General features: G+C 57.9%; 3 protein-coding genes across 6 annotated transcripts; 1 reads left to right on the forward strand and 2 right to left on the reverse strand.

Moving 5' to 3' along the window:
• Positions 1–2,085: 2,085 nt before the first annotated feature.
• On the reverse strand, positions 2,086–12,408 carry PDCD1 (programmed cell death 1). 2 transcript variants are annotated; one of them, NM_001083506.1, is given in 5 exon segments: positions 2,091–3,109; positions 3,278–3,312; positions 3,921–4,082; positions 4,415–4,774; positions 12,238–12,335. In NM_001083506.1, coding segments are annotated over 5 exon segments (849 nt in total). In that variant the 5' UTR covers positions 12,314–12,335; the 3' UTR covers positions 2,091–2,893.
• A 9,303-nt stretch (positions 12,409–21,711) lies between these two features.
• On the forward strand, positions 21,712–27,168 carry RTP5 (receptor transporter protein 5 (putative)). 2 transcript variants are annotated; one of them, XM_002686627.6, is made up of 2 exons: positions 21,712–23,642; positions 25,444–27,168. In XM_002686627.6, exons 1-2 carry the CDS (start codon positions 23,491–23,493, stop codon positions 26,930–26,932), a joined length of 1,641 nt encoding a protein of 546 aa, XP_002686673.3. In that variant the 5' UTR covers positions 21,712–23,490; the 3' UTR covers positions 26,933–27,168. The 2 variants fall into 2 exon arrangements, 1 of the variants encoding a protein (XP_002686673.3); XR_003034135.2 differs by lacking the exon at positions 25,444–27,168 and adding an exon at positions 24,486–24,596 and having other exon boundaries at positions 23,554–23,642.
• An 18,086-nt stretch (positions 27,169–45,254) lies between these two features.
• Positions 45,255–57,703, reverse strand: FAM240C (family with sequence similarity 240 member C). Of its 2 annotated transcripts, none has more exons than XM_059885308.1 (7): positions 57,334–57,703; positions 55,291–56,797; positions 51,797–51,886; positions 50,740–50,883; positions 49,172–49,205; positions 47,394–47,542; positions 45,255–45,492 (listed from the first exon to the last, which is right to left on the reverse strand). In XM_059885308.1, exons 6-7 carry the CDS (start codon positions 47,537–47,539, stop codon positions 45,363–45,365), a joined length of 276 nt encoding a protein of 91 aa, XP_059741291.1. In that variant the 5' UTR covers positions 47,540–47,542; positions 49,172–49,205; positions 50,740–50,883; positions 51,797–51,886; positions 55,291–56,797; positions 57,334–57,703; the 3' UTR covers positions 45,255–45,362. The 2 variants fall into 2 exon arrangements, with proteins under 2 accessions (XP_059741291.1, XP_024846132.1); XM_024990364.2 differs by lacking the exon at positions 49,172–49,205 and having other exon boundaries at positions 55,291–56,172; positions 56,393–56,797; positions 57,334–57,691.
• Positions 57,704–68,361: the final 10,658 nt, after the last annotated feature.

Below are 68,361 nucleotides of genomic sequence, written 5' to 3' on the forward strand. Positions count from 1 at the left end.
GAGGGGCTCCAGGGTGGGCTCGGCTGGCCGCGCCGGGAGGTCTCCAGCGAGGGGCGGGGAGCCCCGAGGCTCCCGCCCCCCTTCCCTCACCCCGCGGCTCTGGAGCCGCGCAGACGCTGCTGCAGGGACAGGCCCGATGGGCCGCGTGGGTGGGGGTGGGCGCGGTGCCGGGCGCCGGGGCGAGCGGGGACGGAAAAAGTGAGTGGGGCGCGGGGCCGCGTTACGGGAAGGCGGATGCTCAGCGCTGAGCGCCGCTCTCGGTCTCGCTGAGCTGGGCGAGGCTGCCAGGCGCCGGCTCTGCCCGCCCGCGGCCGGGCCACTTCCGGCCCCCTGCTGCCCGCTCTTTTGTCTTTGAAATCTTTCTAGTATCAGTATGAACGCGAGGTCTTTAATCCTGCTCAGAGTGTGTGAATCAGGGAGATGTTCAGTGTTCACTGTGGCGTCTCTGACGCTCGAGCGGCCCCCACGGCTCCTGACCGGGCTCCAGCCTGCAATGCACCGTGGGCTGGGTACCCCTGCACACGGTGGCCCAGAGCCAGTTCGCCCAGAGTCCAGGCCTGGGGGCCTCTGCCTCCCCGGGCCGCCCCACTGTCTGCCCTCAGCACGGTGAACCCCTGGGACTTCCGTCCCTGTCAGCCCACCCCCTGCCCCTTCTGGTGTCGAGGTTCTTCACCCGCGACACCAGGGCCTCTTCCCGGCATAGTCGCCTGGGGTGTGAGCAAGCTCTCCGCGTTGGCTGGTTCACAGGTGTGGCTGTGACCTGCAGTTTTCTGATTTTGAGTGAAACCAGCATCCTTTCCCTGTGTGCACATGTGTACATGCGACACGTGGCTGGCGTGTGCATGTCATTTGCTCCCCTACATCCCCCCTGTATCTGTGACCTTGCTGTCTCCTGTAACTGGAGTATCAGCCTCCTGCGTGATATTTAAATACTGTCCCCAGCGTGCTGGTGAGGATTTTTCTCCCACGCTGCAGGGTTTCCCCCAATTCACACTTGAATTTCCCCATCCTCTCTTCCCGGCACCTTGGGAAGCCATCTCCTCCCTCCCTGTGAGGCTCTGGCCGGTTTTCCTCCTGCGTCCAACGGGGCTGGGACTGATGGAAGCCAGGGCGAGCAAGACCGGTCCCCCTTAAAACTTCCTAAACCACCTGAAAGAGCTCCCCGTGGGCCCTGTTCCTGGCTTTTCATGTGCTAACGCCACTGCTTTTAAGGACCCCGAGTTTCAGATCTGATGACGCTGCTTTTCTTTCACTTTCCTTTCCTGGTTTTCTTGGCTGTTACTCGCCTGTTTGTTTTTCCAAGTGAACCTTACAGTTGCAGAAATGTGGGTTTTACTGGGATCGTGTTAAATTCGGAGGAACTGACGTCTCGGACAGTGCCACGCCTGTGCTCCGCGCTGCCCTTGCGGCTTCTCACTGTTCTCGTGAGAGCTACGCCTGGGTGCTGTCGTCGGCGGAATATTCTCTATCACTTTTTCTTCAGAGTGGTTCTTGCTGGGTGTATGAAAGCCGTTTATTTCTGGATGTTAACGTCACAGTTGCCACGGACTAGGTTCTACTGTTGCCGGAGCTGTTTCCCCACAGAACCTGCCGGGTTTTCCAGGCAAAGCTTCCCAGGCAGTGTTCCCGCTGGGATCCCGGCCCGGTTTCTTTCCCCTGGCCCGGGGCAGTCCGGGGGTGGCAGGCACAGGGTGTGGGCTCGAGGGGCCTCTGTGCTCCGGGCCCAGGGTTGGGGTGTCTGTCCTGTTGGTCAGGGGCATCCCCCGCCATATGGAACAGACTGGAACCTGCTGCTGGCTTCACGCGGGGCCTGTGGGGCTGCAGCAGCACATTCAGGCCCAGCAGCTTGGTTGGGGGCGTGCAGGGGGCAGGCTGATGGCACAGGGTCGGGGTAGGGCACTGGAGGCTGGACGGGATCCTGGGGAAGGGCTTTCAGCTCCTGCGCGGTGTGAGTGTGGGGGTCGGGCTTGGGAGGCCAGTGTGCTCCTGGGTAGCCAGGGGGCGGTGCTGTGTCCTCCACTGTCTGCAGCCCTGCCCAGCCCCTCCCTGCTCCTCCCCCAACGGCGAGCAGGGAAACTCCGGGCCTTTCCTGGAGTGTTCTCACTCTTTAATTACAGTGTAACAGAGTAGGGCAGGGCATGTGGACCCCTGCATGGGATACATGCCCCCCACCCAGGCCGAGCTGACCCTAGCCACACGGTCAGAGTGCGTGTGCAGGCCTTGGGAGGGGACCTGCCCAGCACCCTGGGGGGAGCCTGGCTGAGACCCCTCTGAGTAGCACCGTGAATGGGAGTCCAGGAGACGTGCAGATGCATGGAGACCCCGAGCCCCCAGGAGGGTTTCAGCGGCTGACTGCAGCTCTGCCAGCTCCCTCCTTTGCCTGTTTCCTGGGCTGCACGAAGGCCTGGTGTGTTTGCAGGCAGAGGGCCCACCGCTGTCCTGGCTCTCTCCGGGCCTGAGGGGGCCAGAGGCCATGGGGAACCCTGACCTCGTGCACGTCCCCATGCGCCCCTCGAGGAACCCGAGTGCTGGGTCTACCGGCCTGCACCACGGCACAGTCTCCAGGCCCCAGGCTCCCTTGGGAGGCAGTGGGTGTGTATAAGGGTGGCTCCAGGCAGCTCAGTCCAGGGCTGGGCCCGGGGTCCTGGGCGAGGCTCCCTCCCTTGCCCCTAGGGACAATGACGCTTCCTGCCCCCGGATTGCTGCAAGCCTTGAAACGGGAGCCAGGCACAGCTGGCAGGCGCTGGCAGGTACCGGGAGGTCCCCTGTGGGCCGGCCTCAAGCCCTCGGTGGCCCACCCATCTCCTCTCCACCGCGTGCCTCTCCAGGGAACGCGGTCAGCCCTGGCTCTGGGCGGAGGGTCTGAAGGACTCTGCCCAGCCTGTGAAGCCAGTCAGAGGGGCCAGGAGCAGTGTCCATCCTCGGTCCTCAGTGGCCAGGGCCCCTGCGGGCTGTCGGCGGACGCCCTGCGGCCTGGGAAGACGATGGTGGCGTACTCTGTCTGCTCCGGGACGCAGGGAGCCGCGGGCTCCGGGGTCTTCTCCCGCCACTGGAAGTCCAGCTCCCCGTAGTCCACTGTGACAGCCGGCACAGAGGGGCAGCCCTCCTTCTAGGGGAGAGAGGGAGGGATGGTCACAGGTCTCCGCGCGTGCCTGCGAGCGCACACACACACACCCCTCCTGGAACAGGCAGTGATGCTGGGCAAGGGGCGTGGCTGTTCTGAGGTGGCTCCGCCCGGTTGACCGGTTGACTGTGGTGGGAAGGGAAGGACACTCACCGGAGGCTGGTCTTGGCTCCTGCGGGCGCAGCCCCCTGCAGGGAAGTACTCGAGTCAGGGAGCCCCAAGGCCCTGCAGTCGTGAGCTGGGGCTTCAGGAGTCCCTGGGCCCCAGAAAGGCGCCGGGTCCTCTGGCCTCCCCACCAGCCCCCAGAGCCCTCTTGGGACCTGAGCTGTCTGAGCCCCAGGGCCCGGCGGGCTCCTGGGCGTCCTGTGCGGCCCAGCCCAGAGGCCCTCCACCAGCCGCCGCGGCTGTGCACCGTCAGTGGTCCCTGCACGTCCCCTCACACATCTGAGGGAGGGAGGCGCGGTCCCCTGGCGAGACGACACCCACGCGGGCGTGTCACTGCGGCTGTCACCTCGGGTGCCCGGCAGTTAGAAGAGCTCAGTGCCTTGGCTGAGGTCCAGCCAGGGTGACGGCCGTGGTGGGGGCTGCCTTCCCTCCCCTACTTCCCAAGAGCAGGCCCCGGGGAGGGCCAGCATCCAGCAGGCCCAGCGGAGGGGTTTCCGAAGGGATCCCTGGCCCTGGAGGCCCAGTCCAGCCTCTCCCTGATGGGGAACACAGAGGGGATAGGATTGGGGCAGGAGGCGAGGGAGGGGGCAGGGGGCAGAGGCGGGGAGCAGTGCCTTTGGGGACCCGTCACCTCGAGTGGCCCTGAGGAAGACCGCGGCCAGGACCCAGATCAGTGGCGGCAGCAGCAGGACCCCCAGAAGGACGCTTGTGACGCCGATGACCAGGCTCTGCATCTGGCCCTCAGGCCTGGGCTGGGGGCTGGGGGGCTCCGTTGGCGGCTCCAGGACCGCCTCTGCAGGGCCGGAGGATAGAGATCAGAGCTGGGCACCCAGCGGTCCTCTCCTCCAAGTCCTAGGCCCACACATGCGGTCTCCAAGCCTGGCCTTGGGCAGGGCTTCCAAGCACAAGGTCACCCTCAGAGGCCTCCCTGCCAGCCCCCTTCCTCAAGGACAGTGGATCTGAGGGGTGCTTCCAGCCGTGGAGAGCGAGGACGGGGGTCACCGTGGTCTTGGGAGTGGGATGCAGGCCCGGCACGAAGCCTGGCGACCCCAAGACCACCCTGCCCTGGTGGCTCCCACCCCAGCCCTGGGGCCTGCCCTGCGCTAGGGTCTCTGGCGCCCACACCTGTCACCATGAGCTCTGCGCTGTGGCTCTCGTTGATCTGCGTCCGGGGTGGCAGGTAGATGGCCCCGCAGAAGTAGACGCCGCTGTCATTGCGCTGGGCCGCCACGATGCTCATGTTAAACTGCTGCCCATCGGGCAGCGGCGTGACGCGGAAGCGCCGGTCTCGGCTGGGCTGGCTGCGGTCCTCAGGGAAGGCGGCCAGTTTGTCCATCTGGTTGCTGGGGCTCTTGCGGTACCAGTTGAGGACGAAGCGCTCCGGCTTACTGGAGAAGCTGCAGGTGAAGGTGGCATTCGCTCCCTCGGGCACGACCAGCCGGGGGGGAGAGAAGGTGAGGGCGCTCCAGGGCCTGCTGGAGGCCTCTGTGGGGAGAGCGGGCGTGAGGTGGGCAGGGACAGCCCCCGGCCCCGGCCCCTCACCTTCCCTCAGCCCCACCAATGAGGAGGCTCTGCCGCGTGCTTCTGCCCCCGAGCCCTGCTCGCCCCCGGGGCAGGACGCTCACCCCCGGGGCAGGACGCTCACCCCCGGGGACAGGGCGATCGCCCCTGGGAACAGGACCCTCGCCCCAAGGACAGATCACTTCCCCCCTGGGACAGCGTGCTCTCCCCAGGGACAGCGTGCTCGTCCCCGGGGACAGGACGCTTGCCCCAAGGGAGAGGACGCTCGGCCCCGGGGCAGGATGCTCGGCCCCGGGGACAGCGTGCTCGCCCCCGCGGACAGCGTGCTCGCCCCCGGGGACAGGACGCTAGCCCCGGGGGACAGGACGCTAGCCCCGGGGGACGGGACACTCGGCCCCTGGACAGGACGCTCGGCCCCGGGACAGGACGCTCACCCCCGGGGACAGGGTGCTCGCCCCCGGGGACAGCGTGCTCGCCCCTAGGGACAGGGTGCTCGCCCCCGCGGACAGCGCACTCGCCCCCGGGGACAGGTCGCTTCACCCCTGGGACAGCGTGCTCGCCCCAGGGACAGCGTGCTAGCCTCCGGGGACAGCGTGCTCGACCCCGGGGACAGGACGCTCAGCCCGGGGAACAGGACGCTCGGTCCCGGGACAGGACGCTCACCTCTCACAGACAGCTCCATGGTGGGACTCTGTCCTCTGACTGTACTGACCTGGGGCCTGCTCTGACCTCCAGGCCCTCATTTCTGCCCCCTGCCCCAGGTGGTAAGGGCCTCCACCCTCTCCCTTGCTGAATCCTAGTTGCCAGTCCCTGCAGGTCCGAGCCCCACGGTCCCAGCTCCAGCACCCTGGGTCCTGCCTGCTCTGAGCGGGGGAGGGGGTGGGTAACCCCTGGGGGCGTCCCGTGGAGGGGGACAAGCTCCATCTCAGGACAGGGTCATTGTTGGAACCCCCCACCTCACGGCGGGCACTGCTAACCAGGCGGTGAGCGAGAGACCCTCTGTATGTACTGCCACAACTCGGTGACTGGCGCTCAGAGGCCAGCGGGGCCATCGCTCATCTGAGGGTGGGTCTGAGCTCTGCCTGCACGCCCCCAACCAGGCCTGCCACAGCCTGCCAAGGCCCACCGGGGGCCGCCCCATCACGTTCAGGGACCTGCTCGCTGACACACGCACACATGCACGTTCCCACACGCCCGCGTGGGTGTACACGCCCTCACCCACCCGCTGGCTGGGTGGGGGGATGACACCCCTCCTAGGAGATGTCCGTCACATCCCCCTCGGAGTCGAGGCCGACGTGGTGCCCCCTTCGCAAGGAGGCGCCCTGTGGATGGAGGGTGCAGGGTGGCTCCTGATTTGTACATGGGACCCTGAGAACCATGGCAGGGAGTGGCAGGCCTGTGGCTGCCCGGTCTGGACCCAGCTCTGGGTCTGCGGACAGCTGCCCCAGCGCCCCTCCCCCACAATGCTCCTCCAGGCCTGGGGTCTCCCAGCCCCTGTGGAGGGCGGCTCCTGGCTTCTGTGGAGGACCTCCCAACCCCGCCCCGCTGCTTTACGTACAAGCTGAGCACAGATTCGGTCAAAGCTGTGCGGTGGTGGTGGTGTAGCGAGCTGAGAACACTGGCTCTGGTTCCGCTGGCCCAGCCCAGCCCTGCTGTGCACATGGCCCTTGGTCGGTGCTCCCTGACTCCCACCTGCGGCGAGCCTAAGTCTGGGGCTTCACAGACACCCTAGACTGGCCCTCCCAGACTGTGCCCCCACCCGCCACACCCACGCCACCTCTTGTCCCACCTGCCGAGGCCTTGAGTGAGCCCACTCTTGCGTGGCACCCCCAGCAGGGCCCCTACTCTGAACCCCTGCGTGGACATTTGCTGGCGGGCCGCGTGTCTGGGGAGGGGGGCCTGCCCGCCTTCAGGTCAGGCCCTCAGCAGTCCCCCCGGCCGGAATCGGTGACCATCTGTGACCTTTTGTGGGGCCTCATGGAGTCGGAACTGGATGAGCTGGACCCTGGGCTGCCAGCCTTGTCTCTACATAGCTGCCCTCGGCCTGCTCAGGCCCTGGGACGGCAGGTCCCTGCTGGTGGCTGACAAGGCCCTGCTCCGTCCGGACCCTGCGAACCCCCGCTGCCTCTCAGCCCCTCCTCCAGCACAGCGCTGCCTCCTCCCAGATGCCCACCCCACCCCTACCGGGCCTCACCCTGTGGCTGGAGGCCGGGGCTGGAGGCCGCCGGGCCTGAGGCCCAGTCAAGGGTGGTGCCTGCGGGGCAGTGATTGTGGGCGGCCCGTCCCCTCTGGGTGCTCAGGACCCAGCTCCGACGGGGCACTCGCCTCCCAGGGCCTTGGCTGTCAGGGGCCCCGGGGGCCGGGCTGGGGTGTGGGGTCACAGAGCGGACCCTCATGGGGTACCTGGCGGCCCCCAGAGGGAGAAAAATGGGCTCCTCTGAGCAAGAGTCCAGAAAAAGCGCAGAGCAGACGGAGGACGGGGCGGGAGCCCGGGGCGGCGGACAGCTGGGGGCCCTGGGTCCTGTGATGCACGTGTCCCCCTGTTCAGCCTTGGCGTGGGAGGCGGTGCCGAGCTTCTTCCCGAGTCCGGGGCGGGGCCTCACTTTATCTCTGCGGTAGGAACACCTATGAAGTCGGCTCTTATCATTTATGAATTGAGCGTTTAAATGTTGGCTATTTCTGTAACAGTAGAATGTCAACGAGGGGCCCCCAGGCCTTTTTTCCTCTTTGAGAAGAGGGTTGAGGAGAAAGCTGAGCCCTAGCAGGGTCAGCGGGGAGAGAGCCCGGGGGAGGACTGGGTGTGATGGGCTGTGAGCCTTGAGAAGGGCTCAGCGTGCCCTCAGAGACCGCATCTCACAGCTGCTGTCTGATGCTTGATGTGGGCAACACCCACCTGCGGTGCTGAAAGCACTGCTCATGGATTGTGAGGTCCCTGCCTTGGGTCTCCAATTCATCCCAAAGGGAAAGGTGCGCCTTCCTCTCCTTTGCAGTGGACCCGGAGGGAGTGACCCCATCGTGGGGTCCCCAACAGGTGCCCCAAGAAGGGCCAGCATGTCTGTGACCTCCTACAAGTGAATGACAGTCACGCCCTACCTGGGTCCTTCAGAAATGCCCATACCTGCAGCACAACCCAAGATAGGCGCGCGGGGCTGCGTCAGACAAAGAGTGTCTGCTCAGCAAAGGACACCGTCAAAATCGGACCAAAGGGTCAAAATCGGACCAAAGAGTGCCTGCTCAGCAAAGGACACCGTCAAAATCGGACCAAAGGGCGCCCGCTCAGCAAAGGACACCATCAAAATCGGACCAAAGGGCTCCTGCTCAGCAAAGGACACCGTCAAAATCGGACCAAAGGGTCAAAATCGGACCAAAGGGCGCCCGCTCAGCAAAGGACACCGTCAAAATCGGACCAAAGGGCGCCCACTCAGCAAAGGACACCGTCAAAATCGGACCAAAGGGCGCCCGCTCAGCAAAGGACACTGTCAAAATCGGACCAAAGGGCGCCCGCTTAGCAAAGGACACCGTCAAAATCGGACCAAAGGGCGCCTGCTCAGCAAAGGACACCGTCAAAATCGGACCAAAGGGCGCCCGCTCAGCAAAGGACACTGTCAAAATCGGACCAAAGGGCGCCTGCTCAGCAAAGGACACCGTCAAAATCGGACCAAAGGGTCAAAATCGGACCAAAGGGCGCCCGCTCAGCAAAGGACACCGTCAAAATCGGACCAAAGGGCACCCGCTCAGCAAAGGACACTGTCAAAATAGGACCAAAGGGCACCCGCTCAGCAAAGGACACCATCAAAATCGGACCAAAGGGCACCCGCTCAGCAAAGGACACCGTCAAAATCAGACCAAAGAGCGCCCGCTCAGCAAAGGACACCTTCAAAATCAGACCAAAGGGCACCCGCTCAGCAAAGGACACCGTCAAAAGCTGAAGAGGCAGCCGAGCGAATGGGAGAACGTACTTGCAAATCATACATCTGCTAAGGGGTTAATACCCAGAGCATATAAAAAATTCTGAAAACAATAGCAAAAAGTCAAACAATCTGATTAAAAAATGGGCAGAGGACCTGAGGAGACATTTTCCCCAAGAAGATGTGCAGGTGGGGCACAGGGACATGGAAGGCGCTCAGCATCGGCGGCGAGCAGGAGTCGGGACGCACACAGAAACCACAGCGAGCCGGCCCCTCGCAGCTGCCGAACGGCCGTCATCCAAGAGACTAGAGGTAACAAGTGGCGGAGAGGATGTGGAGAAAACTGGAAACTGGTGCGAGGTATGAAGGTTCCTGAAAAACTAAAAATAGAACTACCACACGATCCACCAATTTCACTCGGTTTTCATGTGAAGGAAACCGAAGCACTCACTTGGAAGATACACACACCTCCATGTTCATAGCAGCATGGTTTACAACAGCCAAGATGTGGACACAAGCCGAGTGCCCATGGACAGAGGAACGGATAAAGAAGATATGGTCCATTATACAGTGGAGCACCGCTGCTGGTGCTGCTGAGTCGCTTCAGTCGTGTCCGACTCTGCAACCCCATAGACGGCAGCCCACCAGGCTCCCCCGTCCCTGGGATTCTCCAGGCAAGAACACTGGAGTGGGTTACTCAGCCACAAAAAAGCATGAAATCTTGTCACTTGTGACAACATGGATGGAGCTGGAGAATATTATACTTAGTGAAGTAAGTTGCACAGAGAAAGACAAATGCTGTTTAATTTTACTTATATGTGGAATCTAAAAAACTAAGAAACAAAAAAACCCAAAACAAAGCAAGATAAAAATCGAGCTCGTGGGTACGAAGAACAGACTGAAATTTGCCAGAGGTGCGTACTCAGTTGCTTCAGGCATGTCTGACTCCATGCGCCCCACGGACTGTAGCCCGCCAGGCTCCTCTGTCCGTGGGATTTCCCAGGCAGGAATACTGGAGTGGGTTGCCATTTCCTCCTCCAGAGGATTTTCCCCACCCAGGGATGGAACCAGCGTCTCCTGTGTCTCCTGTGTTGGTAGGTGGGTCCTTTACCACCGAGCCACCAGGGACGATCATTGCCGGAGGTTGAGGTGGGCGAATGGGTGAAGGCGGCCAAAATGTACCCACTTCCAGGTATAAATAAGTCCTTGGGGTGTGATCTGCAGCATGGGGGCTAGGGTTAATAATATGTACTGCATATTTGAAAGTACCTAGGAGAGTAGATCTTGAAAGTCCTCCTTATAAGAGAAAACTGGTACCTGTATATGGTGATGATATTAGCCAGACCCACTCTGATGATCGTTTTGGAATATATACAAGTGTGAAATCATTACATGGTATACCTGAAATGAATATGATGAGGCATGCCAGTTATACCTCAAAACATCCTAATTCTAAGGATTTCCATATCGGAAATGAAATAGAGATTTGATTACAAAAAGAAGAGAAGAATGCTGGGCCCAACAAAGCCAGGGAGAGGGACGCCTGCTGAGGTCCGAGGAGGCGGGGTCCTTGACTCAACTCATCCGGGAAGGGGCCAGGCAGAGGGCAGGCTCGCGACGCAGGGGCGTCTGAACGGTGGGCCTGCCGCGAGGCCTCCGCCCTGGGCCTTAGGGGCTCTGTGACTGCTGTGTGTGCACCAAGAGGGCTGTGGGCTGTGCGGCCCCAGACCCAGGCGTTTAGCAGCCCCCAGATTGCGGCCCTATGGGAAACGGGGTCTTTGCTGGCAGGATCGGGTGAGATGAGGAGTTGGTCTGTGGCCCCTAACGCGCCGTTCCTGTGTCCTTCCTGGGGAGAAGACATGGACGGACCTGCACACGGAGCACGCCGTGTGACACGGAGCAGAGCTGGGGTGATGTGTCCACAGGCCCCGAGACGCCCGGGGTCCCTACCGCTGCCCGGGGCTGGGAGGGGCCTCGGGCAGAGAGAACCCGGAGACCCTGAGGCCCCTCTGACTTCCCACCTCCAGAGCCACCAGCCCACAGGCTTCTGAGGTCCACGTGGCCAGCCTGGGGTGGGGGTCGCCACGGCAGCCCCAGCACACTGACCCAGGGTCGGTGGTTGGCCACTGGGTGCAGGGTGTTCATCGCTGTGTTTCTGTACTTTTTTGTATCTTTCAAATACTTTTCAAGATTGTAAGTTGAAAAAAATAAAGAATCTGACTTAGAAAAAGTATGTCACAGGCAGAGCCAGACAGCTCTTACAAGACGGAGTTCTCATGACACTGTACAGTGGCATTTTATCCCCAAGCTGCGGTGGGAAAATTTCTGCTCAAAGCAGTTAAGGGATCTGTCCCAAGCTCCCCAGTGCCGACCCCTTTAACATTCTGATCCTTCCTTTCTTTGGGAAGGGACCCTGGAGGGGAGCAAGTCACGGGAGGCAAGTCACCCCCACCCGAGCCTCGGCCCTTCTTCCTGGGCGACACGCACCCAGTCTCCACCCCTCCCCATGCCGTGCCTGGACCCCCAGGGCTCCCCACGGGGCACCTTGTAACCACAGGCTTCTGGACCACTGACCACAGCCTTGAGTTTTGCTCTGTCCACGGTGAGCAAGTCCAGGGGAGGAAGGAGAGCAGGGAGGTCCAGCTGTCCCACTCTGTTGGCCAGGCCCAGGCCTGGCACAGACACCTGAAGGGCTCTGGGCACTGGAGTCCAGGACAGGTGGCCAGGGGGTCAGGTCTGCCACCCCTCCCTGCGGCCTTTCCAAGGCCCTGGCCCCCGGAGCCCAGTGAGGTCCAGAGGAACAGCCCTAGGGCCGACTGGGAGCCCCCTTCCCTGGTGTTCCCCTCCGGCAGGACTTGGCACAGCGGCTGAGGGCAAGGGGAGCCAGGAGGGGCGCCTCCCTGACCACGAGGCTCTGGCTGTGGGCCTGCAGAGCCTCCTGGGGAACAGCCTGTACAGGGCGCTGGGGCCAGGCCCCTTCTGGAAGCCCTGCAGACGCTCCTGGCCCTGTGCCCCAGGGCGCCTGTCACAGACCCAGTGGGGCACGGCCCAGGCCCACGAGGGGATGGGGGCTGAATGGGTGTTACTGGAGCTGGGACCCCGCTGACATAATTGCAGAAACACCGTCAGGCCGTCCAGCCTGTGCCCTCAAGGAAACGGCCAGTCCGTTTTCCCACAGGAAGACACAGGTGGGCCCGGGGTCTGGACTCTGGCAGACCAGCGCTGTCATCCTACAGGGAGGGCGCGAGTCCGCCCGTCCCTCAGGCCTCCCGGCAAGAGCGGGGCCCTCCTGCCTGCTCCCCAGGGGGATGGGGCCCACCCCTCGGCGAGGACAGGGCCCACCCCAGGCAAGGACGGCAGGTGAGCAGCCGGAGCCCAGAGAGGGCCCTTCCCCGGTCCCAGGCCACGTAGCACCCTGCCGGGGCCGTGCCGGGCCTCGGGGGCCCGGTCCCACCGGCCGGAGACTGCGAAGGGGAGGCTCTGCCCTGACCCCGCGCCACCCAGCCCCGGCCCACCTACCTAGGAGCCATCCTGGCCAGCAGCCCAGCTGCAGCACGGCCCAGACGAGTGGCCACAGCGCCCGCGGGGTCCCCATGCCCAGGGCGCCTGCCCGCCGGCATGCCGCTCACAGCCTCCACTGCCGCAGGAGAGGAGAGGAAGCTGTCCCGGGCGGGCGGAGGGCCCCGCCCCCAGCCCACCCCCTCTTCCTGGTGGGAGAGACACACTGCACCGAGACAGACAGAGGGGGAGAGGAGCGAGACACGGGCCGGAGGAGGAGGAGATGGGTCTGCCCCCCTGGCCCGGGGAGGCTCTCGGCTCCTTCTGTGTTGCTGCCCCTTCCTGAAGCCAGGACCCCCCTGGGCGGGAGGAGGGTCTTCTGTCCCCCCTCCCCCGGCCAGTCCTGCCCTCTCTGGGCCCAGGTCCCAGCACCACTGTGCTTGAACCGTGGACTGCCGGAGCCCGCTCTGCTGGGGGCAGCGAGTGCTGGGCGGGCCCCTGACTTGCCAGACCTCCCTCATGGCGGTGGGCAACCTCCCCAGTGGAGGTGGGCGGCGAGGCTCTGGGCTCTTTCCTCCAGGCCCTCCTGCGACCCGTGCCTCCTGTCCTACCCAGGGCGCTGGGCCCCTCCCCACGCCCTCGGTGGTCCCTCTGGCCTTAAGTGGATGGGGGGCTTCTGGGGGCCGGCTCTCAGGAGGACCCTGGCAGTGGCGGGGGGGCAGCCTCACTTCCACCTCTTTCCTCCTGCAGAAGCTTCCCAAGCCCATCGGTGCTGGGGGTGGTCCTGGGGTTTCCAGGAGCCCGGCCTGGCCGCCCAGCCCCGACGTTTGTTAAGTCACTGGGTCATTCACCACATTTCGCTCTAAGCATGTTGTTCTAATGAATGGAAAACAGGAAAAACGAAACTGCTGATATTAGCCGTGCGGTGCGTAGGTCTCGTCAGCTAAGATGACAGAGACAGAAACTGCCTGACAGCTGGCGCTCAGCCCCGGCTCTGACACCGGGGTTTGCTGTGAAGGGAAAACATTAAAGAAAACTGAAACGGTGGAAAAAGAGCATCAAAGACACTATCTCCGGCGAAGCAAGGCACTGGGCGGAGGAGGCTCCGTGGTGAACAGGGGGCCACTCCCAGGCGCTAGCCCCCGAGGAGGCCGCGGGGGCAGCGTGGAGGGCGGGAGGGGTCCCTGCTGACCCTGGCCCTGGGGGGCACGTGGGCGCTCACAGAGGCCCGAAGCTCTGTGTGTGGGGTGCTGTGTCCCCTGAGGACCAGGCTGCAGTGGGGTGTGCGGGGAGCACTCTGTCCCCTGAGGACCGGGCTGCAGTGGGGCGTGCAAGGAGTGGGGTGCTGTCAGACCCTGGGGCCTCCTCACCACCCTCGCCTCCGTTCCACCTGTGAGAGCCCGGACAGTGCCTCCTTCCCTGTCGCCCCCCTTCCCTTCCTACCCCCTCCTGGTGGTCCTTCCCTCCCAGCCTCTTGACCCCCACTCTCACTGATGCCCCAGGGCGGTGGGCTGGGCGGGTGGCCCAGACTCGGCAGGCTGAAAGGGGCCCTTGACTGCAGGAGGGTTGGGGTGGGAGGGGACCGAGGGAGGAAGGGGACACAGACACTGGAGGCAGAGAGAGGGTACCTGGAGCCTGGGGAGGGCAAGACCAGCAGGACAACTGGGCCAGAGCCTGGGGAGGGGCCCTGGGAAGTGAGGGAAGGGGTGGGAATCCCAGGGCCTCTGGGTGCCGTCCCCACAGGCCAGCTCCCGCTGCGTATCAACAAGCTGTCCCCACACACACCCCGTCCCCCACCATTTCCCCCATCGTCCACCTGTAGGGCTCCCCGCACCATCCTGTCCCCAACAGTGTCCCCCGACACACCATCCCCACAGACTGTCCCCCCACACAGCGTCCCCACACAGCATCCCCACACAGCGTCCCCCCATGCAGCGTCCCCCCACACACTGTCCCCACACACACCCTCCCCACACAGCGTCCCCACAGACTGTCCCCCCACACACTGTCCCTACACACACCCTCCCCACACAGTGTCCCTCCACGCAGCTTTCCCACACACAGCGTCCCCACACACACCATCCCCACACACACCATCCCCACACACACTGTCCTCACACACACCTTCCTTACACAGCGTCCCCACACACAGCGTCCCCACACACACCATGCCCACACAGACCGTCCCCACACACACAACCATCCCCACACACTGTCCCCACACACCGTCCCCCGACACAGTGTCCCCACACACAGCGTCCCCACATACACACCGTCCCCGCACACACACCATCCCCCCACACACACCGTCCCCACACACTGTCCCACACACACCCTCCCCACACACACACCGTCCCCACACACACCGTCCCCGCACACGGTCCCTCACACAGCCTCCCCCCTGTCCCCACCCTTCACTGGGACAGGTCAGGCTCCCTGGGTGGAGGGAGTGACGGTCAGGCCCCATCTGCCCCTCCCTGCATCCTGCCGGCTGGGCTGTCCTCTGGGCCCTGTGACCTGGTCACACCCCTTCAGGTTTGGGACATTTCAGTCGGGCTCACTGCGGGGCTGACCGTCTGACCCCACATGTGACCCTCTCACAAGCCCAGGCATGGGGCTGGGACCGTCAGGCCACACGGGGCCCCCAGTGCAGCGGGGCCTCCGGGGAGGCGGTCACTGCGGAGCGCTCCAGGCGTGACGGTGGCGGGCCGGCATCCCGCATGGCCGCCTGCTGGCACACCGGGGCTGCCGTGGCTGCGGCCCACCGAGGGGTGCGGCGCGTGCGTTTGGTGCTGTACGGCGTGCCCGTGACGGCCTGCCTCCTGCCCCCGAGGTGCCGCCAGCTCTCATCCCTCGGCCCCCTGCGCCTCTGAGGCCACTGCCAGCTCCTTGCCCTCTCACCCTGCACCCAAGCGTCCACCCTGCAGCGTCTGCTGTGTCTCCACAAGGTACACAGTGGGGCGGCCCCTGCGGCAGGACCCCACGCACGGTGGTCCACGCGCCCACGTGTCCCTGCTGAGCTCCTCACTGTGCCCCGTGGTGGTGGGCACACTTGGCTCTTCTCTGCTGAGGCCCACCTGGGCGGATCCAGCTGGGGGTCTGGCAGGGAGGAGCCGGTGGGCAGGGCCTGCTGAGCAGCCCTGGTCCCCGCAGCCTCTGGTGCCGTGGGGTGTGTGCTGCGTTGGCAGGTCTGTCTGGCTGCCGGCTGCTTCCTGCGGGACCGACTGCAGAAGCCCAGGGGCCAGCAGTGAAGGAAGTGAAAGGGCCCGCAGGGTTCTCAGCTAGGCGGGCACTGGGTTCCCATCTTTCAGCCTTGAGAGGGGACCTAGGGTTTCCAAGGTGCACCTGGCCTGGCTGAGGTGACCCTGGAGGAGGACAGGGGTGGAGAGAAAGTGGGGAAGAGGGGATCCCCGAGCTCCTGAGAGGCCGCTGGCGTTGGAGGGACGTTTCCATTGTGGTGGGGGGAAGCACAGGAAGCGGGGGGTCACCCGAAACTGCTTCTGAGGGGCCAGAAGATGGTGATGTCAGCGACCCCTGACCCACACTTGGAGGGCGAAATGATGCCCCAAACCGGGAGGGTGGTGAGTTCACAGCCAGTCTGAGGTTGGAACAGGAAATGGTTAATAGTGTTTGCAAATAAAAACTTTCTGCTCTATCCTGTTTTTGAAGTATTTCCCAGAAGTTAAAAAAGAATACCGAATTTATCTGCCCAATTTAAGAACCAAATTAAAAAATGAAGATGAAATATTTTCATCATTTATTACGCACAAGAGTAAAGACAGCTGGCTGTTTGCTCATGCGGTGGGGCCCCTCATTTCTGAAATTGCCAGAATGCTGTTAGGAGTTTAAATGCAGATTTATATTTAAAATTTCCCAGGACGTGTATTTGCGTGTATGTGTTCATGTTTTCGTACGTGTGTGGGCATGCATATGTTCACAGGCAGGCGTGTGTGGTGTCTGTTTGCGTGTGTGCAGGTGTTCACATGAATGTGTGTGTGGTGTGTGCTTGCGTGTGCACAGGTGTTCACACGAATGTGTTTGTGTGTGGTGCGTGTTTGCGTATGTGCAGGTGTTCACACGAATGTGTTTGTGTGTGGTGCGTGCTTGCGTGTGCACAGGTGTTCACACGAATGTGTTTGTGTGTGGTGCGTGTTTGTGTGTGCACAGGTGTTCACACGAATGTGTTTGTGTGTGGTGCATGTTTGCGTGTGCGCAGGTGTTCACACGAATGTGTTTGTGTGTGGTGTGTGTTTGCATGTGCGCAGGTGTTCACACGAATGTGTTTGTGTGTGGTGTGTGCTTGCGTGTGCACAGGTGTTCACACGAATGTGTGTGTGTGTGGTGTGTGTTTGCGTGTGCACATGTGTTCACATGAATGTGTGTGTGTGGTGTGTTTGTGTGCAGGCTCGTGTTCATATGTGGGTCAGGATGTGTAGGTGCGTGTGGTGTGTTTGCGTGTATGTGTGCAGAGTACAGGTATGTGTGTGTTGCGTGTTTATGGGTGTGTGTGTGCAGTGCTCACATGCGTGTGTGTGCCTGTGTGTGCACTTCTGGCCTCTCTCACTGGCCAGCTGCCCAGGGGGCTGAGGGGCAGCCCGCCAGGTTCTGGAGGCAGACCGGCCAGGGCGGAGGAGGAGGCGCCACCCCCTGGACAGGCCGACCTTGCCTCTGAGGGCCGGGGTGCTGTCAGAGGTGCCTCGCCTGCTGCCCCGGGTCCCTTGTCCTTCTCCTCTGCTGCTCGATGTCCTGGCTCCTGTGGGGTCTGGGGGAGGTGCCAGCCCCTTGCTTGGCAGCAGCTGGGCTGGATGCTGAGACTTGGACGTTGGGAAACACCGTAGGGATGGAACAGCTGGATGGGGCTGTGGTGCCTGCTGCCGGCTGGACCCCGCCTGCCGCCTGAGGCTCCGTGTGTGCAGCTTGGCCGTGTGCGGGGCTCGGGCCCTCGGGTGGGCCGTAGGGCCCAGGATTCGGGGGTGCACCCCTCTGAGAGTCTGAGACAGACTCTGCCCCCAGCTCTCTTCTTGGTTGTCTGTCTGTCTTAACTTGTCTGCTGCCCACGCCCGAGGTTGGTGGAGCAAAGCATCAGCTGGGTGGCCTCGGGCGGACCCTGTAACCCCGGACCCTGAGCTGGTGGCCAGGTCTGTTGCCTCCCTGCTGGGCTGTCTTGCCGCCTCCACTCCCACCCCTGCCCAAAGCGGGCTGCTGTCTGGCCCAGGCTCGGGGTGGGGGCTTCCGGGACCCAGCCGGTCCAGGTGGGGGCAGACGGGGGCTCACCTGGCCTGCAGGAGGTCTACGTTCCTACGCTCCACCGGAGGCCCCGCGTGGGGGCTGCCCCGCGCCCTGGCTGGGGGGCGAGTGTAGCTGAGGAGGAGGCCAGGGCGTGTCCACTGGGAGAGCAGCCCTTGCTGCTTTCCTTGGGGGGTGATCGTGTGGAAACGGGACCTGGTTTCTTGGCACTTCTCTCCATCCCCCATCCGAGCTGATCTGGAGTCATCAGTGCCTCAGGGAGGCTGGTCCTAGGGCAGAGGGTGGAGGGTGGAGGGCGGAGGGCAGAGGGCAGGGGGAGTGGCCGCTGACCCTGCTGTGGGAGCCTGTCCTTCAGCGGAAGGGCCTCTCTGACCCCTCCTCCAGGCTGGACTCACACAGACCCCGGCTCCAGAACACGCCTCCCATGCGGGGTGGTGCTGCCTTCTGCCTCGCCTCTCATTTCTCTGCCAAGAGGAGGAGGTGTTTATGGCTGATGGATCTGTTAGCAGACCCTGTAAGCAGCTTTCGTGGGGGGCTGGGCTCATGTGTTTGGGGGGCAGATAAATGGGCAGCCAGATAAAAGGGTGTGAAGGCTGACCTCCCCACCTTCTGCACCTCTGGGATAGGCTGAGGGGGTCCTGAGTGAAAGGTCGGAGGTGACTGGCTCCTTGCATCACCACCCAAAGGTTATTTTCCGGGACAATATGGTGAGTCACGATTGCTAGACTCTCCCCCAGAGTCAGAGACAGCTGGCGGTCTCTGGAGAGGAGGGGCCTGTGGGTGGCCTGGGGTGGTCTGGTCTTGGCAGCGTGAGGGGCCCACGCCCAGCACAGGGCAGGCACAGCCGGGGCCACTGTGCCTGGAGGGGCCACCGGGAGGGGGAGAGCTTGTGCACAGCACAGCCCAGACTGACCAGCAAAACGAAGGATCTTAGAATTGCAATGATTGGCTGCGTGATAACCAAAAATTTCCCAGGAAAAGCTGCCCTAAGGTAACTGATAGAGTTTTGCCAAGAAAATGCACTGGTCATAACAAACACCCTCTTCCAACAACACAAGAGAAGACTCTACACATGGACATCACCAGATGGTCAACACCGAAATCAGATTGATTATATTCTTTGCAGCCAAAGATGGAGAAGCTCTATACAGTCAGCAAAAACAAGACTAGGAGCTGACTGTGGCTCAGACCATGAACTCCTTATTGCCAAATTCAGACTTAAATTGAAGAAAGTAGGGAAAACCACTAGACCATTCAGGTATGACCTAAATCAAATCCCTTATGATTATACAGTAGAAGTGAGAAATAGATTTAAGGGCCTAGATCTGATAGATAGAGTGCCTGATGAACTATGGATGGAGGTTCGTGACATTGTACAGGAGACAGGGATCAAGACCATCCCCATGGAAAAGAAATGCAAAAAAGCAAAATGGCTGTCTGGGGAGGCCTTACAAATAGCTGTGAAAAGAAGAGAAGCGAAAAGCAAAGGAGAAAAGGAAAGATATAAGCATCTGAATGCAGAGTTCCAAAGAATAGCAAGAAGAGATAAGAAAGTTTTCTTTAGCGATCAATGCAAAGAAATAGAGGAAAACAACAGAATGGGAAAGACTAGGGATCTCTTCAAGAAAATCAGAGATACCAAAGGAACATTTCATGCATAGATGAGCTCGATAAAGGACAGAAATGGTATGGACCTAACAGAAGCAGAAGATATTAAGAAGACATGGCAAGAATACACAGAAGAACTGTACAAAAAAGATCTTCATGACCCAGCTAATCACGATGGTGTGATCACTGACCTAGAGCCAGACATCCTGGAATGTGAAGTCAAGTGGGCCTTAGAAAGCATCACTACGAACAAAGCTAGTGGAGGTGATGGCATTCCAGTTGAGCTATTCCAAATCATGAAAGATGATGCTGTGAAAGTGCTGCACTCAATATGCCAGCAAATTTGGAAAACTCAGCAGTGGCCACAGGACTGGAAAAGGTCAGTTTTCATTCTAATCCCAAAGAAAGGCAATGCCAAAGAATGCTCAAACTACCGCACAATTGCACTCATCTCACACGCTAGTAAAGTAATGCTCAAAATGCTCCAAGCCAGGCTTCAGCAATATGTGAACCATGAACTTCCTGATGTTCAAGCTGGTTTTAGAAAAGCCAGAGGAACCAGAGATCAAATTGCCAACATCCGCTGGATCATGGAAGAAGGAAGAGAGTTCCAGAAAAACATCTATTTCTGCTTTATTGACTATGCCAAAGCCTTTGACTGTGTGGATCAATTCTGAAAGAGATGGGAATACCAGACCACCTGATCTGCCTCTTGAGAAATCTGTATGCAGGTCAGGAAGCAACAGTTAGAACTGGACATGGGACAACAGACTGGTTCCAAATAGGAAAAGGAGTTTGTCAAGGCTGTATATTGTCACCCTGTTTATTTAACTTATATGCAGAGTACATCATGAGAAACGCTGGACTGGAAGAAACACAAGCTGGAATCAAGATTGCTGGGAGAAATATCAATAACCTCAGATATGCAGATGACACCACCCTTATGGCAGAAAGTGAAGAGGAACTCAAGAGCCTCTTGATGACAGTGAAAGAGGAGAGTGAAAAAGTTGGCTTAAAGCTCCACATTCAGAAAACGAAGATCATGGCATCCGGTCCCATCACTTCATGGGAAATAGATGGGGAACCAGTGGACACAGTGTCAGACTTTATTTTTCTGGGCTCCAAAATCACTGCAGATTGTGATTGCAGTCACGAAATTAAAAGACGCTTACTCCTTGGAAGGAAAGTTATGACCAACCTAGATAGCATATTCAAAAGCAGAGACATTACTTTGCCAACAAAGGTCCGTCTAGTCAAGGCTATGGTTTTTCCTGTGGTCATGTATGGATGTGAGAGTTGGACAGTGAAGAAGGCTGAGTGCCAAAGAATTGATGCTTTTGAACTGTGGTGTTGGAGGAGACTCTTGAGAGTCCCTTGGACTGCAAGGAGATCCAACCAGTCCATTCTGAAGGAGATCAGCCCTGGGATTTCTTTGGAAGGAATGATGCTGAAGCTGAAACTCCAGTATTTTGGCCACCTCATGCGAAGAGTTGACTCATTGGAAAAGACTCTGATGCTGGGAGGGATTGGGGGCAGGAGGAGAAGGGGACGACAGAGGATGAGATGGCTGGATGGCGTCACTGACTCGATGGACATGACTCTGAGTGAACTCCGGGAGTTGGTGATGGACAGGGAGGCCTGGTGTGCTACGATTCATGGGGTCACAAAGAGTCGGACACGACTGAGCGACTGATCTGATGTCATCTGAAGGTAACATATACAGATGACACCACCCTAATGGCAGAGAGCGAAGAGGAACTAAAGAGTCTCTTGATGAGGGTGAAAGGAGAGAGTGAAGAAGCTGGCTTAAAACTCAATATTCAAAAAACTAAGATCATGGCATCCATTCCCATCACTTCACGGCAAATAGATGGGGAAAAAGTGGAAACAGTGACAGATTTTGTTTTCTTGGGCTTCAAAATCACTGTGGACGGTGACTGCAGCCAGGAAATTAAAAGATGCTTTCTCCTTGGAAGAAAAGCTACGACAAACCTATACCCCATATTAAAAAGCAGACATATAACTTTGCAGACAAATGTCTGTATAATTAAAGCTATGGTTTTTCGAGTAGTCTTGTATGGATGTGAGAGTTGGACTATAAAGGAAGCTGTGCACTGAAGGATTGATGCTTTTTAACTATGGTATTGGAGAAGACACTCGAGAGTCCCTTGGACTGCAAGGAGATCCAACCAGTCCATCTTAAAGGACATCAGTCCTGAGTGTTCATTAGAAGGGCTGATGCTGAAGCTGAAGCCCCAACACTTTGGTCACCTGATGCAAAGAACCAACTCATTAGCAAAGCCCCTGAAGCTGGGAAAGATTGAAGGCAGGAGAAGGGGACGGGAGAGGATCAGATGGTTGGATGGCATCACCAACTTGATGGACGTGAGTTTGAGCAAGCTCTGGGAGATCGTGAAGGACAGGGAAGCCTGGAGTGCTGCAGTCCCTGGGGTCACAAAGAGTTGGACATGAGTTAGTGACTGAACGACAACAAAGATAACAGTGACTGCAAGAAGTTCATTTCTCTCTTAAAGAAGAAACCCAGGGTTACGTGACCCTGAAGTGGTATCAGGACTCCAGCTGCCCTCAAGGATCAGGGTGTCTCCTTGCTTCTTCCTCAGCAGTGGCTTCTATCTGCAAGGTCACCTTGTCGTCTAAGGTGGCTGCAGGAGTGCCAGCCATCATGTCATCATCTCTGCTTTGGTGAGCAGAGAAGGTGAAATTGGAATGGGAGAAGTAGGACTCTTCCTGGTTACCTGGTCCAGTATTATGGAACCTTCCCTGAGGCACCTCCCAATACTTTCCTGCTCTATCTCACTCTCACACTTAGCTGAGAGGCAGACAGAGGTCACCCAATTGAAAGAGTTTGTTGAGAAACAAGCCACTTGACAGGGTCAGCTGTGGGCTGGACACAGATGAGGGAGAACAATGGGAAGCAACTGCTCTGCACGCGGGGTAGAGGCCAAGTTGCGGGGGGGAGGCCCCGTGGAGCTGAGCGGGCCTCACGCAGAGCACTCCCCGGTCAAAGGGCACATCAGGTTTGCCCCCGTGGAGCTGAGCGGGCCTCATGCAGAGCACTCCCCAAAGGGCACATCAGGTTTGCACGCTGGAATTTCTGGGTGGCTCGGGGAGTGGACAGAAATGGCCAGCCCATGAGGCTTGCTCCCAGCAGAGGGGGCGCAGAGACTCCGGAGCCTGGAGACAGCTGTCAGGCAGGTGACGTGGCCCTCAGGGCAGGGCGGCACAGAGCAGGAGGCCTGTCTGTGTGGACAGGCCCAGGGCGGGGAGGGGGGCCAGTGGCCCAGGCGCAGAGCCCAGGACCTCATTCCGGGAGGGGCCTGTGGAGGAGGCCAGCTCTGTGCCAGGAGCTGCCACAGCCTGGGGGAGTGTCTCTTCCTGTTGCCTGTGGGCACTGGGGGCTCACTGGCTGCTGAGCACGGGCCCTCCCAGCCGACGACCCTGTCTCCCTCTCTTGGCCGGAGCCTTTTCATCTTGTCAACACGAGCCCCTGTGTCAGGGCCTTGGGCCCGCGGAGGAGGCTGCTCCCTTGGCTTTCTGGGTGCAGGCCCCTCCCCACCCTGCCTGACCAGCGGTGGTTCTGTCCTTGAGCCTGGCCACTGTTGCACCGTCACCAAGCCCTGACCTGCTGTGATGAGGTCTGCACACAGGACAGGGACACAGCTCATGGGCCGTGGGCTCCTCTTCCAGGAGGTTCCCTGGTGTCCCCGATGGGCTGCCCTGGCAGGAAAGGGCGGGCTCTGGGGGCTGGGGGCACGCGGACACTTATGGGGCCCTGGCTCCTTCAGTGCTGAGCTAAGAGCTTAGAGGCATTTGTGAAGCTGTGCATTGACTGTGTTTAAGGTATTTTAACACGAAGGTGATTTTCTAGCAAATAAAGAGTTCGGAGAAAAGTAATGGGACAATTCACAACGATACATGCTCAGTAAAGTTCCTCACAGCTTTGCTCGTGACAGCAGACTTGGCATCGAGTTCAGGGATCGAGGCCGGGTAGGCAGACTGCACCCCAGCTGCGGGCCGGGCGACGCCAGACGTTCAGAAGCACGGGTCCCGCGGCGTGCTGTGGGAGAGGAGCAGGCCCGCGATTCCCTTCAGGCACCGGAGACGCGTGGACGTTGGCCCCACAGTGGGGACGACGGGCGACCTTTATCATCGTGTGTGTCGTCCTGTTTATTTACCTGTTTCCAATTTTTCCTAAAACGAAAATCCACTGCTTGCGTAATAAAAAATACTCAAAGGGATCAGAAAGAGTCCCATTGCTCATTTCTCTGAGACAAACCCGGTTGCCATGGAGACCGGGTGGTTGTCAAGGCAGCGATTGGCCAGTGCTGGAGGCGGGTGGGTGCTCGCCTGGAGCCCAAGCCGGTGCAGCCCTCAGACCGCACTGCAGATCCGAACAGCATGGACGGGGCGGACGTGTGGGCCAAGACTTTGGTGCAGCTAATGGCCCAGACGAAGCCCAAGGACATCTGGGAGCTGGTCCCCCAGGAGAACCTGGCCTCAGGGCACCTGGACAGCAGCGGTTTCCAGTACCGGCTTCGGGGGCTCTCGAGGTGCGGCTGGGGGGCCTCCTGTGGGGTCCCTGGAGGTGGGGTGGGGGGGCGAGTTTGCCTCGCCACCAGCCAGTGCTGGATGTGGCCTGGGCCTTGAGGGAGGCAGGAGCAGCGTGTGTCTGCCTGGCCTTGGCACCCAACAGGTGGGTGGGGGGGCCGGGAGCTCCCCGTCCCTTCTGGGCAGTGGGGGTGTTGGGGGAGCTGTGTGTCCGTTACCTGCATCGCAGGCGAGCTGAGTCCCTGCCTGCTGGGCACCTCCAGGCCAGTCTGGGGGCCCAGCCCAGGGGCAGCTGGTGGGATGGGGGATGGCTGCCCGCCTGTGGCAGACTTTGTTCACCGCAGCATCTCCTCGTTTCCATGGCAGCGCTAACAGCTGGAGCAGGGTGGGTCTCTGCCCTGCCCTGCAGAGGGCCTGAGCGGATGGACCCTCATGGAGGGCTTGGGCCCAAGAAGGAAGAGGCAGTCCTGGCCTGGGCTGTGGCCGAGCAGGGGCCACGTCGGGAGCCCCGGGGACCGTGGGTCCCCACGTGAGCCGTGCCCTCCCAGCGTCAGACAAGCAGCCACAGGCGACCGGCCGAGGGTCTCCCAGGGGCCAGCCGGGAGGGCGCCGGCGGGAGAGGGGGCTGTGTGGACCCCGTGGGCAGCTGTCCTTTGACACGGATGCCCCCGCTCCCCCGTGTCTGAAGCGCCGGGAGTCAGGAGTGCGGTGAGAGGCTGGCTTTCCCAGGTGTCAGGAAGTGACAGCATCGGAGGCTCCTTCCCACCCGTGACTGTCCTGGGAGGAGCCGCTGCTCACGGGCTGGACAAGCAGCCTGAGCACTGGTCGGTGTGTGGTTTTCACAGGCACAGACGCGCCAGCTGGTGGGACGGTCACTAGTGCAGACCCACGTCTCCACGTCCAGCCATGACGCGCCGCGTAATTAACAAATAAAGGAGGAAGTTCAGTACCAAGGACACCACATGTGTCCAGGTGCTCCCCAGCCATGCGTGGCAGGAGGCTGCATGTGGGGGTGTGGGGGGTGGAAAGCCCACCATCAGGGGAAGGTCTGGTGGATCAGCCCGAGGGTTACTCAGCTGGAGAGACGGGGACACAGGGCCTTGGCCCCCGGAGCAGCGCCGTTGCACATGAGGGGTGGGCACGCAGTCCCGGTGCGCTGGCCCAGGGCCACAGGGCCACCCAGCCTCCCAGCCACCCCCCACGCCCAGTTCTCCCCGCACCCCTCATGGCCCCTCTCCCGGGGGACGGGCTCCCCAGGCCCTTTGTGCAGCCCCCTGCCCTATCCCCTGGGCACCACAGATGGCCCTCCCTCCCGCGGGGTCCTGGTGGTGTCTCCTAGGGGCGCTGAGACCCACGCCGCCGGGACAGAGCAGCAGCAGATGTAGCGCTGAGCCCAGAGGGGCCCAGGCAGTGCGCTTGGCCACCCGGGGCATGCTGGGGCCAAAGGATGGAAGGCGTCTGCTTGGGCTCCTCAGGCTGGGAGGCCGCGGGGGCGCACACACGTGGGGGGTACGCACGGGCTGGAGCCTCAAGGGTGCGTACGGGCTGTGGGGTCTCAGGGGCGCACACGAGCTGTGGGGTCTCAGGGGCGCACACGAGCTGTGGAGTCTCAGGGGCGCACACGAGCTGTGGGGTCTCAGGGGCGCACACGAGCTGTGGGGTCTCGGGGGCACGCACGGGCTGTGGGGCTTCAGGGGTGCTCACGGGCGGGGGCCTCGAGGGCGCGCACGGGCTGTGGGGCCTCGGGGGCGTGCAGGGCAGGCTCCGGCCGAGCCCTCGCCCCCCGGCCTCTCTCCTCCGCAGGCTCCAGTGCGGTCGCTGCCAGTGGGGCTGGGCCTCGGCCCACGTGCACGTGCTCTTCCACCTGTGGTGGGACGAGGCAGGCCGGCGTGGGCTGGTCAAGATGCGGGTCTGGGGCCAGCGGTGCCGGCTGTGCCCGCCCGGCGGGGCCGAGTGCCGCGTCAGCCTGCTGAGCGTGCGGCTCTTCCTGGGCAAGCTGGTGCGGTTCATCGAGCGCAAGTGCTACGCGGAGGGTCCCGGCTCCGACCAGGGCCCCGAGGTCTGCTTCGGCGAACGCTGTGAGGCCTGCGACCTGGGAGTCTGCTTCTTCCAGCAGCCGCCTGACCCCGCCTGGGGGCCCGAGGGCAGGAGCTCCGGCAGCATCAAGGGCAGGTTCACCCTGTACTCCAGCGGCGACGAGGCTGCCCCCGCCACCAGCAGGCAGCTGCGTACGCTGGGCCGCGGGCTGCTGGTCGACCGCCCACGGGGCTGCACCCCCGACGCCATCGCCGTTCCCTTGTACGCAGCCGACTTCATCAGGAGCCCCATCGCCGAGGGCAGGGACTTCTGCGGCCAGGCCGAGGAGGTCGTCACCATCCCCTTCTCCCTCGGGCACAGGGCCCAGGGGCTGGCGGGTGAGTCAGCAGGCCGGCAGCACATCATCGGCAGGGGCTCCCTCTACCTGCCCGCCAACTCCAAGGCCACGTCCAAGGGTAGACGCTTCCCGGTGAACATCAAAGCCCCCGTCTTCCACGGCAAGGGGCTCCTGCTCAGCGGCGCGAAGGCAACCACAGGCTTCATCTACCAAGGGCTCGGCTGTGTCTCTGAACCCGACGAGGACGGGGATGAGGGCGAGGGCGAGGACGAGGGTGCCGACTGGGGCGCCCCGTCCAGCAGCACCAGGCTTGTCCCGGTTGGAGGCAGCCCGCGGCCCATGACCTACATCGTCGGCCTCATGGACAACGGGGAGGGCTCGGTCACCTTCCCCTCCTCCTTGACCGACGTGCTCCTGGAAGACGCCGACGCGTTCGACCTGGTGTACGGCTCCCTCACCTTCCCTTTCATGTTCGCCTACGAGGGCAGAGTGGCGGCCTCCTCTGCCAGTGGCCCCCAAGGCAAAGGGCAGGTGGCTGGCGGCGGCGGCCCCCCTGCCGAGGGCCGTGAGCGCCTCCCGGGGACCGACGTGGGCGGCTGGGTGCCCCTCGGCGAGGGCTCCGTCACCGTCCCCTTCTCTGTCTTCAGCATCATCCAAAGCAAGAGCTCCGGGCGCAAGGCCAGGGGCCCTCAAGGCGATGGCCTGGCGCCCCAGGGCTCATCCAAGAAGCGGAAGCAGCCAGGACCCCGTGCATCCAGGTTCCGCCCCTCGCCCCCCGGGGACGAGGGCTTCTGCTGGGCCGAGGGCTTCTGCTTTGACCCTTACGAAGAGGTCTGGATCTGGGTCTCGCTGGCCGTCTGTGTCCTCTGGATAATGTACCTGTGCAAGTTCAGCCCCGACCGCTCCCCGTGGGTATGAAGGGCGGTGCCTCCCGTCGCTCCCCTGGGGACCCCTTCCAGGGGGGCTGCCCGGGCGCCTGGTGAGCAGAGACCCCTGCCCCCGGCCGCCCCGACAGCACTGCTTCCATGTTGCATCTCCGCGGTGAGTCCTGGTGTCATGGAAACTCATGCCATGGCCACCCCCCGAGCTGACCGCGTGTGTCCCAGGCACTCTGTATGTGTGTTACACGTCAATAAAACAAGAGTTAAGAGGCAGCAGCCACATAAGTCTCCCACTGAGCTGAGGGTGTGCAGGAGAGGGTGGTGGGGCACAGGGGCCAGCCGACCCCTGGGGTCCTGGTCCCCCCAGTGACCCTTTCCTGCGGTGCCATTAGATCTCTGGACGTGACGCTCGGGCTGGTTCAGCACAAGCTGCGGAGGGTGGGAGACCAACACCACCTCCTCGGGAAGATGAAAGCCCCTCTGGGTGTGGTTGGAGACCACCCCCTCCCCAGGGCCCCAGGAGCTGAGGAGGCACCTTCCCCGAGGGAGGGGCAGAGGACCACCCAGCATTTTACCAGATTTTGTTCATGGTTCCTGGAACATTTTCATCCACGCGCTTTTCAAGAAGCGCCATCTGCTTGAGGTTCCCTGTGTCTACACCCTGGATTCCCATCTTCATGGCCCAGGATCCAGTTCTAAGGGGCAGGGGTGTTGGGCCATGTGGGTCCCAGGCATCAGGGGATGACCACGGGCAGCTGGGCGGGGTCACCCTGTCCCTCCCCTCACACAGATTGGCCCCAGGGCCCTGGGGTCCGAGACTTGGGTCCCCGGTCGGATGGGAGGTTTGGGAAGGCTTGCCTCATGGGGAGGGGTAGGTGGCCAGACTCTCTGCTGCAGGGCCCTCTGTCCACAGGGCCCTCTGTCCACAGGGCCAGGGTGGATCTGGGAGATTAGACCTCAGGCTGACTCCAGGTGAGGAAGAAGGATGGGGAGGGGTCCCCACAGAGGGGCTGCCTGGACGGAGGGAGGGGGGTGGGCTTTGACGTCAGCATCCTGCCCAACGGAACCCCACATGACACCAGGGCGCAGAAGGCTCTGGGCCTCGAGGCTTGACAGTCACACAGCCGAGCAGAGCCAGCCAGAGCACTGCGGCCAGGCTCCCCCTTTTCTGATACACTAACCACTGGATCAGGACACAACTCCAGAGTTCTGTCTACACCGGGTGAGACCTCACTCCTAGGGCAGGGCCCGCCCTTCCACCCTGAGTGTTCTGTCTACACCAGGTGAGACCTCACTCTTAGGGCAGTACCTGCCCTCCCACTCTGGGTGTTATGTCTACACTGGGTGAGATCTCACTCCTAGGATATGACCCGCCCTCCCACCTTGAGTGTTCTGTCTACACTGGTGAGACCCCTCTCCTAGGGCAGGATGCACCGCCCTCCTCCCTGGGAAGCAGCTGTTGGGGGGCTGTGGTGCCCATAGAGGTACCCTCTGTCTTCAGACCTGTGGTCTCCCCTGGGGCAGCCCCCATTGAAGTGCTGGTCACCGCATGATTTCCAGCTTCTAGATAAATAGAAATTGCTTCTGAGATGCAAAGCTGTCCCTGGATGGCTCAGACCGACCACACAGGGCCGCAGTAGAGAACTTCAGGGCTGGCCACCGTCCCTGCGGACTCAACAAGCTTCCCTCTGGGCACCTGACTTAGAGGCTCGAGGCCCAGTCACCCTTGGTCCTGAGGGTCTGTGGCCGCTGCCTCTGGACCACCCCCTCCAGAGCAGAGGGCTCACACCGGCGCCCGTTTTCTGGGGTCTCCCGATGGTCATCCAGGCCCCCAGGCCAGCAGTGACCTGCCCACCCCGACACCACTGGCCCGCGCTGTCCTCACGGTCCTGGGCCTGCTGGACCCACAGTGACGCGTGTGACCCCCCGCCCTGCGGCCGCACGGGGACCTCCGCTCTGCCCTTCCCGCGGCTGCCGCCCAGGGGGGTGCAGAGAAGGGGGTGTGGTCCCCTTACAGCCCCTGGGCCTTCAGCGCCTCTCGCCCTGGGAACCGGCCAAGAGGGGTGTCCCCTCGGGCGTGACCGCTCAGGAGGACCGGAGCCGAGAGCGCGGGGACCCCAGGGCCCTCCAGCGGGGCTGGGGGGACGCAGCATCACGGAAGGCGGGGACCCAGCCCGCGCCGAGGTCCTCCGCATCCGCGGGCTCTCTGCAGCGCTACGGCCCCTCCCCAAGCCCGGGCGCCCCACCCCCGCCTTCTGCCCCCAGCGCCAGCCCCTCCCCCAGCGCCGGGCCCTCCCCCAGGTCGGCCGCCCCGCAAGCCCGGCCGCCGCGCGGTCCTGCGCGCCCTCGTGTGGCCGCTGGCGGGAAGCGCAGCCCTGTGATGCCGGGAAGGTACTTGTTCAGTCGTGTCTGACTCTGCGATCCCACGGACTGCAGCACGCCAGGCCTCCCTGTCCATCGCCACCTCCCGGAGTCCACCCAAACCCATGTCCCTTGAGTCGGTGATGCCATCCAACCATCTCATCTTCTGTCGTCCCCTTCTCCTCCTGTCCTCAATCTTTCCCAGCATCAGGGTCTTTTCCAATGAGTCAGTTCTTCGCAACAGGTGGCCAAAGTATTGGAGCTTCAGCTTCAACATCAGTCCTTCCAATGAATATTCAGGGTTGATTTCCTATAGGATGGACTGGTTAGATCTCCTTACAGTCCAAGGAACTCTCAAGAGTCCTCTCCAACACCACAGTTCAAAAGCATCCATTCTTTGGCGCCCAACTTTCTTTATAGTCCAACTCTCACATCCATACATGACAACTGGAAAAATCATAGCCTTGACAAGATGGACCTTTGTTGGCAAAGTAATGTCTCTGGTTTTTAGTATGCTGTCTAGGCTGGTCATAGCTTTTTTCCAAGGAGCAAGTGTCTTTTAATTTCATGGCTGCAGTTATCATCTGCAGTGATTTTGGAGCCCAGAAAAATAGTCTGTCACTGTTTCCACCTCCCCCCCTTCTATTTCCCATGAATGATGGGACCGGATGCCATCATCTTAGTTTTTTGAATGTTGAGTTTTAAGCCAGCTTTTTCATTCTCTTCTTTCAACCTCATCAAGGTGAGTTCCACTATTCCTCTTTACTTTCTGCCATAAAGGTGGTTTCATCTGCATAACTGAGGTTATTGATATTTCTCCAAGCAGTCTTGATTCCAGCTTGTGCTTCATCCAGCTTGGAATTTCACATGATGTCCTCTGCATATACATTAAATAAGCAGAGTGACAATACACAGCCTTGATGCGCTCCTTTTCCTATTTGGAAGCAGTGTGTTGTTCCACGTCCGATTCTGACTGTTGCTTTGTGACCCACACACAGGTTTCTCAGGAGGCAGGCAAGATGGTCTGGTACTCCCGTCTCGTTAAGACTTTTTTCACAGTTTGCTGTGATCCACAGTGAAAGGCTTTAGTGTAGTCAATGACGCAGAAATAGATCTTTTTCTGGAATTCCCTTGCTTTCTCTGTGATCCAGTGGATGTTGGCAATATGATCTCTGTTTCCTCTGCCTTTTCTAAACCCAGCTTGTACATCTCGAAGTTCTTGGTTCACATACTGCTGAAGCCTAGATTGAAGGATTTTAAGCATTACCTTGCTAGCATGTGAAATGAGTGCAATTGTAAGGTAGCTTGAACATTCTTTGGGGTTGACCTCCTTTGGGAATGTGATGAAAACTGACATTTTCCAGTCCTGTGGCCACGGCTGAGTTTTCCAAATTTGCTGGCATATTGAGTGCAGCATTTTAACAGCATCAACTTTTAGGATTTGGAGTAACTCAGCTGGAATTCCAGAAGGCACTGCTGGTACTTGACTGTTCACTGTTCAGTCAGCAGGTTCCTTAAAACCCAACAAACTCCACCCATTGTTGGTATCACCAGCATTAATTTTCATGAATAATGTTGTTTTTTAGTTACATCTGACTCTTGTGACCCTGTGGATTGAAACCTGCAGGCTCTCAGCAAGAATACTGGAGTGGGTCGCCGTTTCCTCCTCCAGGGGATCTTCCCGACCCAGGGGTTGAACCCGTGTCTCCTGCCTGGCAGGGGGATTTTTTACCACTGAACAAAGAGGTAAGCCCTCATGAATAATTAAATTTCAGTTAATTATTTAATAATTCATTCAGAATTCACTCCACTACTCTTGCCTGGAAAATCCCATGGACGGAGGAGCCTGGTGGGCTGCAGTCCATGGGGTTGCTGAGGGTTGGGCACGACTGAGCGACTTCCCTTTCACTTTTCACTTTCATGCACTGGAGAAGGAAATGGCAACCCATTCCAGTGTTCTTGCCTGGAGAATCCCAGGGATGGCGGAGCCTGGTGGGCTGCCGTCTCTGGGGTACCACAGAGTCGGACACGACTGAAGCGACTCAGCAGCAGCAGGGAGAGGTCACAGGACACAGCAAGGGCACACAGAGCCCTCCTCTCCTCAGGCTGTGTGGGCAGGTTTGGAGGCCACACCCAGGCAGGGGGCTTGACCCGGCCGGCCCTGGTTAGCTGGTGACCAGGAGTGTCTGTGCCCCTCCCGAGGACGGGATTGGGTGGAGAGTGTGGGAGATCCTCCCATAGATGAGGGCTGGGGAGGGTGATCTGGGAGATCTCCTGTCTCAGGACCTGCCCTGCAGGTACCCGGTGGGTGGCTGGGCCCCACTGGCCGCTGGAAGATTAGAGGACAGACTTTGTGTCTGGGCCCCACCCCCTTAGCGTGTGCAGAGCAGCTGCATGAGCTCGCCCTCCTCAGGAGAGCCTTCCTTCCTGGGCCGATGGGCCACGAGGACCCTGACTCACTTCACGTGTGCGGACCTGGATGTGTAAACTCACCAACGTGTGATAGGATGCGCCGCTCTGTCTCAAAAACATATGTGCATGAGCTTTGACTTCTAACATCGTAACCGTCCTCAGAGCTTCTGGAAGGTCTGTTTCTGGGGTTATAATCCTGAGCTTGGCTAGAATGACGTTTTCTCTTTCTTTCTTGGATTAACTATGGATTAATTTTCATCGACAGTTAGGAACACGTCTGTTTCATCGTCCACACGTTCTCATCAGCCAGGCAGTCTGGCACTGCTTTCTAGAAAGTCTAACAGCTCTGGTCAGAACTGAGCTGGTGAGCGTGGGGTCCCCTGCCACGTGGCCTTGAGTGGACTGGGTGGGACAGATGGCCTTTCCCAGGAAATAAGAGAAATTTTCTAGCCTCTGAGGGCTGGGCTTGCTCCCGGGGCCCTCACAAGAACCGCACGCTCGGTGCACGCGATTTGAACTGATCCGTCCCTTTTCACTACGAAAGTAACATGAATGACCCTAACTCCCAGGAAGGAGGGCTCAGAACCGCTTCCGCCGTGCACTCCCGGGCGCCGCTGGGGCATCTGCCGTTTTTATCCTCAGTCTCTTCTCTGGGTTATCATGCAGTATGCTTACCTCTAGATAAAACAAAATGGGATTTGGGGCGTAGTCTTGGAGATATTGGGGGTGCAGTTCCAGACACTGCGATAAAGTGGATCACATGAATTTTGTGGTTTGCTAGTGCAAATAAAAAGTGTGTGTACACCATAGTGTTGTCTAGTAAGTGTGCAATAACATTGTGCCTAAAAAAATGTACATACCTTAATTAAAAAGCACTTTTTTGCTAAAAAATGCTAACCAGCGTCTGAGCCTGGTGGAGGGTCTGGCCTTGATGTTGCTGGCTGCCGACTGATCAGGGTGGTGCTTGCTGAAGCCTGGGCTTTAGAACTGGACGGCAGTCAGCATTGCCTCCCTGACTGACTTCTCCTTTCACCAATGCTTCCTCTGTAGAAAGAGAAACCATTGTAACCGCTGACCCGCAGGAGAACTTCTTCCATGACTGGAGTCCATCCTCTCCAATCCCTGCTGTTCTGTCTGCAGAGCACAGGCACAGTAGATTTTCCGTAATCCTTGAGCCCCTAGGATTTCCAGGTGGCAAATGAGCACTGGCTTCAACTTCACGTCACGAGCTGTATTAGCCCCTATCGAGAGGCCGCCTGTCCTTTGAAGGCTGAAGCCAGGCCTCGTCTTCTCCTCACTGTGAGAGTCCTAGATGGTGTCTTCCTCCAGTGGAAGGCTGTTGCCGCCACATTAAAAATCTGTCGTTCACGTGCCGCCCTCCCGAAGTCTCAGCTGGAGCTTCCGGAGAACACGCTGCAGTCCCTACGGCTGCGCTCGCTGCTTGCCTTTCCCTTCTCTGTCATGGAGACGCTTCTTTCCTTTCACCTCGTGAACCAGCTTCTGCTGCTTCACACTTCCCTCCTGCAGCTTCCTCGCGTCTCTCAGCTCTCGCAGACTCGAGGAGAGCTGGGGCCTTCTCGAGATTAGGCTTTGGTCAAGGGTGCTGCCGTCCAGGAGGGTGCAAAGACTTGGCGACCGAACAGCAACAGAGCGAACGCTGTGGCTGGTCCGACCTGTCCAGACCGCCGCACCTTCCTCCAGACGCTCGCCTGCTCGCGCAGCAGCGCTTTCGGTTGCCTCTGTGCTCACAGCCCGGCCACCCCTCTGGTGCAGGACGCCTCATTCTCACCATGTCTCGGGTTTCCATGTGCCTTCCTCACTGAGCCTCTCCGTGTCCAAGTTCCGATGTGAAGTGGAGAATTGTGACTCCCTTTCAGTTAAGCACGTGGAGGTTTTTTGGGCTGGTTGATTGGCCTGGTTTCAATATTGTTTGGTCTCAGGGGAAAGGGAATCCCAGGGAGGGGGAGAGAGCGGGGAATGGCCGGGTTGGGGAGTCAGAGCATACGCAGTTTGTGGACTGAGGTCGCCTCTGATATGGATGCAGTTTGTAACTGAATTATGTTACTATTACAAACAACTAAAATAGTGATAGGAAAGATCACGGTCCCAGACCACCATGACTAGTATAACAAGGATGAAGCAGGTACACTCGCAAGAATGACCGAAATGCGACGCACACAGAGTGAGCCCATGCTGTTGGCAAATGGCCCCGACAGACTTGCTGGGTGCAGGGTCCCCACAAACCCTCACTCTGTAAAAACTGCAACACCTGTGAAGCACAGAAAGTGAACTCTGCCAGTTACTCTCAAGAGGACACGTCTGTTCACCAAGTAGCCGAGTCTGCCTGCCTGGTCTCCTGGGGTTTTTCACTCCCATCCCAGCACGAGCCCCACCTGGAGCCCGGCTGGCTGCAGGGGACATAGAGGAGGAGGGCATGTGTGTCCTTCAAGCCCAAGTAAACCAGGAGCGAGCCCCCCGAGATGCTTACTTTAGGAGAGGAGGAGAGCAGGGAGCACACGGAGGGAAGCTGGCGCCGGGACCCCCTGGCACCGCCACAGCCCCGGTACTACAGCGCCTCCTCCCTTTCTCCTCCCGTGCCCACCCTGGGCAATGCTCCAGGGAGCAGACCACCCTCTCGAGGGTCCCCCGGGACTCAAGGACGTGTGAGCCCTGGGGAGCCTGTGCACGTGGCCCGCGGGACCCAGGGAGGCTCTGCTGGGCTAGGTCCCTCTCCTTGCCGGGTGTGTAGGGTGGGAGCTCCCTCCACACGGGACGTGGGGGCCTGACGTTCCTGGGGCTCTGCCTGCCCTCAGGCCCCCTGTGGGGGTTGGTGGGGGGCTTGGGGCCCGCACACCACACATCTGGCTGCTGCAGCTCCGTCCCCTGACCTCAGTGGAGGGTCCACTGGCGCTGCCCGCCTCCTGGGGTCCAGGTGGGCAGACTGCCAACCTAGCCTGAGGCCACAGCTGAGCCTGTGGAGGGGTCCTGGGGGCCCGGGGCAGGAGCTGGAGCTGGAGAAGGGGGCAGGTGGCAGGCGGGGAGATCCTGTGATCTCTGCGCTGTGGCCGCAGCCCCCAGAGGCGCCCTGGCCCCCCCACTCCCAGGGCGTCGCCTGCAGAGGCCCCGGCAGCCCTGGCCCCGCCCTTGCCGGCCGCAGGCCCCTGCTCGGGGTAGGAGGGCGGGGGCGGGGAGAGCCGCGGCCGAGCCCCTGGGGGTCAGGAGCAGACGCAGCTGCTGCCCCCGTGGGGTGGACTCGGGGAGGGCCACCAGGGGGCGGCCTCGGGCTGTGTTGAGCCGCCGGGGCGGGGCTCGGCGACGCCCCCTCCCCTCAGTGTGTCCCTGGGCCGGGGGTGTGGGCTGCTCCCGTTCGGGGCGCGGGGCGGGCCCACTCCTGAGAGGCTGGGGTCTCTGACTGCCGGGCCCTCGGCCGCCCCGGGCGCACCTCACGGGGGTCGGGGGTCGGCGGGGAGACTGGGCAGCGACTGGCGGCCGCAGGCCCCGCCCACCCCGCCCGGCTTCCAGCTCCTTGCTTTGGACCCGGGCTCCCGCCCCCCAGCCCGGCAGGAATCACTCACGGCGGCTGCCAGAACTTCCCAGGTTTGGGCAGTGCCAGGCTCTTTATTTCTGCTAATTTTCCTTTAGTTTTTGAAAGGAGTCTCGTCCAACCAAAACAGGGCGCCGCTTAACCACCGGAAGCCGTTGCACTGTCTTGATTGCGCGGCCCGGGGGCCCTGGACCCCTCGCCTTGTCATTTATCTCTGTTGGCCTTCTGGCTGTTCCTCGCCGGGTGATTCTTTAGGCAGTTATTCACGGCGTGTCTTAAGCCTCTGTCAGTTGCCGTCTCACAAAGGTCAGAGCCTCGCGGCAGCCTGACTCCCAGTGTGTGTCCCGGCAGCACGAGGCCCTCCCGGAAGCAGATGCTGGGAGGAGTTTGGGGGGCTCGGGGGAGGGGAGGCTCAGGATTTGTTGGGGACACACCTGGAGAGGGCTCGAGACAGCAGAGTTGGGCAGGAGGGGGGCCCTGGGGCTGCCTCGGAAAGGCACCTCTCGCTCCAGAGCCACGGCTCGTCTCTGCCCGCGTGCTCACTGCCCTCCGCCTCGCCGCGCCTTGTTGGACAAGCCCCTCAGTGTTTTTTCCAAGTGGTAGCCGGGGCTTAGGCGTTCTCTTCCGTTATTCCGCCTTCTGTTCCATGGTGGGATGATTCCAATTCCTCTCCCTTCTGGCTCTCTTGCCTTTATCTGAAGTTAAGCCCATCAGTGAAGTTTTTATTTCAGACGTTGTGCTGTTTCCGTGGCGACCTTCCTTGTGTCTGGCTCTGCTGGGGCCTTTGGAGGTTGCCTCCGTCCACTGTCTTCTTGGGGGCGTAGAGGGGTAAGGCCCCTCCCGTCAGGATGAGGCTCTGCTAACAGAACCCGGGGAGGCACGAGACACCCTTGGTGGGGACCCTGCGACAGCGCCTGCGGCCTCAGGATGACCTGGGCCGGCTCTGGGGGCCTCTCCAGTGATGCCCTGCTTTTTTAGGCATCATTCTGCGAGTGTCTTTCAAAGCTGCTGCCGTGAGAAGCCCAGCCTGCACACATTGGCTGGGAGGGATTGGAGAAGACATGGCCGCTGGTGGGGGACTTGGGGGGGGGGGCGGGCTGAAGCCTCAGCGCAGGGGGGGCCTCAGCGCAGGGAGAGCCTCAGCGCAGGGGGGCCTCAGCGCAGGGGTGCCTCAGCGCAGGGAGAGCCTCAGTGCACGGGGGCCTCAGCGCAGGGGGGGCCTCAGCGCAGGGAGGGCCTCAGCGCAGGGAGAGCCTCAGCGCAGGGGGGGCCTCAGCGCAGGGGGGGGCCTCAGCGCAGGGGGGGCCTCAGCGCAGGGGGAGCCTCAGCGCAGGGGGGCCTCAGCGCAGGGGGGGCCTCAGCGCAGGGGGGGCCTCAGCGCCGGGGGGGGCCTCAGCGCAGGGGGGACCTTAGTGCAGGGCTGGGCCTGGGGCAAATTGCAGTGCTGGATTCACACACGCTGGCGTTGGCCGACTAGATCCTCTGAGGGCGATGCGCCCACGTGGGCCTGAGAAGCAGAGTCAGCCCCTCCCATGGGGTCTGTGAAGGCCTGTCCGTCCCATGGCGGCCGGGGGTCCTGACCCGGCCGCTGCCCCTCATCTCAGCCACTCTGCTCTCTGCCTTCTTGTCACAGACGGTGCTGCACCGAGTGGGGCTCCTTTGCTAGAGGCCCCTGAGCCCCGCCGTGTAGCACCCCGGTTCCCCCACCCTAGTCGAAACTAACCTGAGAGAGTCCTGGTGGGGAGGGCAGGGCTTTGTTCTGGGGTCCGTGAGCAGGGAGGTGGGCTGTGTCTTTACACAGACATCCCCACACCTGGTGTTCGGAGTCTCAGCCCTGTTTGATCAAGTTCCAGCCTCTCTGCTCTTCCCTGTCTCCGGTCCTCAGGTCCCCCGTGAAGGGCTCTGTTGCATCTCTTTGGCGGGTGGGGGGCAGGCAGGCCCTCGAGACAGGGGAGGAGGGGTCTGTGCAGGTGGAGAGGGGTCCCCTGTGCTCGTGCTGCGGGAGGGGGCTGGGCTGAACCCGAGGGGTGGGTGCGGGGGGCTTGCCCGCCTGCCTGAGGGTCTCTGGCCCGTTGTATCCTCTCCCGTTTGTGTGTAGGAATAATCACTGTTGTTTATGGATTTTATGAAGTGAAGTGAAAGTTGCTCAGTCGTGTCTGACTCTTTGCAACCCCATGGACTAGTCCATGGAATTCTCCAGGTCAGAATACTGGAGTGGGTAGTCTCTCCCTTCTCCAGGGCATCTTCCCGACCCAGGAATGGAACCCAGGTCTCCCTCATTGCAGGCGGATTCTTTACCAGCTGAGCCACCAGGGAAGCCCAGGGGTTTTCTGAGACGTGCTTCTAATCGATTGCCCGTGAAGGGTGAAGTGTGGTGACACAGGCCCTGCCACCACTGTGCCCGCAGCCCTGTGGCCTCCGGGGAGGGGTGTCCAGGAGCTGAATCAGACTGGCACTGCCTCCCCTGTGTCCTGGGCAGGCATGCGCACCTGCGGGCGGCCCCACGGCCCTGCTCAGCCGCCCTCGGTGACCGCCCAGGTGGGCGATCCCAGCCCGCCCCCCCTCCTGGCCTCACGCCCGGGCCTCCCCTGCTCCTCGGGGCCTCTGCAGCCACATTCAGGAAATTCTCTCCCAGTCATTTCCACCCTGTGTTCTAACGGGTTTCCCCACCTGAGGCTACAGAGGATACGGCTAGTTGGTACAGCTGTTTCTGTAACAATCAGCACAGACTTAAAGACTTTAAAGAGCTCAGATGAACTTCCTTCCAGCTCTGGAGTGGGTCTGCAGCTGAAATTGAGGTGTCCTCAGGGCCGTTTCCAGATTCCAGGGGCCATGAACCCTTTGCTGTGGTCCCTCTGGTCTGTTTCCAACTCTCATCTTCTCTGACTCTGACCTTCCCATGTCTGAGAGGGGGTTAGCAGTCAGGTAGGAAGGCCAGAGGTCCCAAGCAGCAGGAGGAAATAAACTGCAAGGGGAAGACTCTTTTCTTTCCCTCCTCTATACAGAATTAAAGAAGGCTTCTTTTAATTCTGTGTTGTCATGACAACAGTTGATTCTGCCGGAACTTAGCCTTGAGCTGCTAATGCCTCAGTAAACCAATGCGTTTTTCTTGTATATGTCTGTTAGTTGCTCAATCGTGTTTGACTTTTTGCCCGCCAGGGTCCTGTCTATGGAATTTCCCAGGCAAGAATAGTGGAGTGGATTGTCATTTCCTTCTCCAGGGGATCTTCCTGACCCAGGAATTGAACCTGGCTCTCCTGCATTGCAGGCAGATGCTTTACCTTCTGCGCCTAAGCTATGTTAGTGAGACTATGTATTTGCTTTGGAATCTGCCTTTAATCAAATCGGTTCTGCCTAAGACTAACCTTTTTCTCAAGCCTTGAGTTGATAGTGGCTCAGCAAACCAATGAGTGTTACTCATGGAAATGTTAAACGATGTTAATGGAACTAAGTATTTGCTTGGAAATCCGCCTTTCTTCAAGACACATGTCAGTTGTCTTATGGCTGAAGGTGACTCTGCTTGTGCCGTTCTATCTCAAAATGCACGTTGTGGGAGACGGACCCGGGGCAACTGTTTCAGTATTGAGCTGTTTCATGTATCTGACTAGCAGCTTGCTGCTGTTGCTGCTGCTAAGTCGCTTCAGTCGTGGCCGACTCTCTGCAACCCCATAGACGGCAGCCCACCAGGCTTCCTCGTCCCTGGGATTCTCCAGACAAGAACACTGGAGTGGGTTGCCATGCCTTGCTAAAAACTAGCAAGGGGGCACTCTTTCTGTCCCCTTCTGATGACTATCTCAGAAGCTGTCTCTTTTATACTTCAACAAAACTTTGCTACACAAAAGCTCCGAGTTATGAAACCTTGTCTCTGGCCCCAGATCCAAACCGTCTTCTCTGGAGGTCACCAGTCCTGGCTCAGCTCATGGCTCGTGGCCGCAACCTTTCACCTCCCACTTTTTCCCAGCTTTCAGTTCAGTTCAGTTCAGTCGCTCAGTCGTGTCCGACTCTTTGCAACCCCATGAATCGCAGCACGCCAGGCTTCCCTGTCCATCACCAACTCCCAGAGTTCACTCAGACTCACGTCCATCGAGTCAGTGATGCCATCCAGCCATCTCATCCTCTGTCATCTCCTTCTCCTCCTGCCCCCAATCCCTCCCAGCATCAGAGTCTTTTCCAATGAGCTTTATTGAGATATAATTAATATAACAGGTTGTGTAAGCTTGCGGTGGTGATTTGATGCATGCACATGTCATGAAATGATTCCACAATAAGGTTAGTGACCATCTCCATCACCTCACATAGGTACCTTTTTTTTTTTTTTTGTGGGGATAACATTTAAGACCCACTCTCTCCACAGCTTCCAAGCACATGGTGCCGTCCTGTAACTAGAGCCCCCAGGTTCTGAACTTAGAGCCAGAATTTGTCCTTGACCAGCATGTCCCTGCTCCCCCGCCCCCAGCAGCGGGTAACCATCAAGTCTCTGCACCCTTTCCCACCCTGCCCACGTGTCAGTGAGGCCACAGGGCTTCCGTCTTTCTCTAGCTGGCTTTGTTGTAGTTGTGCAGTCACTCAGTTGCGTCCGACTCTTTGCGACCCCATGGACTGCAGCACTGCAGGCCTCCCTGTCCCTCACTGTCTCCTGGAGTTTGCTGAGACTCGTGTGCACTGCGTCGGTGGTGCTGTCCAATCATCTCTCCCTCTGTCTGGCTTGTTTCAGTTTGATGTTGTCAAGGCCCAGCCCTGTCATCACAAACGGCAGGGTTTCCTGCTCACGGCTGACGAGTTTGTACGTATATATGCCGCATCCTTGCTGCCCATCCATCCGTCTGCAGACCCTTCGCTGTTTTGTGATGATGCTGCGGTGCACACAGGCACCGGCGTCCCTCTGAACCAGTCAGCTGCCTCCTCCTACAAGGACCCGGCTGTTGACGCTGGTCCTTCCGGAATGATGCCCCGTCTCAAGACCCCTAACTTAACTCCCTCTGAGAAGTCACTGGGTGTGAAGGTCACAGGCTCACACGTTCTGGGATCAGGAGGTGGACACTGAGGAGGGCAGCGTCTCGCTGACCACGGTACGGGTCAGGTGGCCCCGAGCACTCTGCACAAAGTCTCTGTCTCCCCGGGAGGAGAAAAGTCTGCTTACAGCGCTGGGTTGCGTCCTAGACCATGGCCTGCTCTCTGCGGGGACCACTCGGCTGCAGCCCAGTCTTGTCACTCACTGCTCCCTGAGTGGGGCCGGGGGGGGCTGACTCCCCACCCCGACCCCGCAGACTCTCGTCCTCTGCACAAGGGTGGGGCCTGCGTCTTCCTCACCCGGACGTGTCCACAGATGCCCCTCGGGGCCTGGCCGATCCGTAACCCCCCTCCCACGTCTCCCCTGCCCAGTCCTGCCAACCTCTTGCCTTCTAGGCCCCATGGCAAGCACCCTGGACCCCACTCTGATGGCCCCCCGTCTGCCCCTGGGGCCTGCTGCTAAGGCCCTGGGACCCATTCCCTCCCAGGAGTGGAGGCCCCACAAGGGCTCCCCCTGGACTGGGATCCAAGAGGGAGTGCTGGCGGGGGAGGGCCACGTGGGTTGGTGGCTGCTGTGGGTTCGGGGTGGCTGGATGGAGCCCATCAGTCAGAGGCCGACCTCCCTCCTCCGGCCTGGGCGGAGGGGCCCATGGACCGCTCAACTGTGCCAAGCGTGGGTCAGGGTCCCCCAGGGAGGAGAGGGACAGCAGACCCCAGTGGACAACACTCGAGACCGGGGACCCCAGAACCTTGGGTGGGAGAAGTCTGTTGCCCCCACCAGGACCCAGCATGCACCTCCCTGGGGGCAGCGTGTCCCTTCAGACGGGCAGCCTCCCTGCCCTAAGCCTTTTCTATTGGGATGAAATTCGTGTTCAGTAAAGTGTGCACCCCCAGGGCCCAGCTGAGGACCGTGTGTCGTGTAACCTCCACCCAAACAAGACCTGGAGTGTCCCCACCCCACGTGGCCCCCAGGCTTCTTGGTGCTGGGTCCCTGCCCAGAGGGGACCAGGGTCCCACTTCCGCCAGGAATGGCTGTGCCCCTTCTGGGATGTCACCAATGGCACCTGCAGGATGGGCACGTCTTCGTCACCTCCCTGCCTCCTTTCACCACACCTGCATTGATACACATATGAACAGCTTGGTCTTTGTTATCTCTACTATTTTACTATCGGATGTACCACGACTTGTTTATCCATCTTCTGTTCTGGGGCAGCTCTGGTGATACCAGTTCAGGACCTTTTGTTGTTCCAGAAAGCCAGGACATTTCAAAGATTAATGGAGTTCCATCAAAAAGAAGCTGGTTTGAAAAGGATCTCACTGGTCAAATCTGTGAGAATTTGAGCATCCGGAAGAGGGATGCTCAGGGTTGATTGGCTGCACCCAGTTTATGTAAATCCACGAATCTGTGGTGATACTCAAACGAGAGAAAGCATGAGAAGGGATATAGTGCAGAAGTGAAGCCAACTCTTTCTTTTGATTACTGGTGTCATAAGGGACAATGTAACACTGCCCTGCTTTCTGCTCCCACTAGAGTCAGTCTAAGTAAATCACTCCAGTCGTGAGGAAGACCCACTTGGAAAAGGGATGCTGTCTAATGAACATGGAAGGGGGACAGATTAGCAAGTCCCCAGTGTCAGGTGCTGGAAGTGAGCCCTGGGACAAGGTAGGGGTTTGTGATCGGACCCTCAGAGGGGTGAGTACTGGGGACCTGCGCTCCAGGCATTGTGAGGGGTGTGTCTCCTGGACGCTGGCGGGTGTAGGCTCAGTCTCACTCAGAGGGCGCCCAGGTGCTGGTTTTGGTGGCAGGCCATCCAGCCTCTGTGTTTAGGTCAAGCCCCTTGCTCCCTTAGAGAGAGTTTCTGTCTTTGAGGAATGAGACAGGACGGGCGAGCAGAGCAGTGAGTGCACTCGGCCAGGGGACTGTCCCCAGGGCTGGTTTTCCCGAGAGCTGCGGGAGGGGACCTATTTGATGTGAGTCTCGGTCACACAAACCTGCTCTCACAGGAACCGGGGACAGTCGAAAAGGGACTTGGCATTAGCTGGTGTTCAAGAGTCTTTATACTTTTCTGTTAAGTACAGTAACTTAATTTTGGCTAGTCTGGGAAATGCTCTTATTTTTAAAGATGAATGCTGAGGAAAGAGGCATGGTAAGCACCGGCCACCTCTAGGAGGCCTTCCTCCTGTAACTGGCCCTGCTCTTGGTTTGCCAGGTCCTAGCATCACCGCCCCATCCAGGGGACCCTCCTCCAGGAAGCCCCCAGGGTGCCACCCAGGGATCTAAAAGTCAAAGACCAGCCCCGTGTGAGTGCTTCTCTTCCCAAGTCGACAGCCCCTCAAACCCTCACCCGCATTCCCGGGTCCAAACAGCTCTGAAAAGCACAAGTTTTCTTTGTAACTCACATGGCAGCAAGACCCTGTCATGTTCTACTGAGAGGAAGTGGTAGAAAGATGACCATGTTATCAGGGGGTTTCTGGGCTGAGGGTTGTGGTCCTGCCAGAACAGGGTATGCTCCGAGTCCCCCCCCAGGCCAGGCAAGGAGCCCAGGGACGAGGACCAAACCCAGGGACGAGGACCAGCCCAGCGGAGGGAGGCCCCAGCCCCGGAGCTGTGCCTGGCGGTCCCTCAGCTCCCGGACCCAACTCAGCTCTGCAGGACGAGCAGCCGTGGACTCAGGGCCACAGTGACTATTCAGAGTGTGTGGTTCTGCTCAACATAGTTGAATCCGGCAAACCCTTCCATGGTTTAGCAGACCAAAGCTCAGTTAGCTAGCGGGCCTTGTCCCGTTGTGTTCAGATAAGTCAGAGCCGAGCAGCCATGCTGCTTTGGAGAGAGCTGACCGCCCAGTGCAGGGGCCTGGCTCTCTGAGGGTGGCAGGAACTGCACAGAACCCCTGCAGCGGGCGTCGGCCCCCACACGATGGCAGACGAGCCCTCACTCCGGGCCAGCCCCGCAGTCCAGGCAGCCCAGGGGACCCCCAGCCCTTGGGCCGCATGGCCTTCCTCAGCTGCTCCAGGTCCTGGGGGAGGGAGAGGCCTTGTGGACGGAAGAGACTCTCTGTGTCTCCTCCAGGCTCTGCTCCCATTTTTCTGTGTCTCAAAATCTCCTCCAGAAAAAAAAGAGTAGGTGTTTGAAATCCAGCCCCTAAATATGCTCTGCACACATGGAAAATTGCAAACGGGCAGGGCGAGAGGAGGGCTCGGTCCAGAGCGCCCAGGTGCGGCCCCGCCCCCTTCCTCGGTCGCCGCCCCCTTCCTCCGTCCCCTGCATGAAGCACCGTCTGGTCTCGGGTGTAGCTCAGCTTTGGGGACAAAGATCAGTGGCGGAGAGGCTGCGGCTGGTGAAGAGCCTTGTCTCCATGCCACCCTGGCTTCTGCCACGAGGAGGAAGGTCAGCGGGTCACTGCAGCGGGGCGGGCCCTGAGGACGGGGTTCCGCGCCAACACGCCCGTCCCCCAGACGGTCCAAGCAGACGTCTCTGTTTATCCGTGTTGACAGCGCGGAGCTCTAAGCACATCATCAGATGAAATTACCCTGGAGCAGCTTGGGGCTTTTCACGTCTTAGTGACGGGCTTCTATTCTCCAGCTATTTTTAGGGCCATTAATCACCACATTCCCCGCGTGTTCATCAGTGGAATGTCCTGAGTCACGAGCTCTGATGGACAGTTTGCAGGGTGGCCCAGGAACGTGCGTCTGCAGGTTGGTGTTGCGCCGGGCCTTCTGTGGGCCCTCTCCACGGCCATTTGGCTGAGTCACGCACCTGTATTTGTGTCCGATTCCGGACCTTTTCTGCTGGATATCCACTTGTGGTCCAGTCTACTGAGGACAGCTCTGGAAATGCCGTGGATGTCACGTGGCCATTTGTGTTGGCGTTTTTTCCTTTGGTTAAGTCTCTGGAGAAGCTCCGACAACCCCTCCCTGTCCTTGCCAACTGGATCGGGGGTCAGAACAAAACAGAACCCAAACCCAACTGTTGTAGAGTCCAAATCTGTACTGTTCACTACACAACAGCCCAATAATTGGGGAGATGAGTTGTGGCACAGAACAGCGACTTTACTCAGAAAGCCAGCAGACGGAGACAAGGTGGACCAGAGTCCCCAAGAGCGTCTCGGCGGACTTAGAATTCAGGACCCTTTTATTCTGAAAGGGGAGGGCGTTTGGCTGCTTGTGGTGGGCTTCTTGCTATGGGACTCCTTTGTTCTCGCAGCTGCCCACATAGGTCAGGTCACGATGTTCCTGTAAACCTCCAACGGGAAGATGTTATCCTCTGTTCTGCAACTCTTTATCTCTATATGAATGAGAAAGTATTATGCCTGTAAAGGTCAGAGGCTTGAGAGTGGGCTGACCTGTGTATTTCAAGCTGTGGCCAACATTGCTAACTCATAGCGAAGGCGCCGGAACACAAAGGTTAAAGACCTGAGGTGGAGTCGGATCTGTCCTCCCCTTTACACTATCTGCAGAGATGGCACAGCCGGGCCCCAGCCCCCTCCCGGGAGTCCTGCCCTGCCAGCGAGGTGCCCTGGTGGCTCCCACTGTGGGCCGTGTGGAGGGGGCACAGCCCCTGCGGGCATCTGGTTGGCTCCCGGTCCTCCTGTCTCAGCCTGGCCTCTGCTGCGGGCTCAAGCCCCCTTCTCATCCGGGGTCCCGGGGAAGTCACAGCCCCCGCTGGGGGGACAGGCAGGGGTGACACTGAAACACTGAGTCCCAGCCCTACCGGCCTCTGCGGCCTCCGGAGACTGTGCCTCCAAACCCAAGTGAGGAAGAGGCTGTGTCGCTTCCTGAGATGATGTGGTGGTGAGTGAGGACTTTGAAGGGACTTGGGGAGCACACGGCTTTACACAGCTTCACGTCGGGCACTGTCCTTAGGCTGAGCTTTTGCAGACATTTTGATCAAAGATGAATTAAATTGTGTTCAAATTTGCCCAAGTCCCCACAGTCCGGAGATTTCTTTCTAACTTACTGGAAGTTAGTAGCATCATGTTCACTTTTAGTGTGTGTACATTTTACAGGTATGAATAAAAATGGTCACAAAACATCCACTCATCTGAGATTTTATTGGGCGCTTACATCATGCTAGAGACACAAAACCACGTGGGGGCTGGGCGGCCACAAGGGCGGTGCGGGGCCGCAGGGAGCTGCGCTCTCAGGCCGCCAGCTGGTCCCCGGTGCGCAGGGCGGGGGTGCCCAGCGGGGCTGGCCGCGGGGGTGCCTCCTGGGAGCTCTGCAGCATCTGGTTCCTTCTCTCCAGCTGCCGAGCCCACTCGTCGCGGAGCCTGGGGGAGGCCATTTGGGCTCAGTGAGGACCCAGCACACCGGGCTGCCCGAGGCCCGTGCCCGGTGCCGGCCCCGTCTCGTCTCCTAGGGCCACGCCTGCCCACCAGGAAGGGCCCCGTAGGCTCCTCCCAGAAGGGAAAGTGCAGCCGGGGGCAGGCAGGCCCCTGCAGGACCAGAGGCCAGGATGCAGCGCCCCGGCAGGCCTGCCCCACCCAGCACCACAGGTGGGCCCTCGGGAGCTCGCTTCCCGGGTCAGGGGTCTGTGGTTGGGACCACAGCACGACTCCCAGTGGTGACCCGGGGGAGACAGGCCCGCCGAGGGGTCAGGCCCCCGTAGACTGAATATGCCCTTGGGCCCCATGTGAGCAAGGGGTTTGGGTTGGAGGGAGCGGGCTGGGATGGGAGCCTGGCCTGGACCCGCCTCCGGGACTGTGGGGCAAACTGGTGGGAAGCGCCCACACAGGGAGGAGGGCGCCTCCCCCGAGCCAGCAGAGAGGCCAGGACAGCCCTGACCGCCTGGGGATGAGGGCGGAGCTGCTGCTGCCCAGGGGCGGGGCTGGGGGCGGGCTGAGGCCATGTCACCAGCACGTCTCCCCTGACAGGTGAGGCTGTCAGCCCCGCCCAGGGCCTCAGTGACCGGCGAGGCAGTGCTGACCCGAAGCCTGCTCCTGGGACCTTCCCTCATGGGCTGAGACCCAGAATGTCCTGGGCCTGATGGCACATGAAGGACAGGGAGGAGGCCACGGAGACCCAGCAGGGATCCTGGGCCAGGAGCCCTTCAAATGAGGGTTCTGTGCCAGGACCTCCCCCCCCAGGAGGCCAGGGGAGGACAGTGGCCAGCTCTGGGGGCCACACGGTGTGGACAGGAGGCGCCGCAGCCGCACACCTGTGCCGAGTGGCCAGAAGCACTGGATGGGGGGGCAGCATGGCAACCAGACCTCTGGCCCCTGGCAGGGTCAGTACCCAGGCTGAGCCCTCCACAGTAGCCAAGAATCCGCCTTTCCAGCCTAGCTCGCAGGGCAGCAGCTGCTGGTGCTATTTGGGGACTAAGGTTGGGGCCACTTTGGAGGTTTCTGGCCATCTGAGACTTTGTCTTGGTGCAAATTATGTGCTAACATTCCCTCTTAACTGTCCACTGAGCAGGGTCACCTAGGACACTCCCCTTAGCACCCACGGGCCCCTGCATCCACTCAGGAAGAAGGTGGGGTTGGCTTTGAGTCTGTAAGTCAAGCACGTGTGTGACAAGGAGCAGGATGGACTTGCTGATTGGTTGCATCCAGCGGGAGCAAATGTCAGAAAACAGGTGAAATCAGATGAACTCTGCAGGGCAACTTCCTACAGGGCCCTCAGGAGATTGGGAATGAAGGGATGGGGTGATGGAGGGATGGGTGATAGAGGGAGGGGGTGATGGAAGGAAGGGGTGATGGAGGGAAGGGATGATGGAGGGATAAGGTGATGGAGGGAAGGGTTGATGGAGGGAAGGAGTGATGGAGGGATATGTTGATGGAGGGAAGGGGTGATGGAGGGAAGGGGTGATGGAGGGAAGGGTTGATGGAGGGAAGGAGTGATGGAGGGATATGTTGATGGAGGGATGGGGTGATGGAGGGAAGGGGTGATGGAGGGATAAGGTGACGGACGGATGGGGTGATGGAGGGATAAGGTGATGGAGGGATGGGCGAGGGATGGATGGGGTGTTCTTCTCTACCACTACTGAACAGTGATGTGATTCTGAAGCTGAGTTGGCATGGCTGATGTTCAGTGGTTCATACCCACTCCTCAGGTGACACTGATCTGAGGGTGGGAAGCGGGTGGTGGCGGGGTCTCTAGACTGCATCCTGAAGGCTGGCAGCCCCGGTACAGGTGTGTCTCTGTGCCCTCAGGTTGCTGGCACCGAGCTCACCTGTCCAGGGCGCTCCTGCGGATCCTCATGTCCTCCTTTTGCAGTTGTTCTGTGTGAAGCTTGATTTTTTTCTCCCAAAACATCTTTAGCACATCAGCATCATAGGTTACCCTTCCGTGGTACTTCATGGTGTAGCTTTTGCTCATGTTCTGGATAAAGGAGAATGTGCAGATCTGTCATGCTGTGCTGTGCTGGTTTGAGAGCTTACCGATAAGAAGGCGGCTCCACCCCAGACGTTTCCCTCACCCCCTTGCACCTTCCTGGGGGTCAGACTGTCAGGGGGCTCACAGAGCATTCAGACCAGCGGGCTTGCCGCCTTCTGGACTGGTTTCCTAGATTAGGGGAAGTAGCAGTTGATGGTAAATCCCATTTGGGGCCTTTGGGCATTTGGAAACTTAAGTGACAGCAACTTTTCTCTGCTTCTCATGTGGGTGATCCCAGGTGGAGATGGCTGGGGGGTGTGTGGTGCCCACACAGCAGCGGCCGTGCCTGAGCCCCGAGTGGCTGCTCTGTGCGTCTGACCCCAGGACGGCAAAGCACGACGGAAGTGACTAAGGCTAAGTGAGGTCACCAGGGGCCCTGACCCGGAGGACCGATGTCCCTACAGGGGGGTGGTCGGGACACAGACCACAGAGGGACACCCCACGAGGACCTGGGACCCGCCAACGGGTGAGGCTTCAAGGGAAGCCGCCCTGCCCACACCGGGTCTTGAGTTTCGCCTCCAGGATGGCACACGTCACCTTCTGTTCCAAGTCTGTGGTGCCTCCCGGCTCGTCACTGTGCTCACCGTGTCTCCAGCGTCCTGACGTCCGCCCTGCACACCCACCCCTACGCGCCTTGTTCTGACGCCCCGGTGCTGGGTCTGGGCCTCCTGGTGCACTTTTGAAATACACACTGAACAATGCGGGACCCTCACCCTCTCCTTGGGGAACCCACGCTCTGGGCCACAATCCACCTGCTCTCCTCACCCAGGACGGGGTGCCAGACAGCCAGGGACGGCCCTGTACCTCGGGACCCCTGGAATCCCACAGGCCTGCCCACCCTCCGCCTGCCTCCCCTGGGCCTTCCCACGGAAACCACGCTCCCTCTGCTCCGCCACCCTCCCCTGGGGACGGTGAGGGACAGACTGTCCGGCGCGGTCACAGCCTCATGTGCTGGCCTTGCTGCATCACGTCTTCCTATCAAGGCCCCGCATTTCAGGACGCAAGGTGGACACTGGTCCAAAGAAGCCTCACGGGAGATCCCAGACCCCCTGTGGACCCCTGGGACCAGGCAAGGTCATTCCAAAGGCACCCCTGGCATAATTAGGAACTGAGATCGAGGTAAGATCCCGGGGACAGAAAGCGAGGTTTTTCATCTGGAACTGGCTGTTGTTAAAACCTCCGACCGTGGGGACTGCAGGACCAACCAGGCTCCCTCCCAGCAGAGGAGGAGCAGGTTGGGGGCAGCAGTGGATGAAGCCCCCCACCCAATGGTGGCTTCTCTGCTACTCCGTGCTTCTAACCACGCCATGAAGAAGGGGCCCAGTGCGGCCTGCCTCTGCAGCTCAACTCTTAAGGCACGTGTGGGCTTTCAAACCCCCTAAGCTGGTCAGACTTGACCTTGAGAATTCAGTCTCAAGCACAGGTGTTTGTCCTGAGCTGGCGTTTGTGGTGTGGGTTGTATGGTTCCCGTGGTTGGCGTGGCTGGGAGAATCCGCCCCCAGCAGGACCCTGACCCTGCTGAACCGGCTGCCGTTTGTCACGGGGTTTCTCGAGGGGCCAGAAGGAAACTCTCACCCTGGACTCAGGCCCACATGCCAGATGCTCTTGTCTGAAAGGATGGAAAGACGACTTTAGTTAGAGAAAGTCTGCATCTGCGTTTGGTGGGAAGATGGTGAGATGCACAATCTGGGACCTTTGTTAGAAGCTATGGGTACAGGATGCCTGGCCTCTGGTCCTCCAGGCAGGCAGGTCATTTCTCTGCGTCTGGGTGAGGGGTCAGCTGAGCAGAGCTGTGTAAGTGCTCGGCTCCTCGAGGCCAAGGGCCAGGCCACGTGTGGGACTGAGGCCACGGGTGTGGAGACTAGTGGAGCCCCTGTGCAGAAGAGCCTCCCTGAGCCCCCAGTAGCCTCAGAGTACAGGGTCGGGTTTCAGCACCATGCCCGGGCAGCCTGAGGTGCGAAAGGAGCTCCCGTGTGTGTTGCACGCTGCATGTGTGTGTGTGGGTGTGAGGGCCGGGGAGCCACCTCTGGGGCCTGCACGCTGGCTGACCCTTGGGACACAGGGCTGGCTGTGGGCACAGCTGTGGGCAGCTGCAGCCAGAGCCGGGAATCTGAAGGCCACGAGCCCTGGAGGAAGACCAGCCCAGGCCCACGTGTGCACAGCGGGAGCCAGGGGAGGCTGGCTCAAGGCCTGAAGATCTTCCTGTGGAAGCAGGTAGGGGCTGAGTTCCCTGTGACTTGGGGGCCGGGGTGCAGGGCAGGAGCAGGGGTGCCGGCGCGGGAACCAGGAGAAGAGAGGGAAATGACCCGCCGCCCGCTTCGGGGTCCAAGAGCACTCGGGAGACCAGCCCTCTGCACTCGGGCACAGGGGGCTTATGAAAACTAAAGGAGAAGCTGCAGGCTGGCCGCAGACCCATTAGAAACGGCTCTAAGTCTCTGGAGCTGCCTGCTTGCTGGATCAGCGTTTGCAAGGCCATGTGACTAACCCCAGTGCCCCGAGCCCAAGCCTGCACCTGCTGGGGTGTGATGGAGGAGCAGGGAGACATTCGCAGGCGAGAAGGGCAGGGGGTGGAGCCAGCAGGGTCGAGGGCTGGGAGGGCGGCCGTCCCGACCCGCGGGGGACGGGGTGGGGGACAGGCTAGATTTGGGGGCAAGAGCAGCCCAGCTGGGGCCAGGCTCCACTGTGATGGTGAAACTGCAGGATGCCCTGGGCCCCAGGGGAGACCCCTCCTCACTCACGGACTCCGTGTGGCCACCCCCCTCGGCCTGGGGGCAGCCCCTTCCGAGCCCCCAGGGATGAGCCCTGCTCCGCAGTCAGGTCTGCACCGTGAGGACCCCACCCCTTCTGACCGCCCAGCAGGGCCGGTGTCCCTGCAGGAGGTTGGAGGCTGCGCACGTGTGAGCTGTGTGGGAGGTGGCAGTAACAGCTCCGAAACCAGCAGTGCTGGGGGCCCAGATGGTGGAGAAGGAGGACCCTGAGCTCACCTCCTCCCACAGACACTCAGAGCAACATTAGTGAGAGTGGCCAGAAAACTAGCAGAAAGGGGGACCCAGGACTGAAGACATAACAGACCCACAGCCAGACAGGCAGCCGTGGTGGGGACACAGCGTATGGAGAGCTGCAGCCTGCAGCCAGCAACTCACCAGTGGGCCGGAGTTCACAGTCGCAGAGGTTCCCCCAAGGAGCAGGTTGGTCTGAGCCCCTCGTCGAGCTCCTCAGCTTGGGGTTCCTGCAGCAGGAAGGCGAGCTCCCAGAATGTCTGGCTTCCTTTCAGGAGAGCTGGAGGGCTGCGGGAACAGACTCTGCTTGCCAGGCTGGGGAGACCCGGGGTGGGGTGGCAGTCTGCAGGAGCCAGGGTCAGACCCCCGACTGATCCTGGGGTGCCTCTGGGGAGGCGGGGCCCCGTGGACAGCCCTGGGGCACAGATGCTGGCAGCAGCCCCTGTGGGAGGCTTGTGCTGCCAAGTGGGCACCAGCGCTGGCCGGCACCGCGTTGGAGCCCTCCTCCTGGCCTCCGATGCCAGCGGCTTAGCCAGCACGAGCTGTCCGCACCCGTCCTCTCCTGCCCACCACTGGCTGGGCACCACGCGCTTGGGGAGCTAGCCCTGCCCACAGCAAGTCCAGGGGCCAGCACCAGCCCTGGGGGCTCCTCTGGCCCCACATGTGGCTGCTCTCGGTCCATCCTGAGTGCCCCCAGGTCAGCACGTGGGGGGCTGGCCTTGGCCGCCAGTGGGCTGGCCACTGTCCCATGCCCCACTGGGGCCACACAGCTCACTGCTCAGGAGGCCTGCCCTGCCCTTCAGGGGGTCTGCCGCACTCAGCCCCCCATGACAGGAGGGTCCTTGCAGCCCACAGAGGGGCCCTCCGGCAGCATGGAGCTCTGGGGACTGGAGGGGGCATGCCGTGGGCCCCCAAGGACATCTCTCACCTAAGGCCTCTCATCCAAGACTGGGAAGAGTAACCAAATAGCCCAACACATAGAAACGAACACAGAGAGTTAGGCAAAAGCAGGACGCAGAGGACCTCAGGGAAAGAACTAAACAAGGTAAGGGTCAGCCGTCTACCTAGGAAGGAGCTCACGGTTACGCTCACAAAGATGCTCATGGACGCAGAAGAAGGATAAACAGTGAGAACTTCAACAGGGAGATGATGTAAAGAGGAACCAAACAGAGCTGAAGAAAACAGTTGCTGAAGAACCCACCAACACGAGAAGGAATCAACCGATTCGATCGTTCCAACAGCAGAGGAAGGGGTCTGTGATCTGGAAGACGGAGTGGTGGAATCATCGGAGCTGAACAGGAAAAGGAAAAAAAGAGTAAAAAATGAGGCTAGTTTAAGAGACTTCTATAACAACATCACATACAGGGGTCCCAGAATGAGAAAAGAGGGGAAAAGGAGCAGAAAACTTCTTTGAAGAAATAGTTGCTGAAAACTTCCCTGACTTGGGGAAGGAAAAGGACAGCCAGGTCCGGGAAGCACAGAGAGCCCTAAACAAGGACAACTCAAAGAGGCTGGCATCAGCACATTATAATTAAAGTGGCCAAACTAAAGATAAAGATAGAATCTTAAAAGCGGCAAGAGAAAACCAGCTAGTTACCTACAAGGAAATGCCCATAAGACCATTAGCTGACCTTTCAGCAGAAACTTTGCCAGAAAGAAGTGATGCTACATGTACTAAGCGATGAAGAAGTGATGCTACATGTACTAAGCGATGAAGAAGTGACGCTATATATACTAAGCGATGAAGAAGTGACGCTACATGTACTAAGCGATGAAGAAGTGATGCTATATATACTAAGTGATGAAAGGGAACCTAAACCGAGACTACTCGACCCGGCGAGGCCATCGCTCAGATCTGAAGGGCAGAGAAAAAGCTTTACAGACGAACAAAAGCCGAGAGATTTCAGCACCACTAAACTGGCCTTACAAGAAATGTTAAAGGGACTTCTCCCTTTAAGTATGAAAGAAAAAGAAAAAAGACTCAGTGGTAAAGGCAAACATCAAGTGAGAGTAATGGAACAGCAACTTATAAATCTAGTAGGAAGTTTAAAGACAAAAGCGTTAACGTCATCTATGTCCATCATAAGTGGTTATGGTGTAAAATGAGATGTCAGCAAGCTAAACGTGTGGGGGGTAATAACGTAGGGTGGTTAGAATGCATTTGCACTTGAGGTCATCAAATTAAGTAGTCACGTATTTCTACCGGTTGTTATATATGAACCTCATGATAACCACACATCAAAAGCCTGTAACAGACACACAAAGAAGAGAAAGGAATTCAAACATGATATTAAATAGTCATGAGGTCACAAGGGAAGGAAGCAAAAGAAGCAGCAGCAAAAAGAACTGCAAAAGCTATCAGAAAACAACTAACAAAATGGCAATAAGCACATACCTATCAATAGTCACTGTAAATGTCAGTGAACTAAATGCTCCAGACATAGAGTGGCTGAATGGATGGAAAAATAAGACCCATCCTGCCAGATGCTCACTTGCACTATAAAGACACACACAGACTAAAGGTGAGGGGATGGGGAAAGGTATTGCGTGCAGACAGAAATGAAAGGAAATCTATTATATCAGACAAAACAGACCTTAAAGCAAAAACTGCAACAAGGCATGGAGAAGGCAATGGCACCCCACTCCAGTGTTCTTGCCCGGAGAATCCCATGGACGGAGGAGCCTGGTAGGCTGCAGTCCATGGGGTCGTGAACAGTCGGACACGAATGAGCGACTTCACTTTCACTTTTCACTTTCATGCATTGGAGAAGGAAATGGCAACCCACTCCAGTGTTCTTGCCTGGAGAATCCCAGGGTCGGGGGAGCCTGGTGGGCTGCCGTCTATAGGGTCCCACAGAGTTGGACACAACGGAAGCGACTTAGCAGCAGCAGCAACAAAACTTAAAAAAAGTATATTACATGATGAAGGGGCCAATCCAGTAAGAAGTTATAACAATTGTAAATATGTTTGCACCCAACATGCTGTTGCTGCTGCTAAGTTGCTTCAGTCGTGTCCGACTCTGTGCACCAATAAAATGGATAGCTTAGAAGAAATGGGTAAATTCATAGTGTTAATAACATACAATCTCCCAAGACTGAATCAGGAAGAATTAGATCAGGCTGACTACCGGTAATGAAATGGAATCAGCAGCAATAACAAACAAACCAACCACAAAAACTGCTGGCAAATGAAAGTCCAGGGCCAGATGGCTTTACAGATAAATTCTACAAAACATTAAAGAGTTGACACCTGTATGTCTCAAACTAGTCCAGAAGATTAAAGAGGCAAGAATGCTTCTTAATTCATAATATGATGAAGTCAGCCTCACCCTGATACTAAACAGACCCCACACAAAAGAAATGGGTCAATATCCCCTCTCGGAATGGTGAGGACCCCGAGGAGAGCATGGCCCATGGCCAGCCTGCCCGCCACTGCCCTGGGGCCTCAGTCTCTCCTGGTCGCAGCCCAGCTGCACACATGAGTGTGGCCCTGGGCCTCTGTGTCCGGCACACACGAGCATGGCCCGGGGCCTCTGCAGCAGTGACTTCCACACGTTCACGTCCAGGGGAAGCAGAGCCTCGGCCTGCCTGGATGCAGGGCCACTTCATCAGCCTGGCCTTTTCCTCTCGCCGGCCTGCTGACCTGAGTCCAGAGGGAGTGGGCTTGGTGGAGGAACCGCTCCTTGTGAAGGCTGGCCTGGGCTCCAGCAGGCTGCAGGAGGAGGGGGCCGCCTTCCATTGTGAAGGCCCTTGGTCTCTGGATGTGGGCACGCCTGGTGTGCATCTCCCCGAGCCCTGCGCTGCCCTGGGAATGCCGGCCGTCTTGGGGCTCAGGGAGTAAACAAGGGGGCTGTCTCCCCTCCCGGGACAGCCCTCCACTCTTGAAGTTTAGCCTGTGAGCCTTTGCCTAGCCCCCCTCAAAGATGCATCACCCTGCTGGGGGCTCCAGAAGGTTCTGGAACCAGGCCCAGGCAGCCAAGGACAGGGACCAGGAGCATCTTCCAAGTGCTTCTTGTGACGTCACAGGGGTATTGCTGCCGCTCGGGAGGCAGGAGCGAGGCCAGCCTGTGAGGGCCGTAGAGGTGGGATCTGAGGGGGCGGGCAGGTGACCACTTTGTGGGGGCCCTGTAGACCAAAGAGGCTTAGAGAGGCAGCAGTTTGTCCCCAAGGGCCGAGTCCTCCAGAGTCAGGGCAGCCAGTGATTACGTGGCAAAAGCTTGGGCTGACAACATGGGAGGGCTGGGGGTGCTGAGCGCATGGGCGCATCCACTCCACGGATGGCCTCTCCTCCGGGAGGACGGGGCTGGGCGCTGCGCTCATTCAGACCCGGGGGGAACCTGGCACTTTAAGGGGAGCTCGGCTGCTCCTCTCTCTGGGGCTTCCCAGAGACACGGGGTCTCAGAGCTCTCACCCCAGGGAAGCCCAGCTCAGCAGGGCAGCCCTCCAAGTCCTCATAGAGCAGGAACACAAGCAGACGGACAGACAGACAGACAGACAGACAGATGAGGCCACCAGAAAGCAGGGGGTGGTGGACACAGACCCACCGCAGTCGGCCCTGGGGTGGGAAGCAGGGATAGGGAGGCTGGGGACGGGGTGTCCGGAATTCTGAGTGGGAAAGGCTGCGGACGAAGGCAAATAGACCCCCAGCAGACGCACATGTGACCCAGCTCCCACACGTGCCCACGGCGGGCTCACCCGCATCAGCCGGGGCTTACTCTGCGGTCCTTCCCGGCTGCTCAGGCTACTCCTGCGGGCGGGCGTCCTCCTGTGTCCCCAGCGCCCGGGCTGAGTCTGCCCCTCCCCTTTATACCGGCGCGGTGACCCGGGGCCTGGCGCTCGCTCAGCACTGGGAAAGACGAGCTGCCTTCCGTCCGGTGGCCCCTGGAGGCGCGATGGGCCCCGAGGGCAGTGGGGAGTGTGCCCGCACTGGCTCCTGCAGGGATCGAGTCAGCACCGCTTTCTCCTCTGGTGGCCTGCTCCTGGGAACCCTGGAGGCTGAGGTTTAAAAGAAACAGCTGTCATCAAACCCCCTTTATCCTATGATGTGTGAGCGAAGGTCTCCAAACAGTACAGGATTAGCTCTTAGTAAAGCAGCCAGGCGTAAGTAGCATTTTTCTTTTTTAAAACACTTTTGTTTTATATTGGAATATAGTTGATTTATAGCTGTGATAGTTATTTGTAGTTTCTGCTGTATAGCAAAGTGATTCAGTTATACACATACATATATCCATTCTTTCTCAGATTTTTTTCCCATGTAGGTTAGATCAGAATATTGAGTAGAGTTCCCTGTGCTTTACGGTAGGTTGTGTCTAACGGAGTGTATCTGCTAATCCACAATTTCTAATTTATCCTCCCTTCCCCCAGCTTTCCCCTTTGATAAACATAAGTTTGTTTTCTATGTCTGTCAATCTGTTGCTGTTTTGTAAATAAATTCGTTTGGATCACTTTAAAAGATTCCACATATAAGTGATACCATATTCGTCTTTGTGTATTTGACTTCCTTCATTTAAGGTGATAATCTCTAGGTCCATGATGTTGCTGCGAATGGCATTATTTCATTCTCTTTGGATCCACTTTCTAGAGTAATGAAAATAAAAACAAAAACAAATAAATGGGACCAATTATACTTAAAAGCTTCTGCACAGCAAAGGAAACCATAAACAGAATGAAACAGCAGGATGGGAGAAAGTATTTGCAAATGATGCGACTGAAAAGGGATTAGTCTCCAAAGCACACAGCAGCTCAGGCAAGCGCAACATCAAAAAACCGAACAACCCACAACAAATGGGTGGAGAACCTGAATGGACACTTCTCCAAAGCCCGGGTCTGGGCGGAGGTGGCGGTGGCGGAGGGCCCCCCAGACCTGTATATGTTTTCTGTTTTGAAAGGACCCTGTTTGAAGGTAGAAAATGGCTGCAGTCAGCTGTGTCATGTGGTTTGAATTAATGTAACACAGGGAGCTTTTCCAGGTGGCGGTGGAAGCGTCGCCGATGCGCAGAACAGAGTCTGCATCCTGGGCAAGCAGACATCTCCTCCTCCTCATTTTCCACCCGAAACTGGCCCGTCCTCTGACGGGTGTGTCTGCCTGCTCTGAAGGGCACAGGCTGTTCTTCAGAGATCGCCGCTGCCGCGTTTCCGAAGCCTGCTGTTCCACAGTCAGTGTTAGCCATGGAAGGAGCCTCCGTGGAAGGGGAAGCTTCCTCTGTTAAGCAAGATTGCAAAGAGAGATGCGATACTAAGCACCTGTTTTCCTACAGATTCCCCGTGGTGCCTTTGAAAATCTGAAGGAAGAACCATCTAATCCAGGGCGGGAGGAAGCCCTGGACTCAGGACTTGCTGGCGAGGGTGAGACCTGAGCACTCTGGAGCGGCTTCACCCTGTGTCCCTGAGGGTCACTGTGACCCCACGCATTCGTGGCTGAGTAACAGGAGCCTCACCTGTGGACGTCACCTGTGGACGTCATGGTTGCCAGCCGCTGGGGTACAGTGCAGATTCCTGCACAAAGGTAGCCGGAGTGTTCTGCGTGGTCCTTTGGCATCTGGACCCTCACCCGTGTCTGAATGCCCCAGAGGCAGAAATGCCCCACAGCACATTCCCCCACAGCAGGAATGTGGCAGGAAACCTGTCCTGGGGATGGACAGGGTTCCAAGTCCCCTTCTTTCTACCTCTCCCCAAAACCTGGAGTGGAAAAATCCCATCCCTTCTTAAAAAAGTGGAATTCAAAAAACAAAGCCTTACCTGCTGCTTAAATTCTCTGGGTGATTGCTTTTTTTCTGCTTGTAATTCCAAGCTAGACCCCAAATATTTCTTTGTAAGATGAGATCATTTCAACCTGCACATGCTGATGAGACCTGTCTGCTCCTGGCCAGGGTGACAAGGAATTCGTGGTGGAGCAGGGGCTTGGCCATGTCCTAAAACACGTCTGTCCTAAGGCCACATCTTCACCTGAGTTTTTAACAAGACTCCGTACCGGTCGCTAAGGCTCTGCTTCCTCCTGGGTCCTGGCAGCCACGGCCCACCCCTGAGCCAGAGCTCACCCTAAACGTCCGCGCACACTGCCTTGGCGATGGTGGGGGGCAGGGCGTTCACTGTCTTAGTTGTGAAGTTTCCTGGCGCACGTGTATCAAAAGCTAACAAGCTGTACACTTTAAACGTGGGCTACTTATGTCAACAGTATCCCAAGAAACCTCTTAGAAAACAACAGAAAACGTCCATGGGAGCGGATCCAAGAGGTAAGTGGATGAATGGAAGCCTGAGCCGAGTATCGATGGGCAAGGCGGGGGCTTCTGAGTTCATAGGAAAGAGAGAGAGGGACAGAAAGAGAGAGAGGCAGACAGACAGACAGATGGCTCACGCACAGGGACTTTCACACACTCTAATGACCAAACCCAGTTCCCCTGGAAAATGAACGAGATTACTGTCTTTATTATTATTTCACTTTCGAAGTCTACTGGTTTTGTAATTTTCCATTCCACTTCATTAAAAGGCGTTACGTGATAAAAGGCTGGGAAACCCCAACTCCCCAGGCTGAATCAGACTTGAGGCAGGACTGTGTTCAGACGGGAGTCCTTTCTCTAAGGTGGCCGCAGCCCACACTTATGAGAGGGCGGGCAGGCGTGGGGCGCTCAGGTTTGTGGGTCCACTGCGGGCGCCCAGGGCCTGGGTCCGGCTTCTCCAGAGGTGACTGGACTGCAACCACCTTCTCCCGAGCCAGCCTCCCTGAGTAGCCGCTGTCCACGCTGGAGCAAGGACCCCAATGGTCTGACCCTGGGGCAGGGACCTCAGCATCCCAGCCTGGTCTACAAAGCCAAAGGCGAAGGGAGGGCCTGGGTCACAGACTGAGGGGAGAGGGGCTGGGGGCAGAGCTTACCTGCTGAGCATCCCCGGGCAGGGGAGCCAGGTCTCCACTCACCTGGGTTGCTATTTGAGGACGAGCAGGGCCCAGACCACAGGGTACCACTGCTCCAGGTCCCTGGAGAGGGCCTGCCCCTGCCTCAGCTTGCTGGACGCTGGTGATGTCCAGCAAGCGTCCTGACGACAGGGGGTCACGGGGGTGACTTACAGTGGCACACTGGGGAGGCAGGTGCTTTCCTGCCAGCTCACAGGGCCCAGCAGTGAAAGGACGGGAGCCGGGAACCACTTCACCGTGGACCTGCATTTCACCTGTTAGAGCAGGTGAGCCGACTGCTCAAACTGCATGGGCTCCCCAGGAGCCGGTTAACGGGGCGGGGCGGGGGCGCACACCTGGCCTTGTTTTTCACCAGCCACGCGGAGCTGCGCTAGTTTTGTTTTTCAGGTGAAATTTCATTTTTTAAAATGCACTTTATTGAAGTATAGTTGATTTATAATGTTGTATTAATTTCTGCTGTACAGCAGTGACTCAGTTGTATACATAAACATTCTTTTTCATATTCTTTTCCATTATGGTTTAATCACAGGATGTTGAATGTCATTCCCTATGCTACACAGTAGGACCTTGTTGCCAACTCATTCATTATGTATATAATTGCATCTACTAATTCCACACTCCCACTGCGTCCCTCCGCAGCACCACCATGGGCGGCCTCGAGTCTGCTCTTCATGTCCAACAGTCCGTGTCCGTTTCACAGACCAGTTCATCTGTGTCATGTCTTAGATTCCACCATCAGCTCAGTTCAGTCCAGTTCAGGCGCTCAGTCGTGTCCGACTCTTTGCAGCACCATGGGCGGCAGCACACCAGGCCTCCCTGTCCATCAGCAACTCCTGGAGTTCACTCAGACTCACGTCCATTGAGTTGGTGATGCCATCCAGCCATCTCATCCTCTGTCGTCCCCTTCTCCTCCTGCCCCCGATCCCTCCCAGCATCAGGGTCTTTTCCAATGAGTCAGTTCTTTGCATCAGTTAGCCAAAATATTGGAGCTTCAGCTTCGGCATCAGCCCTTCCAATGAATATTCAGGACTGATCTCCTTTAGGATGGACTGGTTGGATCTCCTTGCAGTCCAAGGGACTCTCAAGAGTCTTCTCCAACACCACAGTTCAAAAGCATCAATTCTTCAATGCTCAGCCTTCTTTATGGTCCAACTCTCACATCCATACGTGACTACTAGAAAAACTGTAGATTTGATTATATGGACCTTTGTTGGAAAGTAATGTCTCTACTTTTCAATATGCTGTCTAGGTTTGTCATAGCTTTTCTTCCAAGGAACAAGCGTCTTTTAATTTCATGGCTGCAGTCACCATCTTCAGTGATTTCGGAGCCCAGAAAATAAAGTCTCCCACTGTTTGCATTGCTTCACCATCTATTTGCCATGAAATGATGCGACCAGATGCCATGATCTTAGCTTTTTTGAATGTTGAGTTTTAAGCCAGTGTTTTCACTCTCCTCTTTCACTTTCATCAAGAGGCTCTGCCGGGGACCAGCCCCGGCTGATCCAGGGTATTCGAAGGAGAGACGGCGTCGGCGAGGATCAGGATACAATAGCTTCAATTAGATATTAATTAAAGATATAAAGAGTAATAGAATAAGGATAGCTCAGTAGGAAAATTCAGTGGAGAAAAGAGGCTGAGTAGCTTGGTTTAACCGGGAGACCAATAAAACTTCAAGACAAGAAGTTTGCACCACTTACGTAGGCCGCAGGCGTCCTTCCGTTCTCCCGAAGGAGAGGAGACACTGAGGCCTCCCCGGTCGGATCTTAGAAGCCCAGGCATAATTAGTAAGCATGGTGGGTTCCGCGCTCCAGATGGAGACTCAACCAGAGTGAGAGAGAGAGCGACATGGGGAGACCAGTATTTCGAGAAACTGATCCCAATTCTTTATTTTCCAGAGTCTGTTTTTATACACTAAGATGTTATACAAAAGTCACGTGGGGACAGCAGTCCTGACTTTTATTAAAGTCAGGTGCTTCACACAAATGTATACAGAGGTCTTAGGGGTGTTACATCATCTTCTGGCCAGGGGGGCCTGCTGACAATTTACGACCCTCTCCTTGTGACAGCGGTCAGTCAATCAGGACACTTATTTCTCCAGGGCTGATTATTCTCAAAACAGATGCCACCCAAGTAAAGTTACATTCCTACAGGGTGAGGGTGTAGTGGGTTTTAGGAAAGAATTTACTTAGCCTAAGGTCTAACGTGATTAATATCAAAGGTTAATTCTATATATTCATTAATGTGTGTAAGGGCAGGGGGTATGGAGACTTAGCAACAAACATTGGCTCAACAAATGAAAAACCCTTCACCAATACAATTTCTAATCAGCCCATTATACTTATACTAATAGTTTTCTAACTTCTCTAAAGAACCTGTTTTTAGAAGGTTTAAAGCATCTTGTGCCTCTCACGGTTGGGAGGCTGTGAGCGATCACATGTGGCCGGACAAGCCTGTCAGGCAGGCTAGAGAATCTTCAGAGGAGTTTGTAGGTTAAAACACTCTTGTCACACCCAAGAGTTTTTATTGACTGGAGCTCTAGGTTAACTCCTTCTCCGAAAGAGGTGGTGGGGGACAGCCCCCCGTAAAGTCAGAGATGTAGGTGACAGCACAAAGTAGTAAAGTAGGCAGGCTCTGGTTATGGGGGTAGATGCTCGAGGAGTTCCAGGGGGACTCCTGAGGCTCGATCCCGCCTTTGCGTATGTTGAGCCTCCTTCCTCATGACCTTTGTCATGGGCGGAGTACCTCACTCTGGCCCCCAACAAGGCTCTTTAGTTCCTCTTCACTTTCTGCCACAAGGGTAGTGTCATCTTCATATCTGAGGTTATATATATTTCTCCCAGCAGTCTTGATTCCAGCGTGGGCTTCATGAAGCCTGGCATTTCACGTGATGTACTCTCCATGTAAGTTAAATAAGCAGGGTGGCGATACGCAGCCTTGACATCCATGTCCTGGCTGCTGTAAGCAGCCCTGCAGTGAGCATTGGGGTGCGTGTGTCTTTCTGAATTATGGTTTTGTCCGGGTATATGCCCGGGAGTGGCACTGCTGGGTCATATGGCAGCTGTACTTTTAGTTTTCTGAGGAACCTCCATACTGTTTCCATAGTGACCACACCAGTTTAGAAGCTTCGTTAGCTAAGTGACAGAATGTTACCCTCTCTCCCTGATTTGTGTTCAGTGGTCCTGAAAACAGACACAGACACACGTGTACACTTGAAGGGGGCCCTCGTCACAGGCTTTTGGGACTAGAAGGGCTTGTAGGACCAGAGCGCCCTCACTCACCAAGGTTTTCACGAGCCTTCTTACAGCGTGGATCTGATTTGGGCCTGAGGGTCTGCATTTCTGAGGCCCTGGGGGTCACAGTTTGAGGATGGAGACTGTAACTGACTCCCCCATGCTGGTACGGGCTTTCACAAAGGCAGAGCACTCGTGGGCAAGGGGCTCTCACGAGGAATCGTGGGCTCCTGGGTTCACCCGGGCAGAGGTGGACAGGCGGGGCAGCCCATCCCGTGGGGCTGGAGTCAGTCCAGCCCCTTCCTTCTGTGGTAGAAGCACCTGCATGGGCGGTAGGGGTTGGCCACCATCCAGCCCCTGCCCCAGTGGCCTCTGTGACAAGGGCACTCTCCCACTTTTCAAGCTCAGGGTCCTGCCGGCAAAATTGTCATCATGTCTGAACCCGGGTCCATGGTCCAGACGTCTGTGGCCCCCAGATTCCTGTGTTGAAATCCTTACCCCAAGGGCAACAGTGTCAGGAGGAGGGCCCTCCAGGAGGAGGTGGGGTCTTGGGTGGAGCCTCATATTGGGATCAGTGAGAAGGCAATGGCACCCCACTCCAGTACTCTTGCCTGGAAAATCCCATGGACGGAGGAGCCTGGAGGGCTGCAGTCCATGGGGTTGCTGAGGGTCGGACACGACTGAGCGACCTCACTTTCACTTTTCACTTTCATGCATTGGAGAAGGAAATGGCAACCCACTCCAGTGTTCTTGCCTGGAGAATCACAGGGACGGGGGAGCCTGGTGGGCTGCCATCTCTGGGGTCGCACAGAGTCAGACATGACTGAAGCGACTTAGCAGCAGCAGCCCCATAGCAGAGACCCCTCCCAGGGAGCTCCCTCCTCCCTTACGTGAGGAACCAATGGAAGCTGACGGTTCTCAAGCAGGAGGTGGTAGCAGAGACCCCTCCCAGGGAGCTCCCTCCTCCCTCACGTGAGGAACCAATGGAAGCTGACGGTCCTCAAGCAGGAGCTGGGCTGGCACTTTGGTCTTGGGCTTGGTCTGCGGTGCTTTCATTACTGCAGCTCCCAAGGACCAGGACCCTGAGTGGCACATGGGCAGTCTCTGCAGATGGAGAGGATCAACAGGCTCGTTATCATGTTGCTACACTGAGCACTGGGCTCCACAATCACCACAGGTGGTGGCTGCAGCCGTGAAATTAAAAGACGCTCACTCCTTGGAAGAAAAGTTATGACCAACCTAGATAGCATATTCAAAAGCAGGGAAATTACTTTGCCAACAAAGGTCCATCTAGTCATGGCTATGGTTTTCCCAGTAGTCATGTATGGATGTGAGAGTTGGACTATAAAGAAAGCTGAGTGCTGAAGAATGGATGCTTTTGAACTGTGGTGTCAGAGAAGACTCTTGAGAGTCCCTTGGACTGCAAGGAGATCCAACCTGTCCATCCTAAAGGAGATCGTCCTGAGTATTCATTGGAAGGACTGATGCTGAAGCTCCAATACTTTAGCCACCTGATGTGAAGACCTGACTCATTGGAAAAGACCCTGATGCTGGGAAAGATTGAAGGCGGGAGGAGAAGGGGACGACAGAGGATGAGATGGTTGGATGGCATCACCAACTCAATGGACATGAGTTTGGGTAAACTCTGAGAGTTGGTGATGGACAGGGAGGCCTGGCGTGCTGCAGTCCGTGGGGTCACAAAGACTCGGACACAACTGAGCGACTGAACTGCACTGAACACCGAGTACAGACAAACTAGAGGGGTGCTGAACGATGGAAACCAGTGCTGATCAGACCCTCAAAATCAACCCGTTTCAAACTAACAGCCCTACTTTAAAGGCATGGATGATGTTCTGCTGAAACTAAATTCTGACGTTGAGTTTAATCACCAGTGTGTCTTCTGGCTTCTTTATGTCTTATTGTGTCTGCCTGGATATTATGATTTCAGATACACAAATCATCATTCAAGTCTGTCTCATTATCATCAGTGCTATTTACCATTTTTGATAGCTTGTTCATTTTACCAGTGGATACATCCTACTCGTGGGGCAGTCAGCCGAGTGATGCACCCCAGATTCTGCGCTGAAGGGTGAAGACATCCACTCCAAGGAGACTTTGCTGTCCTGTTTACTGCTCTGAGACCCATGACGCTGGTTCCTTCCTGACCCACCTGTCTTACCAGTTCTCAACCGGGTGTGTTTATGGGGAATGCTGCTACTCCAGGCTAAAAGGCCCCTTCTCAGGCCATCCTAGAGTGAGCAAGGTGGGGTGAGAGCCAGGAGGACTGCCCCAGGTGCTGGGTGCCGCTGTTCGGTGCTGGGTTGGGGATATATCACCAAGGTCAGGAAGCTGAGCAGGAAGTGGGGCACTCATCCAGGTGGATGTCCAGCCCCCATGCGCTCAGATGAACTTGTCAATGACAGCAAAGCTCCTGCCTGAGTGCCACTGCGCTCTGCTCCACGTGTTCACTAGACACACATCCGTCAGCTACTGCTGTGTGACAACCACTCCCCACTTCTGCAGGCTTGCAGACAGGGCCACCTCCCAACTTCCTTCCCCACTTCCTCCACCTGGACCCCTGAGCCCGCAGCTCATGTCGCCCCATTTGCTCCTTTTCAGTTTCCTTTGAGGCTGAGCTGTGTTGGGACCAGACTGATCTGGTTTGTGGGAGTGTTTTCTGCTGTGATTTCCAAGAGCGTTTTTGGCTCTGAGCTCCAGGCCTCTGCCCTGCTGGGATGGCTGAAGCAAATTTAAGGATTTAATTTTATCAGGTTTGTGACGTGGGGACTGGAGCAGGTGGGCTTTCAGAGCTTGTCACATGCATTTCTAGGGGATCTGGATTTTGTCCAAAAAGAGATTGAAGATTCAACCAGCTGATCATGGGTGTTGCCCTGAGATCTGGTTCTGGGTGTTTAGCTCTGCCCACCCCCAGGACTCACACACATAAGACGCGCATCTCCCTTCCAGAATGTCCCTCCTGATGAGAGAAAAGGAGACTCGTGAGTGTCGACTCGGAGGAGGAGTAGGGGTGGGGGGCGGCCTCCCATGTCACAGGCTTCGCTGGGTGAGCCCCAGGCGATAGCAGCGCTCTCCCAGGCACGCAGCCAGCTGCGTCCTTCCTGGCCCGGGACGACCCTGTGGATGGCAGACACCTCTGGGTGTGGACCTCAGAGATGGAGGAGGGTGAGTCCCTTTTCATCGTAAACTTTTGGTCACAAAATTGCTTAAACAGGCATGCGTGTTACTTTCCTGAGATAAAAACTACCTAAGAAGTGGGAATTCTAGAACAAAATCCCACACTTTGGAATATGCTGCAAATGTCTTGGAAGACACCGTGAAGTGTGACCTTGGCAGGTGACCTGTGTTTCCTCCTTCCGCCCTGGTCTCTCTCCCCCGTCTCTCTTCTTCATTCTGTCTGGCTGAGGAGGAAAAACCTATCATTTCGCCCCTTGTGTCCCCACGTGACAGGGCACGTCCTCCCATGCCGCTCCAAGCTCTTACACACGCCAAGACCCACGTGGTGTTTGACGGGCTCCCGCTTCAGAATTCACCTGGCATTGTTGGGTGTTTGGGTGATTTCAGTCTTCCGCCCCTCGTTGTTGCCCTGCCAGTGTGTGTTCTCAACTCTCCTCTTGCCTCCCGGCTATTTTAGTTTTTGGCAGAGTCCTTCAGATGGACTTGGTCTTGTGGGGATGAGGATGTTTTGGGACCAGACGCCTCAGGAGAGACCCCAGCAGACACCACCAGGGGAGGAGAGCTGGGGTCTTGGTGCAGCCATGGCAGGAAGTAAGGCTGAAACCAAGCAGCTGAGAGGAGAGAATCGGGACCTTTGGGGTAAATTGTTGAGATGTTGGTTGCCGTCTTCCATCCACCTGACGATTTAAACAGTAGAGTAAATGAACACATGGGTTGCCTCATTTAGAGGGATGGGAAGATGGGAAGGTGGCTGGGTTTTGGTTCTGAACCCATGTGGGTCTGGCTGTTGGCCCTTATGCTGAACTCAGGGCTCATAGTTAACAATCAGTGTGTCCTGTTCTGATCGGGCGCCACCCTTTCAATCTGGAAAAGGCAGGGCCCATGGCCCCATGCGAGGGGCATCCCTGGGTGTGATGTCCCCGCTCCGAGTGCCCGGCCGGCCTCCTGGTCCCACCCTGGCCCAGACCCCTCTGCTTCTTATGAGCACATAGCCTGTTCACCGCTAAGTCCTTCACAGCCTGCCTACTACTGCGAATGGTTGCCACCTGTCAGCTCCCCTCTTTTATCACTGGGCAGCTCGTGCCTGTCCTTGGGTGCCCAGCAAGCTGACCATGAATGTGCACCTGTCTAAGGTTGGTACAGCCTTTAGTGGTGGGGAGGGGCTGACAGGTCAGTTACAGGAGCACAGATTCAAATGCGGGGCCAGGCTCAAGACAGTTGTTTCCTTTGGACCAGAAGGGCTGGCCCTGTTCCTCAGGGGAGACCAGTGTCCTTTACTGTTGCAGCGTCTTCTGATCTGAGGGGACTTGGACCCTCTGCTGCCTCTTGGGGGCTGGAGAGGACAAGCAGGAGGCTGGGTCTGGGGTCTGTCTGCCCTGTGTCCCCCTGGGAGGGCGGTGGGGTCAGTCCCTGCTCGGGGTGCCACTGGCTGATGAGCCTCAGTGCCTGGTTTTACTTTAAAGGAACATGAAAAAGTCAGAGGCTGACACTGCCCTCCACTCTCTTGTGTAAGTGGGGTTCACGCTCGCCATTGTTTTTCCTTGGGGGGAGACACAGGCAGCCCTGGGAGCTGACCGGCTGGTGTCCAGTCATGGGCAAGCACAGCCATTAGCGCCAGCTGACGCCTGGCCCGGCCGTCCTGACCACCTGAATTGGCCAGCATGTCCCATGAGCCCTTCAAGTGCATGAAGACCCCCCAGACTGCTGCCTGTGTTGGCTGCGTCCTGACTTAGGGAAAGAGTGAAGGGATTTTAGGCCTTGCACTTCCTTCCAAGATGGAGTAAAAGCAACCAGTTCACTCTCACACTGAAAACAACCACAAATAAGGGAAAAGTGTGAAACTGGTTTTATACACTGGGCACCAAGTAGTGAGGGGCAGTGGCCTCTGGGAGATGGAGAAAAACGAGGTGAGACCTACAGTTGGCACAGCTCTTCTCTTTGCCCCCCAAGAGACTGCAGGCCCTGGAGGAGGGGGTACTAACACTCACCTGGGGGAGCCGAGATGCTCAGACACCTGCAGAGGTTCCTCTGGAGTCTCTAGTGGAATGTTGACTGACATGTGCAGGTGAGGAAAGAAGTGTCAGAAGGATGAGTGCAAACGACTCTGAGACTCTCCTCGCCTGAGACTCACCTGGCCTGAGCATGTTTCCCACTGTCACTGGCCAGGATCATATTGGATAAAGAATCAGCAGCTTATGAGAAACTATAAATGAAGACATGAGCTGGTGAAAAGTAAAACATGGGGAAAGATACACTGGGCTGACACTAACCAAACAAAACCTGGACTTGCTCTGTTGACATCAGACTCCACAGTAGAGACCATGACAGTCACTGAATACTCACCTATCAACAGCAGAAAACTCATTTCCAAGTGCACATGTGACATTTACAAAGACAGATTCTCTCTTGATTCATAAAACAAGTCTAAATAAGTAGAAAAAAGATCAAATCACACAAAGTATGTTCCATGACCATGATGGAACTAAATTAGAAATCAATATCACAAACTTATTGGAAAAATTCCAAAATTACTTGGAGACCAATAACACATTTATAACAACATGTGGGTCCAAGGAAAAATCATAAGGAAAATTAGAAAGTATTTCGAGCTAAACAAAATTGGAAATCAACACATCAAAGTCTGTGGAATGCCACTAATGCAGTACTTAGTGGGATTTACAGCACTAAACACCAGTTTGGAACTAAGAAAACTCTCAGATCAATGACCTTGGCTTCCACCTTAGAAAAAGAAAAAAGCATATTAAATACAAAGTAAGCAGAAAAAAGGAATAACAAAGACCTATGGGGAAAATCAATGAAGTAGAAAATAGAAAACAATAGAGAAAAATTAATGAAAATCAGGTTCTTTGAGATCAATGCAGCTGATAAATACTTTGTCAACAAAGGTCCATCTAGTCAAGGCTATGGCTTTTCCAGTAGTCAGGGTATGGATGTGAGAGTTGGTCCATAAAGAAAGCTGAGCACCGAAGAATTGATGCTTTTGAACTGTGGTGTTGGAGAAGACTCTTCAGAGTCCCTTGGACTGCAAGGAGATCCAACCAGTCCATCCTAAAGGAAATCAGTCCTGAATATTCATTAGAAGGACTGATGCTGAAGCTGAAGCTCTGATACTTTGGCCTCCTGATACAAAGAGCTGGCGCATTTGAAAAGACCCTGATGCTGGGAAAGATTGAAGGCGGGAGGAGAAGGGGACGACCGAGGATGAAATGGTTGGATGGCATCACTGACTCAATGGACATGAGTTTGAGCGAACTCTGGGAGTTGGTGATGGACAGGGATGCAGTCCATGGGGTTGCAAAGAGTCGGACATGACTGGGCGACTGAACCGAACTTAACTGAAAGAGAGGAAAGAGGAAAGAGTATCAGAGAGACAGACATCACTACAGACGCTACAGATAGGAAAGAAATGTT

The sequence above is a fragment of the Bos taurus genome, chromosome 3 (genome assembly GCF_002263795.3).
Source record: "Bos taurus isolate L1 Dominette 01449 registration number 42190680 breed Hereford chromosome 3, ARS-UCD2.0, whole genome shotgun sequence".
Lineage (NCBI taxonomy): Eukaryota > Metazoa > Chordata > Mammalia > Artiodactyla > Bovidae > Bos > Bos taurus.

Bases quoted from the DNA above. Each gene is read 5' to 3' on its own strand.
- PDCD1 (XM_010803904.4), bottom strand. From the start codon at position 12,313: ATGGGGACCCCGCGGGCGCTGTGGCCACTCGTCTGGGCCGTGCTGCAG. The intron at 4,775-12,237 runs GTAGGTGGGCCG...CTCTCCCCACAG, and splicing joins CTGGCCAGGATGGCTCCTAG to AGGCCTCCAGCAGGCCCTGG. The intron at 3,110-3,920 runs GTGACGGGTCCC...TCTCTCCCCTAG, and splicing joins CTTCCTCAGGGCCACTCGAG to AAGGAGGGCTGCCCCTCTGT.
- RTP5 (XM_002686627.6), top strand. From the start codon at position 23,491: ATGGACGGGGCGGACGTGTGGGCCAAGACTTTGGTGCAGCTAATGGCC. The intron at 23,643-25,443 runs GTGCGGCTGGGG...TCTCCTCCGCAG, and splicing joins CGGCTTCGGGGGCTCTCGAG to GCTCCAGTGCGGTCGCTGCC.
- FAM240C (XM_059885308.1), bottom strand. From the start codon at position 47,539: ATGAGCAAAAGCTACACCATGAAGTACCACGGAAGGGTAACCTATGAT. The intron at 45,493-47,393 runs GTGAGCTCGGTG...GGCCTCCCCCAG, and splicing joins CGCAGGAGCGCCCTGGACAG to GCTCCGCGACGAGTGGGCTC.